The sequence below is a fragment of the Chlorocebus sabaeus genome, chromosome 1 (assembly GCF_047675955.1).
Source record: "Chlorocebus sabaeus isolate Y175 chromosome 1, mChlSab1.0.hap1, whole genome shotgun sequence".
NCBI lineage: Eukaryota > Metazoa > Chordata > Mammalia > Primates > Cercopithecidae > Chlorocebus > Chlorocebus sabaeus.
Window position 1 is genome coordinate 1970150 of NC_132904.1, and position 68882 is coordinate 2039031.

The 68882-nt window shown below is 59.8% G+C and overlaps 3 protein-coding genes and 1 pseudogene across 6 annotated transcripts; 1 reads left to right on the forward strand and 3 right to left on the reverse strand.

Moving 5' to 3' along the window:
- Positions 1 to 3966: 3966 nt before the first annotated feature.
- On the reverse strand, positions 3967 to 14961 carry IGF2 (insulin like growth factor 2). The gene is made up of 4 exons (XM_008004934.3): positions 14797 to 14961; positions 10027 to 10189; positions 8179 to 8327; positions 3967 to 7885 (listed from the first exon to the last, which is right to left on the reverse strand). The coding sequence occupies exons 1-4, from the start codon at positions 14956 to 14958 to the stop codon at positions 7649 to 7651; spliced, it is 711 nt and encodes a 236-aa protein (XP_008003125.1). The 5' UTR covers positions 14959 to 14961; the 3' UTR covers positions 3967 to 7648.
- A 217-nt stretch (positions 14962 to 15178) lies between these two features.
- LOC119624177 (uncharacterized) lies at positions 15179 to 22197 on the forward strand (annotated as a pseudogene).
- A 12495-nt stretch (positions 22198 to 34692) lies between these two features.
- Positions 34693 to 38306, reverse strand: INS (insulin). 2 transcript variants are annotated; one of them, XM_008004634.3, is made up of 3 exons: positions 36062 to 38306; positions 35663 to 35866; positions 34693 to 34910 (listed from the first exon to the last, which is right to left on the reverse strand). In XM_008004634.3, exons 1-3 carry the CDS (start codon positions 36144 to 36146, stop codon positions 34765 to 34767), a joined length of 435 nt encoding a protein of 144 aa, XP_008002825.1. In that variant the 5' UTR covers positions 36147 to 38306; the 3' UTR covers positions 34693 to 34764. The 2 variants fall into 2 exon arrangements, with proteins under 2 accessions (XP_008002825.1, XP_008002752.1); XM_008004561.3 differs by having other exon boundaries at positions 35663 to 38306.
- Positions 38307 to 38429: 123 nt separating this feature from the next.
- TH (tyrosine hydroxylase) lies at positions 38430 to 46300 on the reverse strand. Of its 3 annotated transcripts, XM_073006504.1 has the most exons (14): positions 46150 to 46300; positions 45192 to 45271; positions 44162 to 44383; positions 43022 to 43196; positions 42621 to 42709; positions 42396 to 42463; positions 41965 to 42015; positions 41400 to 41545; positions 41144 to 41279; positions 40991 to 41060; positions 40512 to 40568; positions 40179 to 40274; positions 39741 to 39874; positions 38430 to 38893 (listed from the first exon to the last, which is right to left on the reverse strand). In XM_073006504.1, exons 1-14 carry the CDS (start codon positions 46253 to 46255, stop codon positions 38734 to 38736), a joined length of 1590 nt encoding a protein of 529 aa, XP_072862605.1. In that variant the 5' UTR covers positions 46256 to 46300; the 3' UTR covers positions 38430 to 38733. The 3 variants fall into 3 exon arrangements, with proteins under 3 accessions (XP_072862605.1, XP_008002524.1, XP_008002581.1); XM_008004333.3 differs by lacking the exon at positions 45192 to 45271 and having other exon boundaries at positions 46154 to 46299; XM_008004390.3 differs by lacking the exon at positions 45192 to 45271 and having other exon boundaries at positions 46166 to 46297.
- Between the last annotated feature and the right edge of the window lie 22582 nt (positions 46301 to 68882).

The window sequence follows — 68882 nt, forward strand, 5'->3', positions numbered from 1 at the left end:
GATGAATAGATGGATGGGTGGGTGAGTGGATGGTTGGGCGGGTGGATGAAAAGATGGGTGAATGGGTGAGTGGGTTAGTGAGTGGGTAAGTAGGTGGAGGATGGATGAATAGATGGATGAGTGGGTAGGTGGATGGAGGGGTGAGTAAATAGATGGATGAGTGGGTGAGTGAGTGGTAAGAGGGTGGAGGGGATGGATAAACAGGTGAATGGGTGGATGGTGAGTGGATGGTTGGGTGGGTAGATGGCTGAGTGGATGGATGAGTTGGTGAGTGAATGGGTAAGTGGATGGGTGGATGGATGGGTGGAGGGATGGGTGGGGGGGTGGGTGGAGGGATGGGTGGATGGATGGGCGGAGAGACGGGTGGATGGATGGGCGGAGAGACGGGTGGATGGATGGGTGGATGGATGGGTGGGTGGATGGATGGGTGGAGGGATGGGCGGAGAGATGGGTGAATGGATGGGTGGAGGGATGGATGGATGGATGGGTGGATGGATGGGTGGAGGGATGGGTGGATGGATGGATGGGTGGAGGGATGGGTGGATGGATGGGTGGATGGATGGGTGAAGGAATGGGTGGATGGATGGGTGGAGGGATGGGTGGATGGATGGGTGGGGGGATGGGCGGGTGGATGGGTGGGGGGATGGATGGATGGATGGGTGGGTGGATGGGTGGAGGGATGGGTGGAGGGATGGGTGGATGGAGGGATGGATGGGTGGATGGGTGGATGGATGGGTGGATGGATGGGTGGGGGGATGGATGGGTGGAGGGATGGGTGGAGGGATGGGTGGAGGGATGGGTGGGGGGATGGGGGGATGGATGGATGGGTGGATGGGTGGAGGGATGGGTGGAGGGATGGGTGGGGGGATGGATAGGTGGAGGGATGGGTGGATGGAGGGATGGGTGGAGGGATGGATGGGTGGATGGGTGGAGGGATGGGTGGAGGGATGGGTGGATGGAGGGATGGATGGGTGGATGGAGGGATGGGTGGGGGGATGGATGGGTGGATGGGTGGAGGGATGGGTGGAGGGATGGGTGGAGGGATGTATGGAGGGATGGGTGGAGGGACGGGTGGATGGATGGGTGGAGGGATGGGTGGAGGGATGTATGGAGGGATGGGTGGAGGGATGGGTGGATGGATGGGTGGAGGGATGGGTGGAGGGATGGGTGGGGGGATGGATAGGTGGAGGGATGGGTGGATGGAGGGATGGATGGGTGGATGGGTGGAGGGATGGGTGGGGGGATGGATGGGTGGAGGGATGGGTGGAGGGATGGGTGGAGGGATAGGTGGAGGGATGGGTGGGGGGATGGGGGGATGGATGGATGGGTGGATGGGTGGAGGGATGGGTGGAGGGATGGGTGGAGGGATGGGTGGGGGAGGGATGGGTGGGGGGATGGATAGGTGGAGGGATGGGTGGAGGGATGGGTGGAGGGATGGGGGAGGGATGGGGGAGGGATGGGGGGAGGGATGGGTGGAGGGATGGATGGAGGGATGGGGGGAGGGATGGGGGGAGGGATGGGTGGAGGGATGGGTGGAGGGATGGGTGGAGGGATGGGTGGGGGGAGGGATGGGTGGAGGGATGGGTGGAGGGATGGGTGGAGGGATGGATGGGGGGATGGATGGATGGGTGGATGGGTGGATGGGTGGGGAGATGGATGTATGGAGGGATGGGTGGAGGGATGGGTGGATGGATGGGTGGAGGGATGGGTGGGGGGATGGGTGGGGGGATGGGTGGATGGAGGGATGGGTGGAGGGGTGGGTGGATGGAGGGATGGGTGGAGGGATGGATGGGTGGATGGGTGGAGGGATGGGTGGAGGGATGGGTGGAGGGATGGGTGGAGGGATGGGTGGGGGGGATGGATGGGGGAGGGATGGGTGGATGGATGGGTGGATGGATGGGTGGAGGGATGTATGGAGGGATGGGTGGAGGGATGGATGGGTGGGGGGATGGATGGATGGGTGGATGGGTGGAGAGATGGGTGGAGGGATGGGTGGAGGGATGGGTGGAGGGATGCATGGAGGGATGGGTGGAGGGATGGGTGGATGGATGGGTGGAGGGATGGGTGGAGGGATGGGTGGAGGGATGGGTGGGGGGATGGGGGGATGGATGGGTGGTGGGATGGGTGGGGGGATGGATGGGTGGAGGGATGGGTAGATGGATGGGTGGAGGGATGGAGAGTTGGAGCTGCCAGGATGAACTGAGAATTTGCAAAGCAGAGAGAGGGGAGAAGAGAGGGCCCTGCAGTCTCAGAACCCCTGGAATGAGGCTGGGCCCAGGGGAGCAGGATGAAGGCTGGGCAGCCCTGAGTGGGTGGCGAGAGACCAGGCTAATCCTGAGAGAACTGGGGTGAGTGGCTTTGCCTGGTTCTGCAGAGAGGTCAGGAGAGGTCACAAGGGTTCTGGGTAAGCAGAGGGCAGCCAGACTGCAAGTGAAAGGAAAGAAGCTGCAGAGAAGCTCCCGGGCGTGGGCAGGAGTGGCTGAGCAGGCCCAGGGTGCAGGGAGAACCAGTGTTGAAGTGATCTGGGGCCAGTGCGGGCAAGAGCAGGAAGGCCCAGGCTCGTGGGGCTGGACGCTAGGCCCTGAAGCAGATCCAGAAAGGAAGGGAGACCATGAGGCTGGCCCTGCATGGGCCTAGGGGGCCGCAGGGCTGGGGGAGGGGCACGTGGCAGGGCTTCCTGAGCTTGCAGGGAAAGAAACTCCAGCTGGCCTCAGGAAGGTGGACAGGACTAGGGCTCCATCTACACCTACAGAAGGGCCTCAGAGCAACCCTGACCCCCTGGGGGTCAGCAATGCCACCTGGGCCCTGGGCCCTCCAGCTTAGCCCTAGCACTGAGGTACAGAGCCAGGGACCAGCCCGGGAAGGGCATGGTGCCCCCCACATCCAATCTGCTCTTCTCCAACCCCCAGCCCTCCTCATTTTCAAGGCGAATCCCACCTCCTCCAGGCAACTCCCCAAACCACTGCCTACCCTCTCCCTTCCCTTGGAGTGGTTCTCAGATGGTGTGGGCAGTGACACCGTCCGTGTAGATGTGTCCTCAGGCCCCGGAGGCTTGGGTGGCAGCCCAGCACCCTCCAGTACCCGGCACAGGAGAAACGCTAGGGACAGAGGCAGCCATCAAGGGACAGGGCTTGACCAGGGGCAGAATCCCCGGGTGCCAGGATGCAAACATGCCCCCAACCCAGTCAGGCCCCTCCCCACTGCCTGCCCAGCACTGAAGGCTGCAGGGCCCGGGGCATGCTTCCGGGCTCCACTGTGGTGCCCCTGTCCCTCCATCCCCACAGTGGGGTGGGCAGAGGCAGATCCACTGCCCAAGGCTGCTGGAAAGTTCCTGGAGGGGGATGGAGAGAAGAGGCTGGGCGAGGCTCCCAGCAGCCCAGCCTACCCCTCCTCCCATGCTCAGGGACCCTTGAAAGCTAGAGGCCAGCACCTTTGGGACAGGTAGGCATAGGCTGAGCCCTGGCAGGAGGCAGTGGTATCAATGACATATGGGCAGCCTCAATCTTGGAAGGGGGCCGAGTGCCTGGGTGGGAGTGGCCCTGAGCCCCCATCTCCAGCAATAGCTATGGTTTCCAAAACCTTTCAGAGGTTGCCCAGCCCCAGTCCTCCAAGGTTGGTGGGGAGGGGGCATTCCCTGGAGTTGGTAGTGATGGTACTTTGCTTTTTCTCTGAAAAAGCCCCACAGGTTCCTATCCTCATGGCACCCCCATCTTTGAGAATTTGGGGCCTGAAACTGTCCCAGACCCCCTGGATTCAGGTGCACAACCATGAGTATGAGTCGGGCTTCCAACCGCTCTCGTTTCTCCCATGTGTGTGATCAGGGGACAGAGGGAGGTGTCCGTACGCCTAAGGCATTCCTTCCCCTCCCCTCTTCTCCTATGCCCCTCTGCCCGCTCCCAGGTGCTCAGCCCCTTCCCTCCCTCCCGCAATCCGGTACCCTAGTCAAAGAGTGGAACACTCAGAAGATTATGGCTTTCAATGCTTTATTGGGATTGCAAGCGTTAACAGGTTAGTGACAAAAACCCAAGCATGGGATTTTGCCAGAAATATTAGCGTTAAAAGAGCTGAGTTGAGTCAAACACGGGCCGCAAGGTGGACTGAGGCGGCAGGTACAGGTGACATTCAGTGTTTGGCGTGGGGGTCTTCAGTTGATGGCAGAGGAGGGGACCCAAGAGGGGGCCCCCGCTGAAGACATTGGGGACACGGGGAGGAGATAAGATGGAGAGCCACGACCAGGCACGGAGGTCAGGCAGGCAGCCCGGGCCAGGATGGTTAGTGGCCCAGGGGAGAGCTGCAAACCTGGGGGCGCAAGGGGTCCGTCGGCAGGTGCCCCGGGGACACCCACTCTGGTGAGGCCGAATATAACACTGGGTGGGTGGGCGTCCCGACGAATGGGCAGGTAATTTGGGGTGCCTCGAAGTGTTTTGGATCTCAGGCCAATGTGGGTTCTCCAATTGTGACAATTTGGGTCTTTGGGCTTCTGTCCAATGTTCCGAATGGCCCATTCTCAGGGCACTTGCCGAGGGACCCTCTGCGACTGAGGTGGGCTGGCATGGACGACCCCCGGGGTCATGCCAGCCCCGTCGCCAGGACCCAGAAGCCTCAGGCCTCTAGACTTCTAGTCGGGCTGCGTGCAGGGGGGCTGAGCTGGGGGCACAAGTGGGGGCGAGGTAAACCTCCCAGAAGCCGAGTCCCTGCCACAGCCCTAGGCGCCGCGGTGGTGGCTGCTTCGGCATCGCCAGACCCGCGGGCTCCGGGGCCCCAGCAACCTGGTCGATGGGCAGACCTGGCAGCTCTCCTGCTCTGTGGGCTCAGACCTGCCTGACCTCCCTACTCTCCGACCTCACCCCACCTTGCCCCCAGGAGGTCCTACAGAGCTTCGGACCTCCTGGAGACAAGGCAGGGTGCTGAGGAGCGGGCAAGATGCCACCGAGGGAGAGCGGAGGGCTCCTCAAGTGTGCGGAAGGCGGCCACCCTGCACCAGCCTGATGGAATCCTCTGTTTACACACCTGCAACCCCTTCCCCTCCGGCCAGCCTTGGGCCAGCCGGAAGCCCCCTCCTGTGGCCTCCGAGCACCCTCCTGACACCTGAGGAGACCCTGCCCACTCCCCCCTCCGCCCTCAGGACCTCTGGGGACCAGCCACTATCCCCAGAAGCCAGGTCGGACAGTGACCTTCTCCACTCCCCTCTAATGACTTCTCCAAGGGGGCTCAGTGGCCAGTGCCCCCCAGGAGGCTCCACCCTCAACCCAACACAAGCAACAGGGACAGATAAAAACAAAATTCAATGAGGGCGATAAATGGCGGAGGGCAGGACGTGATGGTCTCAAGCTGGCTTCGTGCATTCTTGCTTTTGTCACTGCCCCCCTGTTACATAGGGAGGGGGTTTAATTTGGTTTCTGAGCGCGTAAAGCTAAGGAGGGATCAAAAAAAAAAACAAAAAAAAAAAAAGGAAAAAATGCCCCAAGAAACAAAGAGGGGAAATAGATCAATTGACGTGAAATTTGGGGGTTCCTAATTTCTCTACGCAAGTCTGCCATCACTCCTCCTGACTTTTCCATCCAAAATCTCCAGGGACCACTTCCTACCCCAAAGCTCCCCCCACCCAGCCCCCACTGCCCCCCACCCACCCCTCCAACCGCCAGACTTCCCACACTCCCCGCATCAATGCACGGCTCCTGAGGACTCCGCATTTCTTGGGGGGTCCCCAGGAGACGGGCAAAGATGATCCCTAAGTGTGCTCCGGTGGGGGTTCCCCAAGATCTTCCTTGCAGGAGCACACCAGGGAGTCAGGCTACTCGTGGGGGCATGTCTGCTCGGCTACCATCATCTCCATTGTGGCCAAACTCCTTCCTCACTCTGGCTGGGCCGACACACAGTAAGGTGTATCGGGATGGTGGGGCATGGGGAGCATCGTGGCTCACACTGCGGGGGCCGCGGAGACAGGCGCCAACGAGGCCAGCCTCGTAAGGGCACCTCTCTCATGGTGGAAAGATGGAATTACGCCTGGGACACACCCCGCCCACCCTATGGGCGCATCCCAAACGCTGCGGGCCGCACACTCAGGCACCACCTGAGCCCCCTCCTCTGAGAGGCGGGGCACAGACAGGGCTGAGGGGCAGTGGAGATGGGAACAGGAGCGGGGCTCAGACCATGAAAACAGTTTGGAGAATCTTAGCGGGACTTTGGCCTAATCCGTAGAGATATCGTAGTTGCTTAGATATGCTTATTGTTGTCATCCAATTGTGTGGGGGTGTGCGTGTGTGCCCATGTGTGTGCGCAGGTGGGTGCTTGTGTGTGCATGTGTGTGTGCTGTGTGCGTGTGTGCTGTGTGCGTGTGTGCTGTGTGTGCATGTGTGTGCTGTGTGTATGCGTTGTGTGCACGTGCTGTGTATGCGTGTATGCTGTGTGCGTGTTGTGTTCATGTGTGCTGTGTGCATGTGCTGTGTGCGTGTGTGTGCTGTGTTCGTGTCTGCTGTGTGCGCATGTGCTGTGTGTGCATGTATGCTGTGTGCGTGTATGCTGTGTGTGTTGTGTGCGTGTGCTGTGTGTGCGTGTATGCTGTGTGTGCTGTGTGTGCATGTGTGCTGTGTGTGCGTGTGTGTGCTGTGTGTGTGCGTGTGTGTGCTGTGTGTGCGTGTATGCTGTGTGTGCTGTGTGTGCATGTGTGCTGTGTGTGCGTGTGTGTGCTGTGTGTGTGCGTGTGCGTGTGTGTGCTGTGTGTGCGTGTATGCTGTGTGTGTTTGCTGTGTGTGTGTGTGTGTGTGTGCTGTGTGTTGCATGCGTGTGGCTGCGGGGATGCATAAGGTATGAGTGCTTTTTAGGATGGGAATTGAGATATAAGATTTGGGGGTGGGGTTGTGCCAATTACATTTTATTTGCATGGATTTCGGTTTTCATGCTCTGTCCTCCCCTCCTTTGGTCTCACCGGGTCCCTCTGACTGCTCTGTGATTTTTAGTGATGGAAAAGGGAGTGAGGAGCCAGTCTGGGTTGTTGCTATTTTCGGATGGCCAGTTTACCCTGAAAATTCCCATGAGAAGGGAGATGACGGTAGCAGCAACATGCCCACCTGTGATTTCTGGGGCCCTTCTTTTCTCTTTGCTGGTTCAGGGACTCAAGTCCAGGCCAATCTGACTCAAAGTCCAAGGGAGAAGAGAAGAGGGGGGTGGGGAGTGCCAAATTCCTTTATTTTGCCAATTGTTTCTCAGCCAATTCGTTTTAATACTTTTTTTTTAGCCAATTGATTTTTTTTTTTTTTTGGTGGTTGTTTTTTTAAAGCCAATTTGTGAGTTTTTCTGGTGTTTCTAAAAAGCCAATTATTTTTAAGAGGGTTGTTGTGGTGGGGGGAAGGGGGTTAAAGTTTGGATTTTTTATGTGTGGGGATAATTGGGGATAATTTGGAGGGAGGGTATTTAAAGCCAATCGATTCTGTACATGTTTGAAGATGTTGCCGTGGACCTCAGCCCGATGGAGGGGGCCGAGGAGAGTAGCCTGTTTCGGGGAGGCGGGGCACGGGGACTGGGGTCAGGAGAAGCCCCGGGGGGGAAGTGGAACCGAGAGATTTTGGAGATGGAACCTGATGGAAACGTTCCTGGTCAGGAGGAGGCTGGAGGGTGGTGCTGGGCTGCAGACTTGCGGCAGGTTTGCTCACTTCTGATTGCTGGACATCTCTGGGGAGGCGCCCCCGTGGGTGGGGTCTTGGGTGGGCAGAGCAATCAGGGGACGGTGACGCTTGGCCTCCCTGAATGCCTCGAGCTCCTTGGCGAGCACGCGACCCCGACGGGCACGCAGGAGGGCAGGCAGGCCCCTGCGCAGACGCTGGGTGGACTGCTTCCAGGTGTCATATCGGAAGAACTTGCCCACGGGGTATCTGGGGAAGTTGTCCTGAGAGGGGAAGGGGCTGGTCAGCAGGTGCCTGCTCTCCACGCTCTTCCGCCCAAGCCACCCGCCTGACCTGACAGGTCACCCCCGTGACTGATCAGCGACTCGAGCTAATGTCCACAGGCAGGGGGACAGAAGGAGCCAGAGTCTGAGCTGCTCCCCAGCCACACAACAAGCAAGGAAGTCATGGGTCCTTGTCCCTGGCCAAGGGGTCCCAGAGGCCACAGGCAACACTGGGCGCCCGAAGCCCTATTTTTCTATCTCTAGAGAGTGGGGAAGGGGCCCAGGATCCTCACCGGAAGCACGGTCGGAGGGGTCGACACGTCCCTCTCGGACTTGGCGGGGGTAGCACAGTACGTCTCCAGGAGGGCCAGGTCACAGCTGCGGAAACAGCACTCCTCAACGATGCCACGGCTGCGACGGCTCACACGGCTTGCGGGCCTGCCTGGAAGTCCCACAGCACAGAGAGAGAGCCGTGTTAGCACCGCATTGCCCCCTGCCCCAGGAGGCTGAAGGAGGAGCAAACCACCCCTGCCCTCAGGCCAGGCTCTGGAAAGACGAGGCCACCCTGCGGGTCAGGGGAGGGAAGTGAGAGCTGGCAGGCAGAGGCGTCCCAGGAAGAAGAGAAGTGAGAGGGGAAGAGAGTGGGACCCAGACCAGCCCGTGGCCTCTGCTGCCTCCTTCCTCAGATGAAAAATGGGCACAAGCTCTTGGTCCCATGGCCAGACAGACACCACCAGGACCAAAGGCCCACACTGGGGTGATTTAGAAAATGTGTGGGATGTGAGTCCGGTTCAGGGGCCCCCACAGGAGGGACTGCTATCCCTGAGCTTGGACTCCGGCCTGGCACCACCTAGGAGGCTGGAGGGGCCCACACCACCCCTGGAGCTGCTGAGACAGGGAGACAAGGGCAGGAGAGGAGAAGACGGGAGGAGAGGAGTGAGGAGGCGCGATGGAACCACTCCCTTCTTTCCTCCCGTCTTCCCCCTCTCCCCCACAGCAACGCTCAGCTGGAAGGGGAAGGTCACTGGGGGCTCCACCTTGGGGTGCCAAAGGGCAGGTGCCATCAGCCGGAGGAGGGAGCAGGAGCCCCATCACAGCATCCCCCAAGTGGGGGCTTGGCCCTCCCCTCCTCTCAGGAAAGCCTGGTGCAGGGAAGCTTCTCCCTGGGCAAGGACCGGCTGGCACCAGGCCCTGCAGTGCCACTTCCTATCCCCAAATGGGACAGGCAAGAGAGAGGGCACAGGAGAGGCCAGGGCGGGCAGGGGCTTCCAGAGTCAAGCAGCAGGAACTTTTAAGAGAGAAGCTGTGAAGTGCATTTGCATCCTGTGAGTCCATTGCACAGCGTGAGTAAGTAGTAAGTGGTAAAGATGAGACGTGGTGAGTGTCAGGTGGAATAAGCCGTGTGGTCCCGGCCAGCGAGAAGTGGCCCCTCCCCTGCCCCATCAGGCATGCCTAGGCACCATGCCTGCCTTTGCATCCACCCAGCCCCCCATCTGGGGGCGGGGTCTCAAGCACAATGAGCTGTGCACCCACCTGCCAACCCCTAGGCCGGAAAACCAAGAGAGAAACATGAGGAAAGGCTGAATCGTCCTTGAGGTCAGCAGGTGGGCACCCTCCATGGCGGCCTTGGGGCCCAAGGAGGCGCATGCACCGTTCACCCCTGCCACCCACCAACTGCACTTGTTTTATTGATTTTAATTCTATAAATCACTTTACTGATTTTAATTCTGATCATTCACTGAACGCACATCCCTTGTCAAAACGTCCAAAAGGTGCAGGAAGAAAGGCAAGCTCTTCCTCCAGAGCCTGAAGCCCTGCCCGAGGGGTGCGGCACCTCCGCAGCGGGAGCTCACAGCCCCCAACAGAAATTCTGACCCCAAGGGAGACCCCCGTAAGTGCTCCCGACGTCTGGGGACACCTCTGGCCCACCCTTCGAAGGAGGCTTGTGAAGGGAAAGTCAGCTGGTGTGGATGCCCTGGGACCCTGCAGGTTCTCAGAAACGCGGCTGGAAGGTCGGAGTCTCTGAGCAGGGGGTTGGGCCGCTGACCTAGGAGTGTGCTCCCCTGGCTTGAGGTTGGGCGTCCTCACCTGTCACTTTAGGGGCCTGACCCGGTCTGAGGAAGCCCCTCCCAACTACTTACTGAAGTAGAAGCCGCGGTCCCCACAGACGAACTGGAGGGTGTCCACGAGCTCCCCGCCGCACAGGGTCTCACTGGGGCGGTAAGCAGCAATGCAGCACGAGGCGAAGGCCAAGAAGGTGAGAAGCACCAGCATCGACTTCCCCATTGGGAGTCCCATTGGTATCTGGGGGCAGGAGAGAAGTGGCGTGAGCGTGGCAGCCAGGCCAAGCCCCAGGCCAAAGGTGCCCCTCCCAAACCAGAGGCCGTTGGCCAACCTACAAATTCAATTAAAAATTTAAAGCATGGCTTTCCTATAAACATTATTTTCATTACAAAAGTAACACACAGGTCACAATGCCGAGCTAAGGGCGCAGGGCCACTTGGAGAATGAAGTGTCTGGAAGCACACAGAAAGGGCCCAGTTCCTTCGATTTGCAAGAAGCACTAGTAATTTTACATGAGGAGTGACCATCTCCGTGGTCATTATTGCAGGAGCTCGGCGGCACCCACAGCTGCAGGGGCCCAGGCTGGACACCCGACCTGGCCTCCGTCCTGTGACACCATGGGGGCAGGGCCAGCCCAGGGGCCCATCACCACTTCTCAGGCCTCCAGCGCCAGCCAAGATGGCAGACAACCCCACCCCACAGAGCATGTGCATCCAAGAGGACCAGTCCCTTCCTCCCCACAATCCCCAGCTGAGCAGGGGGGGTCCAGGAGGACCATCCCCCTCAAAGCAGCAGGCCGGTCCCGCTGGGCCAGTCCCGCCCCCTCCCCTGGCTTTTCCACCTTTCCAGTCTGCCGCTGAGCCAGGCCTGGCTCAAGACTCCAGTGGTTAGCACAGCCACACCACCCATGCTTCTAGAAACCTTGTTTTCCCAGTCACCCAGTTCTCCAACTCCAGTCTGCTATGGGTACCTCCAAACACACACACACACACAAGCCCAGAGCCTTCTTTCCAGGCCTCAAATCAAACCAGTAAGGCCGGGGCCTCCAGAACATCTCCCCATTTGCGCTACCAAACTCTCCCCGTGAGAGCTGGAGAGACCAGCTCAGGCCACCTGGGAAGTCAGACAACAGGTTCCCCTGAGTGCAATCTGGAAGGGGAGGCCAGTCTTAGGACACACCCCCTCCACAGGCTGCAGGGCCACAGGGCCGCTAACCAACTCCGGGGTGGGAGGCCGGGGGCCACCACAGCAAGTTGGCCCTACCCCTGCAGAAGGTGGAGCCCTCCAGGCGGGCAGCCCCAGCCTTCCCTCCACAGACCCAGGCGAGTTTTCGATGCAATAAATTATGTGAGCGACTGAGCAGGCAATGGGAGAGAAGCACAAGTTTGCATGCCCTCTCTAAAGAGCAGTGGGCAGCCGCACCGAGGATCCGAAAGCCTCCTTGGTCATCTCCTTGACTGGACCCTAGCCAGTCCCCTCACCGCCCCCTCTGCCACCCGCTTCCAAATTCTAAGAGCACACTCGGCCAGCTGGCCACTCAAGCCCTCGCCGCGGTTCCGCAACAAGCCCCACCACTCCGAACTTGGAGGTCCGGGTCAGGGGACCGGCAGAAAGCAGGGCAGGAAGCATGCCTGCCGCGGTGCGGAGCAGGTGAGGGCCCAGGAAAAGCCCTGACCTGGGCAAGCAGGGGGCCGAAGGGAAGGAACGGAAAGGGAAGAAGCAGGTGAGGAAGCAGAGACCAGGTGGGGGTAGGGGCAGAGGAAGAGAGAGGAGGGGGGTGCTGTCCGAGAGGCAGCAGGCTGGCGGCTGCAGGGCCCGAGGCCCAGGCGTGGGCCGTGCCCCCTGCTGCCCTGCCTCAGGCTGGAGTGGGATGGCAGCGGGTGTCCTCAGTCCACAGTCCTGGTTACCTACAGCTCAGCAGGAGGCTCGCTGGGGCAGGAGGAGGAGGAGGAAGAAGAGGAGGAGGAAGCTGGAAGTCTCTTTCACAGGAGAAGCTAATGTCCAGTTTGCAGGCTGGTCAGTGCCTCAGCTTTTATGTGTGAGCCGACTCCTCCCAGTCCCGGCTCCACCCTACCCCCCACCCCTCTCCCTGCTGACCACTCCCCCACGCCTTTGCTCCCGCCCTCTCCCTCCTCCCAGCCAGTCTCTTCTCTCCTGCACCCCCAACCGCGAGCCCTGGACCATCCCGTAGCGAAGTGCCATGGGCTCCCATCCTGCACCCCCAGCTCATCTCTGCACAGGGCAGTGAAGGGGGGGTCTCCTTCCCACCTCCTTGTATGGAAACTTCCACGCTGCCCACTGGGCAGGGGCCCTGGCCTCTCTCTGGGTTGAAGGCTCTGCCCTTCTTAGCCTCGGGCCAGCAGCCCCTCTCCCCCCTCTCCCGGGACTCCTGTTTGGAAATGTTGCGGACAGAGCCAGAGGGGGTGTGGGGGAGATATCGCGAATGTGGCGTCTGCCATGACTCCTGCCAACTCGGCCCCTCTCCATCCTGGCCCCGCCCACCCCGTCTTCCTCTCGCGGTCTCGCTGGCACCGCGTCAACATACCAGGGTGGGCTTCTGCGGCTCCGCGCCCCTCCTCGTTACCCAGCACCCCGGAGGCCAGGGCCCGCAAGGCACGAATTACACATGTTCGGCAGCACCCCCTGCACCCACAGACCGACCAGGAAGTCGCCCCTGCAGACAGCTCACACCTCCCTCGGCCCTTCCCGACGCCCCCACCCCACCCCACCCCCAGCTCCACCGCCAGAGTGAGCGCGGGGCTCCGCGCAGGGAACGGGACCCGCAGCCGCCCGTCTTCCTCCCCCTCCCCGGGCTCAGCCGCCCCGCCGAGCCCCGCAGGCCCGGGCCAGGAGCAGTCGGAGAAAGGGCCAGGCGTCCGGCGCAAGCCCGCGCCGCCCCAGCCCCGGCTCCGGCCCAGCCCGCACACGCCGCTTACCTGGAAGCCGGCGACGCTGCCGCCCACCTCCCTGCTGCGTGTCGCAAACCGAACAGCGGGCGTTGGCCCTCCTGCCGGACACTCCTCTGCCAGCGCCGCTCTGGCCGAGTCGCGGGGGCCGAATGTGCGACGGGGCAGAGCGGGGGGATGGCTTTTTTTTGTGGGGGGGGGAATTCGTCTGATTGTCCAGGGAGGACGGGCTGTCTTCGGGCTGGGGCGGGCCAGATGTTGTACTTTTAGGGGGGGAAAAGGTATCGGGAAATGAGGTCAGCTGTTGTATCAAGGATAGAGGGGGGCAGAGATAGTGGGAGAGACAGAGTGAACGTGAAAGGGGGGGGGCCGAAGAGAGGGCGAGAGGGAGAGAGGACAGCGAGAGGCGGGCAGGCTCACAGCGGGAGAGAACAGCACGGAGAGAAACAGAAAGCGTGTAATTAATCCACTTTGGTTCGGCGAAGGCGAGAGGGCGGGCGTGAGGGGGGGAGGGAGTCTGAGGCTGGGAACTGGGGGGGACGGGAGGGAGCTAAGGGAAGATTGCGGGAGAAAGAGCGGGGGCCGGGGCCAGATGCCAAGAGGGGCACGGGGAGCACAGAGAAGCGAAGGAAAGGGCGCCACGTCGAGGGGCCGGGGGAGGCGGTGACTGGGGGGCGGAGTGGAGGCTGCACCCGGGCCGCGGGCGCCCAGCTCGGTTTGGGCCGACGGAGCCCTCGGCCGTCGCGAGCCCGGGCCTCGGGAGGAGACAGGCGGTGGCGGCACCGGGGCCGCTCCGGGACGCAGCGTGGAAAGGGGAGCGGCCCGAGGCTGCGCGCCGGGGGGAGGGCTGGAGGGGGAGCGCGGGGGGGTGACAACGCCGGCGGCCTGCGAGCCGGACTGCCTGCGGGGGGAACCGCCTCCTCGGGCGAAGCGGGGATGGGGGAGTTGAGGTAGATGAAGAGGAGGCGGCGGGGAATCCGCAGGCCCGGCGGAGCGCGACCCCGCGGACGACGCCCGGGACGGGAGTCAGCAGCGAGGCAGCGGGCGGCGTCGACGCGGGGCCGCCTTGCCCGATGGAGGCGCTGGTGGGCAGAGCGCGGGCAGGCGTGGGCCAGGAGGCGGGGGCGGCCGGAAGGGGGGGGCCGGGCCCTGCCGGGCCTCACGCAGCTCCGCCGGAGAGCAGGCGAACTGCGGGCGCCCACGCCCGGCTCTTATAGTCGCGCCAGCCCGCGGCCCAGGGCCCGCGCGGGCCTCGCTGGCCTCGCGCCCGCGCCAATGGGCGCCCGCGGAGCCCTCGCCCCGCCCCCGGCCCGCCCCCGCAACCCGAGCCAAGCGCGGGGCGGGGGGCGCGGGCTGGGGGCCCTGGGGCCCTGGGGCCCCGGTTGGGGGGGGGCGGCGGTCGCGGGGGCTGGGGGGTGCGCGGGGACGAGGCTGAGTGGGGGGCAGGGAGCCGCAGAGCGCCAAGGCCATGCTGAATGCCCGTTCTAGAGAATTCAGGGGCCCCATCTAGGGTTTCTGGGGTGCCAGGGCGGCCTGTGCTCGTGAGCTGGGGTCTCCGGGCAGACAGGGGCAGGCGGGCTCCCAGATCCCTGCCAGGAGGCTGCACTGCGGGTGCGCCCCGTCTGAGTGCAGATGCAGGTGGCTCCGGGCTGGATCGGGGGATCCTTGCTGGTTGCTGCGGCGGAGGGGGCCCCTGGGCTCGGGCGGGGCGCGCAGCCGCCACCTGCCCTAGCAGGAGGAGCCGGCCACGCGGCGCTTGGAGCCTCAGCCAGATCCCGAGCGCCCCCCGGTGCCGCGCCGGAGCCCCGGAGCCCCCGCCAGGTGCGGGACGCACGGAAGGCCGGCTGGGCCAGGCCGAATCTGGGCCAGGCCTGGAGTCTGCCGAGGCTCCGGCCGCCAAAGGAGAGAGAATCAGGGCGGGAAACACAACTCAAATCCTACCTGCATGGCCGAGCTCACCGGGGTGCGTCTAAGTAGCTCGCCTTTGCGGCCCACCCAAAATATCCGGATAATGGTTACCCCGTCCTCAGTGCGTTGGACTTGCATAGACGCGAGTTCAGTCTCGGGGGTCACCACGATAATTTGGGGGTCTGGGGAAACCATCTCCTGGAGAGTTTGAACGATGTAAGAAAGCACTGTGATTTTTATCAAGTCAAAACCACGCACAAAATCCCGCACCCCGCCAGCTCCCCGCCGCCAAAGCCTGGTCAAGGGGAAGGGGCCGCCGGCGGAAACTCGCGCCCCCCGGGCCCCCCTCGCCCCCCTCGCTCCGCCATCAATCACTTCGCCCGCGCTCCGCGCGCGCCTCCCGGCGGAGTCCTAGGCCCGCGGGCTAGAGACGCTTTACCGCCCGGCGGGAGCGCCTCTCCTCTGCGTCCCTTTCCGCAGCTCCCTGCCCGCCCCACTTTGGGGCCCTCCAGCCGCTTTCCCCACAAATAAGATCTTTGCAATAAGCAAACGAAAGTGGCGCGGATTTCGGGGCGCCCAGCCGGAGCGAGCGCAGCCGCCAAGCCTCAAGTCCGCAGCCGGGTCCCGTGCCCCACGCCGGCCTCTCCGGCGGCAGCCGGATACGAGCGCCAGCACCGGCGGGACAGCAGCAGATGAGGGCCGGGAGCCGGGCAGGGGCGCAGAGGCGGCGGGGACCGGCGCGGCGGGGAGCTCACCGCGAGGCTGGAGGCTGCGATCGCGGGCGCACCAGGAGCTCAGGCGGCGGGCGATCGAACGCTCTGTGGCGGGCGGTGGACGCTGCTGAAGGTGAGCGAGACCCCGGGGCCAGTCCTCAGCGTCCGGGAGCAACGCCCAGTCCGTTGGAAGACCCGAGGACAATGACCAAATTTGGGGGAGACTGGGGGCAATGCCCGGTCGCTTTCCTGGACGCAGGGAAGCCCTGTCCACGTCCTGAGGGCGCGCGGCCGACCCAAGTGTGTTTGGGCAACGCTAGAGAGAAATTTCCCAAATCCTAGTTGCTCTGGGGACTTCGTAGGAGACAGAAAGGCCCGAAACCAGTGCCCGCTGTGCGCGGGGTTGGGGAAGCTGCAGTGGGCGGCCGTCGATCCGGGAACAATGCCCAAATTTTGGGGAACGCAAGGCAGAGTTCTTTCTGCCTTGCGGGCTTAGCGAATGGGTGTCCTGGAGGAGGAGACCCCGGGGACTCCGTTAATGTGGGAACCTTGATTAATGACTAAACCTGAGACTCCACAAAAATAGATTACAGGTTTGGGGGATGAGGGAACTTGCTCCATGCAATTGGGAACATAGAGAAAGAGGTCTAAAATAGGGGCCAGCTAGCTTGGGGGACCCAGGAAATCCCAGACCAATTTTTGAGGAGGGGTAGTTAAAGGAAAGTCTCCATATGAAATTGGGAGTTTTGCCTAAGAGGCACATTGCCTAAAATTGGCAGATGAAAGCAAGGGACACATTTTGGGGATCCAAACACATTCTTGGTGTGTTAGGGGGAAGCTGAGATTAATTTTCACATCTTAAGAATACAAGTTAGTCGCCTGGACGCTGGCAGCATGCGGAGAAAAGTAACTTTCATAATTACTGTGGCTTCAGGGAAACATTTTAATGCCCTTCAGAGATGGAAGAAAGCACTGTCTAAATTTTGGGGGAGCCTGGAGTGTGATCAGTACATTTGGGGAAAACAAACAAAAAAATCAGTATTCTTTTTCTATGTCAAATTTTAAATTATTTCCATTAGTTTATTTTCGGTAAATAAGAACAATACTATATATTTTCCTGGACAGTGTCTGCATTTGGGGAAGCCCCAGTGAAACACGTTTCAGGTTTTTGGGACACTTGGAAATTACCCAATGGAGATTTGATATCTAAATGTCTGGGAACCTGGTTAGTAGCTAGGAAACTTACAGGTCACAGGGTTTTTCATGCCTGGGATTTCTGGGACCCAGGGACATTTTTTAGTGTGCTTTGGGGGGTCCATGGAACATTTTCTAAATGTAGGGGGACCAGGGCAGGGATCATAAAGTCAGGAGACTCATAAATCAGTATTTTAAAAAATACCTCAATTGTTTTTGTGAAGGGAAAAAAATCTCAATTTGCTCGGAAGGCTGGGAGACGATACCTCAATTTGGGGGCTCCAGGAAAATCGTTTTTGAATCTAAAGATCTAGGGAAGTCACTCATAGTCCTTGGAGGACTTGCACGTTTTAGGTATGTATGTTTTCGAGAAAGGAGATTCAGCGTTCCTATGTCTTAGAACTTAGGAATTTTCAGATTTTGTGATAGGGAGTGTACAGTGTGTTTGAAGGAAATATTGCTTAACTTTCAGATGACTCAGTGGGTTGTTTGGAGCCCAAGAAATCAGTGCCTTCCTCTGATCCGAGGGCAATGCCGAATGTTTCTAGAGGGCCTGGAGAGCAGCGTCCAGAACATCCAAGTATGGGGGACCAGGAAAAGGGTCCAGTGTGATCCTGGCCATTGGGGTTTCAGACCAATGCCTGAATTTTGGAAAAGCAAGATTCTTGTGACGAAGCTCCTGGGACCCAGAGAATTGTTTAATAAGTCAATGTTGTGATGCAGAGAAAATGCTCAGAATGTTTGGGAACTGGGGCCGTTAGCAACACCTGGCATAACAGAAATAGAAATAGCCTCTGCCCAAGGGGTTCTTCTGTGCTTCGTTTAGCCCAGAGGGACCGGTGAGACCCTGTGTGATTTGGGGGACCTGGAGAATCCTGGGTCACACTTGAGCACCTCCTGGTAACTGCTCAGTGTGTTCCAGGGACCTGAGTGGCAGTGTCTACACTTAACGGGCTTGATTCATGGCCAAGCAGCGTATAGAGCCATAGACATTAATGCCGCAAAGCTTTGTGACTCACACACCCACAACATTCTCAATAGGTTTTGAGAATCATTGGGGAAATCTCTCCATTTTATGAAACTCAGGCAATCAGAGGGCAGGTCGTTTTTGATTCAGAAAAGGATTGAATGTGCTCTGGGTGTAATGCCCGAATTTGGGGGAAGGTATGGGAAGGAATTTTCATACTCTGAGGGTTCCAACCTTCCAGCCCTGCTCAGTGTCCTGAGGGACTTGGGATTCAACGTGTAAAATTTAGGGAACCCAGGTTAGTGCGAATAGATTTGCAGAACTAAGTAGCAAATGTCCCATGCTGAGGTGAAGGGGAAGGGTGGGGTGGGGGCGCGGAATGGGGTGGAAATGTGGGGGAAACAGTAAGCTTAGGAGACCCTGGAGTTAATTTTCAAAATTATGGGGGGGAAGGTCCACTTGTTTGGGGAACAATGTCCAAGTGTGGAAAGGGCACTGTCCACATCCTGGGGAACCAGGCAAATCGGTCAGCGCGACCACCACGGACCAAGGGCTTTGTCTTTAAAATTAGGGAACCCGGGTTAGTAGTCTGTAAATCTGTGGGACCTGGGGAGGGGTGTATAAAACTGTCCAGAGCCTGGAAGAAAGCAAATCTGGGGACCCAGGCGACATAGTGTAAGTCTGGAAAAGCCAGCCCGGGCTGGTGTGTTTTGACGTCCCCGGAAATTAATGTCCAAGAAAATTCTTGTGACCCGTCGAAATGCTGAATATATTTGGAAGACTTGGGAAGCAATGCTTAAATTTAGAGGATCCCAGAACAAGTAAAATGTCCGAGTTTGGGGAAAGCAGGGAAGTTGTTCCGTGGATTGGGATCCCCCGAGGATCAAAGGCTAATTGTTGAGCTCAAGCTTCCCGGGCCGCGGAAGGAAGGCGCTGCCCGGGATTCACCTTGACTGGGGCGCGCGCGGAGCACTGGCGCCCTCCCCGGGGAACGCGAGCGCGGGCGGCGCGGGCAGGTAGCGCGGAGCGCCCTGGCGCGCACGGTCGGCTGAAATTCTGCTTTTCGTTCTTTGGGTTTTTTCTTTCTTTCTTTTCTTTTTCTTTGCCTTCTCCACACGGAGAGCGCGTTTGTGGCGGCAGCCCGAGCTTAGCGGGCGCCTGGGTGGAAGGAAGAAACCCAAAGGCCGCGAGGGAGCGACCAGTACGCTGCTTCCCGGGAGCTCCCGGGACTCCCAGCTACCTGCTCGGTCCCCGCGTGGGAGGTCCGCAGGCTTCCCCTCGCCACTGCGCCCCACTCGCCTCTGCGCTGCGAGCCTAGGCGAAGCCGCGGCCGAGCCGCCACCGGGGGCAGGCTAGTCCCCGGCTTGGCTTTGGGGGCCCGGAGCACCCCCGGCGGCCACCCCCGGCCCGCCTCGGAGCTTTGCGCGCGCCATTCGGGCCTTCGCCAGCACCAAACAAGGGTGAAACCAGTTTTGTTTGGGTAACACTGAAGGGGAAAGGAAGTGGGGAGGAAAATGAGAAACACGGGGCCGGTGGGGAGGGGGGGTGCAGGACTGCAGGCCGCTGGGGTGCCAGGCGTCTCTTTTCATTCTCTCCAAGCGAATTTTCAGGGAAAGCCTGTCCACTCAGGCTGGGGAAAGCCCAGTTCCTTAAAGGCAAATATTAAACCCGCGTGCAGGCGCCCAACCGCACTGTCAGCAGGAACAAGGTCACCCCTTGGCGTTGGGCAATGTCGGGCGATGGGGCAGTGGCCTTAAGGGGACCTGTGGGGTGGGTGGGGGGACTGCCAGAGAGGGGCCACCGCTGGGGACCAGCAGACTGGTGTGGGATCTTGGGGCAAGTACAGTGGGCCCTGCTTGTCACCATTGTCACCCCATAGGAGGACCCCCGCTAGAAGGGGGGCATCTCAAAGCCTGGCACTGGGGAGGCAGAAGTTAACAGCCTTGGACAGGTGTGGGGAGCTGAGCAGGGTGAGGCATCTCTTTCACATTAGCTTGGCAAGACGGAGAGAATCCCCCCACCATGAAAAACAGTCCATTTTCCACCCAGAGCACAAGACACATGGGAATGTCCCCTTCAAATTTCTGTCTGCATCAATCACCCCCAAGTCCCATTCCAAAACATCTGGCCCATCTACCCCCACCCATCACTGGCCCCCTTCCCACCAGCCTTCTGCAGCCTCCCCATTTCCCAGCTCTCTGGCCGCTCCGGCCCGTGTCTGCAGAACAGGGAGCCTCCAGCAGAGAATCCCCGACTGTGTTTTCCTCTGCAAGATGACTTGTAAATTTGGAGGTGAGGAGCATTTGAAAAGTGCCTGTCTGCAAACCTGGATCCTGGGAGAGCAGACTAGGTTGCTGAGGCTCCTGTCATTGACAAAACCAGGGCCCCCCAGGGCCAGCTCTGGGCTCCCCACTCCTTTTCCTCCACGCCTGCTTCCCAGGCTGGGGACAGGATGGGCACTGGGGGAGAGCCCCAGTTCCGAGTTGTGGACTCTCCTCCTCTTTGGGGGTGCTGGGGACAATTACACTAGTGACCTGTTTGGGGGTCTCTTCCCCTTGTTCTACCCTGCAGAGGTGCCTTCCCCCAAGGAGCCACCACTCATGCTTGGAGACACGTGCCTGGACTTTTTGAGGTAGGAAGAAGGCTGAGGTCACCTTGGGGTGTCCACAGCAGGGTGTAGTGGCCCTGTAGGGAGGGAGGAGCAGGTGGGGAAGTAGGGGGACACACATGTTCCCCCCCCCACGGGGCTGCCTGCTGAGTACTCTCCTTATTTAGTCAAAAGTGACCAGGGCAGGCTGGAGGCTGGGGCAGACCTGGGTCGCCCTGGGACTCAAAAAGCACACCGGCTCCCCCCTAGCCAAGACCAGCATCCGGGTTCTTCCCCAAGACCGGCTCCTTCCCTACTACTTCCAGCCCCGGGCGCTGGGGTCTCCTCCCGCCCAGAGCTTGGCTGGCAGGAACTTTAGCCCCAGGCAGCACCCTCCCCCAGCCCTGACCCAGCACCTCACCAGGGCAGCGCTGGTCCCCTCTCCACTGGCAAACCCAAATTCCACAGAGAATGAACACCCGCTCAAGGACTCAGACTCACCCCACGGAGCCTGGCCCATACCCCAGCCTCAGCCTGTGGCCGCCGCACATCCCCTCGCTCACCGGCCTGCGGTGGGTCTTTCTCATTCCCGTTTCCTCCCCGGCTCTGGCTCTGAGCTAACCGCTCACCCGTCCATGGGACCAAGCCCAGCAGTTTACAAACCCAGTTCCTTTCTCCAAGGGTCCTCAGAGCGCCCCTCCGTCACCCCCTGCAGGGCGCTGACCTTGCGCTCGCTCCCCTCTCTGGCGAAGGACACGCTTGCTGGCGTCAGCCCGGCTGGACTGGGAAGTCCGACGGAGGACCCAAACTGGAAGCCTCCACGCCAGACAGCACAGACCACCCAAAGGCTGCTCGACCCACCCAAAGCCAAAAGTACGTGGGGGATATGGGTCCAGGTTGGGGTGCTTGGGAGAGGGCCCTGGGAGAGGGGTTCAGACGGTACACGCTCCAAAGCACTGAGATGGCGCCACTGTGTTACTGTTTTATTGAGTGTCTAAGCTGAAGACAGCTTTGAAAGAGCGCTCCTGGCTTCTATCTGGGATGGGCAAACTAGCCTGAAGAGTCCACTGCTGGGTCCCTGCTTGCAGGCCCCGAGGGAGGCCCCTGTCATGGGGCAGGTGCAGGGACTCCAATCCATGTGCCTCCACCTCCAATGCTCCCCAAGTCCTGGAACCTCCCCCGTCACCCCAGTGCCTGACCAGTGAATGGGTGCAGCCACCACCACAGAGCTCCCTCCGGCTGAGGCAGAGGCCACTGGCTGCGCCTTTCTAGCCACCTTCCACCTTCCTCACACAAAGGAAGCCCTGCAGGCTCCTGACCACAATGGGATCCTGACACCAGAGCCCCTCAGGCCCTTTGCTCAGAAGGTCTCTGGTTATTGCCTCAATTCTGAACAGCCAGGAGGCCTGAGACTGTCACCCACTTTGACAAATAGGGACACACAGAAAGGTTAGGCTATTGGTGCAAGACCCCACAGCCAGCAGCCTGGGGCAGGGAGAACCCAGGGGTCTCACAACCCCCAGCAGAGCCCAGCTTTCCTTGGGTTTCCAGATTATTCCTAACTGATATATTTTCCCTTTTTCCCCCCTTTATCCACTTTCTGCCTATCTTCTTCCTCTTGGCTGCCCACTCTCTCCTTGCCCCTCTCCCCTTCTCTGCCCTTTTTCCTCTCCCAGGAGCTCCCCTGCCAGGACCTCAGTGCTGTGGAGACTGCAGGAAGCCTGCTCTGCCCACACCTGCTCTGGCCCCTAGAAACACCTGGAGCCCACCACAGAACTCCAGATCCCAGCTGTGTGACTCAGAATCCACACCAGCCTCTCTGAGCCACAGCTGCTTGCAGAAGCAGGCGATCCCGGTCTGAAGACCCCTGCACAGAGCCTGTGGCCCTCTCTGCCAGGCCTCAGGGTGCCTGAGACACTTACCTCTCTGCCTCTGCAGTTGGGGCTGGGACTGGGACTGGCTGCCAGCCTCAGTTCTGGGAGCACTGGGGTCGCCTGGGCCACAGGCCACAGCAGCTCACCTCAGGACTGGACTCTCTGGCCACTCTGGCCTGCTGGGGCTCAGGCTGTGGGGCAGGCTGGGCAGGGGGCTGAGCCGGCAGCGATTCGGAGGCCTGGAGCTGGGGGCTGGAATTCACCTCCGCCCACACAAGCTCAGTGGTGACTCTTCGGCCCCTGGGGAAAAGCAAAAAGATGTTGCTGAGATTACCTCATTTATTTATTTGTTTATTTATTTAGAGACAGAGTCTCACTCTGTCGCCAGGCTGAAGTGCATTGGTGCAATCTCAGCTCACTGCAACCTCTACCTCCCGGGTTCATGCCATTCTCCTGCCTCAGCCTCCCGAGTAGCTGGGACTACAGGCACATGCCACCACACCCAGCTAATTTTTTGTGTTTTTAGTAGAGACGAGGTTTCACCATGTTAGCCAGGATGGTCTCGATCTCCTGACCTTGTGATCCACCCGCCTCGGCCTCCCAAAGTGCTGAGATTACAGGCGTGAGCCACCGCGCCCGGCCAGTCTCTTTTAAAAGCAAAGCCCCCCCATACACACCAAGCCTGAGCCCTGTCCCATCCCCCTCCCCTGGCTGCCTTCGGATCACCTTGTCAGGATTTGAGCAGTGGCTCCCCCTCGAGCCCCTCCCCTGCCCAGAGCTCCCTTTTTCAAAGTACAAGGGAAGGTAGAAGTGGTGAGAAGTTTGCCGAGAAAGGGCATTCTGGTGCTGATGGAGAGGCTGAAATCCTTCTGTTAGACAGGCTGCCCAGGTCCTGGGCCAGGGTGGGCTTCTGCCTGGCACTGGGGGTGGAGGGCTGCCCACAAACGGCCCACCTTGAGGGGTCACAGCACAGAATATGAAAGCCGCCTGCACCTCCAAACACTCCCACCTTGGAAGGAGACAAGGAGGGGGACCCGGCAAAAGCCACTGGATGCACAGCTCTGCCTTGACAAGGCCAGTGAGGGAGGGGTGGCTGTGCTTCCTGGGGAAATGAATCCGCTCCCCACAGACACCACCCTGGGTGGATTGAGGAGTCTGGGTCCAGGGCGCAAGAAAGAAAAACTTCATGCATGAATGAGAATTCCCAGGGAAACTGCCCTGGCCCCAAGGCCCCTCTGTGTGCCAGGGAGGCTGAGAGGGTGGCAAGGGGGACCAGGTGCACCATCAGGAGGAGAGAAGCTAAACCTGGGGGGGACACGGACGGGCATTGTTGCCCGTTCCCGGCCTTTCTCAGTCTCCTGTCCAATTTCTTGCTGGTGGTCAGGAGGCATAGGGAGGTGGGAGAGAGGGAAGCTTTACTTTTAAAATGGTGTATATGTGTGTGTGTGTGTGTGTATATATATATATAAATAAAATATCTATACCAGAATCTCAGGCCCCTGGCTCCTCTGCAAAGTCTCCTGTTTGTCTCTGGGAATGGGGTGGGGGATGCAACAGGAGGAAATTTTTCACACAGAAAGACTCTTCCCTTTACACTTGTGAAGACAGCTGTGTGTTCCCGCTGGGAAGAGCCGCCTGGCCCTCCTCCCCTACCCCTCCCATTTTGCTTGGTGAATTAGTAAAGGAAAACCTATTTTCCTTGCAAAAGCCTTAGTGGCTTTGTACAGCCCTATAGAAGAACCCTCTCCACAATGGCCTTTCCTGCCACCCCCGCCAAGTTGAGGCTGCTCTCAGGCTTCCCTGCCACCCGCCACCCCCGAAGTTGAAGTTGAGGCTGCTCTCAGGAGGCTTCCCTGGACCCTCCAGCAGCAGAAATTCTTCCCCTCCTTCAGAAACCAGGATCCTGGCAGCTGCCCCAAGCTCCGGGCCCACCCACGCCTGAACACTCAAAATGCAGCTCTTCTCCCACACTCAAGGGATGGGAGCCCAGTTACCTGTACTCTAGTCTGCGCAATCCCCGCAGCTCCTGGACAGTGGATAAAGAGGACTGGGAGTCACTGGTGCCCAAGGCTCTCTGCCGAGACTGCCTGGATGATGATCTGCCAGCCTGGCCAATATTAGCAGTCGCCACCAAAGCAGGTGGCGTTCTGGCTGTGGCGTCCAGACCCTCTGGCCAGGTTGACGTGGAGGAGGAGGAGGGGGACAAGGCTGAGGCTGGAGAAACGCAGGGCACTTTTAGAGTGTGCATGTGAATGCAGCCCCTACAGATGGGATAGCCTCATCTCTGCTAAGCATGGCACCTGTTCAAATGCCAACTGAAATGATGGGTTCGCTCCTCACCTCCTCATCCCCTCCACTCCTTTCCCTGAGCCCCTCCAAATTTGGGGAGCTTTGTGCCAACTTGGTAGTGCTGAGGCCGCTGGGGCAGCTGGCTCAGGCACTTTCCAGCACCAGGGCATGGTGCATTAGGGGATGGAGGTTTGGCCCACCTCTGACCTGGCAGAAAGGCGCCTGTAGGCGTGGGTATAAGCCAGAAGCCCCCTGCCAGCCAGGAGGTGGGGGCTATGTGGAGGTAGTGGGGAGTGGGTGTAGCTCTACTTAGAGTGACACTTGGCAGTTACTTGACACCCTGGAATGTTGGTGGGCGTGGCACTGGTAAAATGGTGGAGGAATAAGTGGGAAAAGCAGGGTTCAAGAATGAGCAGAAAAATTGGATTTTAGGTGTTTCTAGTACAGTTATGTCCTTCTATGTTCCATGGACAAGGGACCTAGCTGGGAGTTCTCCGCTTCACTGTTCATATCTGATCTGACCTCGTGCACTTCATGTGTGGTACTAAGTTCTAATGATACTGCTGCAAGTGGCACTCACAGGCATTCCTGGATGGGGTGATTGGACAGGTTTGCAGCCTTTCTAATCAAAGCACAGACCCAAAGCTGACAGCAGCAGGGTGAGGGTTCATATAGAAGCACTCACCAGATTGGACTAAATCACACTGGAAATTTCGAACCTCTTCCCCAAGCCTGCAGGAAGACCAGGCACACAGGAAGAGGTGAAGACATGTACTTTCCAGAGAGCCACCAGTCCCCACCCTCCCAACACCCATGCACCCCAACCACCTTCAGTGTGTTTAGCTTACTAGCCTGGGTTGGCATTTAATTGTCCCCTTTCCCTTTTTCTTTCAAGCCCTCATCTTAAATCCCTTCATTAGCTGGAGGAATAGGACATCTAGTGGGGATAACAAGGATTTCAACAGGGAAGAGAATTAGACTTGAAGGGGATTAAAATCTGGCATGTGTTGGGGGATGTCTCAAATAAGATGCAGATGCCCCAGAGCCATGCCCTCCCATGGGAGGAGGGAAACTGGGATTTTTCACTTGGCTTTTGGGTGGGGAGGGATGCTAATGACCCTGTCAGGTCCAGAGCACTGAATGGGTTCACAGACTTTCCAGCTAAAGCACAGACTCGGAGCTGGCAGCAGCTCAGGGAGGGTTCAGAAAGAATCACCCACTGGATTAGACCAAGTCTTACTGGGGATTTGACACCTCTTCCTCAAGCCTGCAAGAAGAGAAGACACAAAACAAAGACTCAGGGAAATAAACAAAACAAAGAGACAAGGAAGTCAGCATGAAGCAGCCCTTGCTCCTGCTGGCTCTTGCTCTGCTTTGGAGCTCTACAGCTTAGAGGCCCTGCAGCATGTGCGGGCCCCAGCGTCTGCTGCGAGATGCCCAAATGTTGCAAAGAGTGACAGCCAGAGCCCCCTGGAGACACTTGGCTGGGACTTCCCAAGCTGCAGATGGACCTAGAGATAGTGAAGGACTGACACCAAGCCAGATGAAGTGATTTCATGGGATGCCCCCCAAAATGAAGGGTCCCCAGGTTGAGGAGGTGGGCAACTAAGGGGTTGAAAGGGAAGCAGCCCACGGCTCAAACTCCAGGCAACCTAGAGCCTCCCAGTCCCACAATGGTGTCTTGAATCCAAACTCTGCCCTGGACTGAAAGTCCATATCTGGATGGGCCCAGGAGGAGCTCACTCTAGTCCGGGGCTATGCTATCCCATCAGGATCTTGTAACACAGGGTGTGTAAACAGAAGGCGAGCAGGGAGAAGGGGTCAGGAAAGAAAGGGCCCCCGGGGAGCAGCTCAGCCATGGTGCCACCGAGGCAGGACTAGAGGCATTGGGGATCAGTGAGTTGGGCTACGAGAGCTGTGATCCCACAGCTCTACCTTCCACAGATTTTCCACACAGAGGTCAGGGGGCACACATGCTTTATGGAGACGGGTGAGAGGGACCGTGAAACGGACAAAAACTGTGATGCAGGAGTGAGGGACGTGACATAGAAAATCTCCTTGCTCCACTGCCTCTTAGGCCTGGGAGAGGCTCAGCCCACCCTTGTTCATGCATGAGGGTCTTGGGAACCCCCAGAAATCTTCTATACCAAGCCTTCGCCATTTAGTGTCTTAAGTGGCCTTATGCTGACACCTGGCGGCCATTTCTAGGATTGCAGCGGCATAACCCAAAGGTCTTGGGCACCGCAATTTGGGGCACTCTGGAGGGGGACTCTGGGGGCAAATTTAGGACACCTCCCTACAGTGTCGGGGTGCCATGGGTTCTGCGCCTTTGTGTTTGGATCCGGGGCTCTTATCTGCTTCTGTCCTGGCATTACAGGACTGGGAGGGGGCGCTGAGGGAATTCCTCCCTTTGGGTGTCTCCTACCCCAGGGGGCTGTGGCCTGGTGAGCAGCCTAAAGCTTAAGGCCTAAGCCACAGGATAGGTCTGGAAACACCTTTCTGAAACATCCGTGTTGTTCTAAGAGAGGAAACTACTACAGTAGCATGAAAATAAGATCAGATCTATTACTGAGAGGCCCGGGGTAGAACGTTGGGATCGCCTTTCAGAGGCAGCGTCCCTGGGATGAGCCCAGATGGGCCGAATTTCGTTCTTAACTCGCGTCCCAGCCCCACCCTGCTCCACCTGGAAAGCGCAGATTTCCAAATCTGGCCCGAGCCTGACACCTTGTGGCCACGTGTGAGAATTACATCCACAACTTCAGAAAGCACCTTGCTTTCCAATAAATCGATATTGCCATGATGACCATGGCTACACGGCCGCTTTACTAAATCTTGGGAGTTGAGAGAAAAAGAGGAAGTAACTCACAACCTAGTCCTGAAAACACCAGATTGTGGCCCCGGAGCCCTACACCATCGAGGTACTGGAAGGCCAGGCTGCCTCTGCTGGGGAAGTGAGGCCGTCCCTCAAAGGCTATAGGGCCACAGCCCGAGGGGTTGGCAGGGCCGAGGGGCCCACTGTGCCACTCACACATCAGTGCTTGGAGGACGGATGGGCAGGAGGGGCCTGGGGGCTAACCCAGTTCACAGCCCCGCTCTGCCAACGACCTTGGACAGACCTGTTCACGCCTTCCCTCTCCCTTCCAACCTCACCGCTTCAGTGGGTGGGTCTGGGTAGCCACCTCTGGCACAAAATCAATGTTAACAGACGTTCAATTTTATCCTCTCCCTGACGTCCAGTGATATTTGCCCCTGCCTCCCCTACCCACGGGTGCCAAAACCTTTTTTGGTGGTCATACAGAAACACTGCCTAGTTGCACAGCAACTCTGCGGCAGGCCTAGGCAGCCTGGGAGATCTCTCTGCAAAGACTCCTCCACCTACTCCAGGAAAACTGACTGGCTGGCAGAGGTTGCAGTGAACCGAGATCGCGCCATTGGACTGGACGACAGAGCAAGACTCTCAAAACAAACAAACAAACAAACAAACAAACAAACAAAGAAACTTGCTGCCTGGGAGGACTCTGGGGTTTTCACAGCCTGTGGCTCATGAAGAGGAGGGAGGCTCCAGGAGCACATATTTCAGCACTGGGCCGGATCTGCATCCCTGGCAGCGGGCGCCCGATATGGACCCATCTTCAAGACCTCAGTGCCAGCAAGGCAGGAGACACCTCTTCCAGGAAGCCTCCCTGGCCCCACTCCCTGCTCATTTCTGCCTCCTCTGTTCTGAGCTCTGATGGTGCCGCTGAGGTTTCTCCCCGCCCTGGGCTTCCTTGGAAGCTGGGTTGGGGGTTGAAAGAGCTGCAAAGGCCCCTTCCCTATGGTGGGCCTCAGGACCACGGATGGCACCTGGGTGTCGCAGGCACCTCAGAGCCCCCCCTGCTGGTTTTTTTGTTTGTTTTGATTTTCTTTGTTTTTGTTTTTTCTTGGGATGGAGTTTCGCTCTCGTTGCCCAGGTTGGAGTGCAATGGCGCCATCTCGGTTCACCGCAACCTCTGCTTCCCAGGTTCAAGCGATTCTCCTGCCCCAGCCTCCTGAGTATCTGTGATTACAGGCACGTGCCACCACGCCCAGCTAATTTTATAGTTTTAGTAGAGATGGGGTTTCTCCCTGTTGGTCAGGCTGGTCTCAAACTCCTGACCTCAGGTGATCTGCCCGCCTCAGCCTCCCAAATTGCTGGGATTATAGGCACGAGCCACCGCACCCAGCCCCTCCTGCTTGTTTTACTCCAAGATGTGCAGAGGCCTCCGTATCCCAGCCCCGGGATCCTCCCTTGGGGAGCTGCTCCTCCCTAAAAGGTCCCTTCCACACATCCTGTTCGTGCCCGGTAGCCATGGGGACTGCCACTTCCCACGGAGGACATGTCAGCTTCCCCCTGCGGTGGTGCCCAGACATGAAACACACCCGCAGGGCTGTCCCCGTAATTTGAAGGCCCAGAAAGCAGCTCATGTGTGTACTGAAGCCAGAGGCACAGCTGCCCGAGGGCTGCCGCTCACAGACACCACTGAGCTACACCACCTGGCAGCCGAGGCAGGCAGGGGCTCCTTTGATTCCCTTCTGATAGATGAGGAAACCAAGGCCCAGAGATGCTAAGTGACTTTCCCAAGGCCACACAGCCACCAGCAGCAGAGCCAGGATGTCAACCCCGCCTGCCAGCTCTCACCCTTCAACCCCACACTGGCCCTGTGGACACTGAGGGCCTGTGGCTTCTTGACACCCACAGATCACAGTCCGTTGTAGACCTTGAGGCCACAGCTACCCCTTCTTCATTGTCAGGGCCAGCCCATGCCCAGCCAGGGGGAAGGACCCAGGTGCTGACTCTGTATGGGTCTCTGGCGAGGGCAGCATGGGCAGTGCTGGGCTGGGTCTGCGCCCCTGGCAGTGGGAGCCCAGCGTGGACTCATGCTTAAGGCTGCAGTGCTGGCAGGGTCTGGGACACCTCCTTCAGGAAGCCTCTCAGCTTGCTGGCTCCTGCCTGCTCTGTTCTGAGCTCTGGTGGTGCAGCTGGAGCTGGCATGGGGTGCCCCAGCCCTCCCTCTCTCCCCTAGTTCTCAGGCAACTCCTCCCCCTGCCTGGAGCCTGGCCGCCTGCTCCCGCCTTCCCCACAGCTGGGCCTAGGTTGGGAAGTGCCCATGGAGCATCTGCCCTGGGCCCACCGCCCGGGTGGCAAGGGAGGAAGCCCACCTTCCACTCGCCCCTGCCCCTGAAAGCTTTCCTTGCACCTTGGAGGTCAGGGCTTGGAGGGCCCAATGGAAGACCAAGCAGCCATCCCCGGAGTCGGGGTTTGGGAGCCTCATTGCCTCCACCATGGGGTCCCCAGGATCTCTTCCCAACCCCGTCCTCACCACCCACCCAGCCACCTGTATGTAATGGGCCCATGCCAGGGATCCTGTGCTCTAGAGAGGATCAGGGGATGCCCAAGGTCCCTCCGAAGCTGGGCAGCAGCAGGCCTGGATGTGGGCAGGTGGTGGCCCTATGGAGGCTGGGCTGGGGTGGGACCGAGCTTTGAAGAGAAGGTGGACTTTGAAGACAGAAGGGTGCGATTTGAGTCCCAGCATGAGCAGCCGCAAGTTGGCAGGGCCGTGGGGGGCTCTGGTTCTGTTTTCCAAAAACACAGATGGGCTGGGAAGGGGGTCAGAGAGAGGCCTGGGCGGAAAGTGGGGCCCGCGGCGCCCCCGAGGTTCTGATGACTCAGCAGCCTGGGCTGCAGGGGGCAGAGCCTCCCCGAAGCCTACAGGCCTGCAGACCCCCAGGGCTGGGCCTCCTCGAGGCCGGTCTCCATCCCTGGCCAGGGTGGGACTGGCTCTGGCGCAGCCCTCAGCAGCCCTGTGACACTGCCCAGGGGTCACAGCCACCTGGGTCTAGACATTCTCAGCCTCCCTGGGTGAGGAGAGCCTGGCAGGCACCACCTATCTTTCCCTCGGCCTGAGGGACCCCAACTCTGACATAGTCCTCGGTCCACGGGCACCCTGAGATCTCTGCTATCTCCCTGCCTTGGAAAGTGGGGACTGTGGGGTGACTTTTGGTACAGCCCCAAGCCAGCTTCTAGGGGCAGCCTCAGGGACACTGGGAGGCTTGGAGGCTGCCTCAGCAGTCCCTGGGGTCAAGGAGGATGTCACCCGACAGCAGCAGATGGGCAGGAAGTGGGGAGTCCAAGCGAGGTGGGGTGGGGACTGGGGCCACCTGGGAGCAGGGGAGTGAGCTGAGGACGCGGAGGAGCGGGTGGGAGGCCGGCAGGGAGCTTGGCGCCAGCACAGTGCGGCTGGGCCGCGAGAGGGACGATGGGGTACCGCCTCCGGCCGGCCCCACTTTCGAAGGAATCTGCCTTGCTGTTCCTGCGGCCCAGGCCAGAAACAATAGTGGGAGGAAGGGCGGAGGGTGCGGAGGCGGCACCCCAGCGTGTCATCTCCGCGTTCCCAGACCTTGTCTACCCCTGCCCCCAAACATTCTTTCCAGAGTGGACCTCCCTCTCCTCACGGCGCTGGCGGAGGGGAGCGTGGGAACACGCTAACCCTGAGAGGCCCGGACCCCAGTTCCAGGCCTTCCATGCCCCCAGGTCCCAGTCCCTGAAGCCCCCTCCTCACATGGGAACCAGGACTCGACCTTCCGACTGGAGTGGCTGAGGGATGGAGCCCCCTGGCCACCACTGGCCTCCAGCCTCAGTAGTCCCCAGGGGGGACCCTCAGCAAACCCACAGCCCGGTCCACCTCCAGCCACGGTGGGCTCAGCCATGACGAGGATGGGACGGAGTCCCCCGGTCTTCTCACCCTGGCTCTCTGTGATTGTAGGGCCCGCAGGTGGGGCTCAGAGTCTAGCCAGAGGTTTTCTCGGAATATTAGAGACCCAGGACGTTTGTCCCGGCCCTCTGAGAAACCCATGCCAGTGAGAAGCTGGCCTGAGGCTTGACTTGGGGGCCGAGACTGGACCTGAGCAGGCTGGGGGCCTCGGTGGACCCCCTCATCATCATCAGATGCCTCCTCTCATTCCTAAGCCCCACGCTCTTCAGAGTGCCCAGCAGGGACCCCAAAGCTCCCAAGAGTGTCCGGCAAGGCCCCCACAGGCCCCACAGGCCCCACAGCCCCTGGGAGTGCCCAGCAGGGGCAGAATGCAGCTGCTCAGACCCTGGGTGGCGGCCAGAGCCTGGACCCGTGGCTGGTGACTGAAGTGCATCAAAAGTGAGGCTCTGATGCCATCTGCTGGTCGCACCTGTGAATGGCGGCTCCTGGCCACAGTGCTGGGAGTGGAAAGGTGCCCATCCTGGAACAAGCTACCTCATAGCCTGGCTGGAGACAGACACTGGCCAATGTTCCACCCAAGTTCTGCCCAGGGCTACCTTTCCCAGCAGCTCAGGCTTAAATACCACCTGTCTTGGCCTCACTCTCTTCCCTGGGCTGGACCCCTGCTGGGCACCAGGACCTGAAGGGCAGGAGGGTACCCTCAGCACCCCTGAGTCCACTCTCATCCCCCCAGGGTCTGCTCAGGCCTGGAGACAGGGAGGACAGTAAATATTTGCTGCTGACAGGGGAAGGCAAACACTGCCCCAATGGCCAGGCAAAGGTGCCAGTTATCCATGCCAGGAGCAGACGTAATCCAGGGAGCCAGCCTGGAGGCAGCCACACCGCAGTGTGTCCTGGGTGGGTGGGGGCACGTGCCATGTGCCTGGTTCCAGGTTTCAGTCTCCGCTTAAGGAACGTGGTACAAGAGTTTCCTCCCTGCTCAGCACATGTGAAGGTGGGATGCCCAGACAGAAGGCTGTGTGCGGGATGGACTACAGGCTGCCCTCAGTCCTCCAGGAATGGGCAGAGGCTTCTAGGGGGGCCGGCAGGTTTGGGGAGCCTTGGGGAGCAGTTGCTTTGTGACTGAGGAGCAGTTAGATGCACCCAACGCCAGGGTGACCACCGGGGCTGGAGGCAGCTGAGTGCCCCTGCCAGCCCGGTGGGCGTGTGGAGCCCAGGTTCCAAGGCCAGGCACTGGACACTGAAGGGCTGTCTTTTAACTTCCCAGAAGGGGCGGAGCATAGGCAGCAGCCCAGCAGGTGTTGCAGAGCCAAGCTCTGTGGGCCTGACTCACATGGGGTGAGCTGGGGGCTCCGGGAGCATCCACACTTCCCAGCCAGGGCATCTGGGGACCGGTGCCCAAGGTGGTGCCTGACAGTAAACTGGGTCTGATGCTCTCTCTGCCACCTGGATCACCTTGGCCAGCTGCTTCTCACTGGGCCTGGGGGGATGGAGGGGTGATCCCTTGCCCTGGCTCTGGTCTCCCGTGTCCACCTTTTCTAGGACACAGTGTGGGAGGTTGGGGTCAAGGTGCTGGAGAAGACAGGCTTGGGGGACAGAGTCCTGGGTCTCAACAAGGTGAAAACTGGCCCCAGCTCTGGCCCAGGGCAGCTGAGGGTACCCATGGCTGCGTCTCTTTTGGGTGGGCAGCCTTCCCCTCTCCTGAGGCCTCAGGCCAGAAGTCCCCCAGGACAGAAGTCACAGAAAATTTGGCCCCTCAAAGGACACTCCTCAGCCCCTAGCACCAGCCAGTGCCAGCTGCTCTGCAAGTCCCGGAAGGCTGGGGTCTTGCCTTGTCCAGGAGTCCCTGGACACCCAAGGGCTCCTCCTGCTGCCTTCCACTCCAACACATGGTCCCCCACAGAGCACTGACCCTCCCTTCCCAGAACGGGTCTCTGCCCATCACTCCCTACGACCTTGTTGGCCATCAGGTTCGGCCAGGGCAACAGCTTGGCCAATGGCCAACTGGTGGGCAGCCTCCCAGCTGACCCACCAGCTCCTGCTCTGGCCCAGCCCCGCGCGAGCTCACATACCTCAGCTCCAGCAGGGCGCCCCTGTCTCTACCCGTGCGAGAGGGGCCGGCCGGGTGTTCCCATGGACGGCTGCTGCCGATCCCAGCCACCGCCTCCCTCCTCTTCCGGGGCCAGTGTCCGGCCGTCCACCCGCCTGCCCAGCCTTGGCCCCCACTCTGGAGGCGGGGCTAGCTGGGGGCTGTGACATCTCTGGGTGGAGGGGGCTGATGTGGTCATGGGGAAGGGGTGAACTCAGAGCTTTAGGGACAGGGCTGCCCCAGTGGCCAGGTCCCTAACAGGAGGGTGAGCTCCTGGCCTCGAGGCCCAAGCTGGCAGTGGTCTGCAGCCACAGCCCATGCCAGTCCCAGGCCCAGCCATCCCCAGCCCAGCCCTGGGTGGGGCTCTCAGGAAAGGTGCAGATTGGTTTGGCCTGGGCAGCAGGCAGGTTGGCCCAGCTACAGGGTAGCTAGGGTCACCCGCTGACCTCCCAGGCCACAGTAGGTCCAGGCAGCCCCTGGGTTCTCGTCTGCCCACTAGGTTGAATGCCCTGCAGAGCCACCCTGTGCTCAGGGGTGCTGAAGAAGAGGCTCCGTGTCAGGACCCCCAAGGACCTGGAGTCAGAATGACCTTATCACCAGGGCCCGTCAGCCCTTCTGGGTGAGCAGCAGGTCTGTAGCAAAGGAAGCCAGCCAAGCGGCCCTGCTTTCTGGGAGAGGGAGGGACCCTGGCCCTGGTCTCTGCCTCTCTGGCCCTGGTGGTTCCCTGGTGCTCTTGGGCTGCAATCCTTAGGGCCTTATGGCCAGGGTGCCCAAGGTGTGGGTTCTGAGGCCCTGCCCAGTGCTGCCATGGTCCCTGCACCTGCCCCAGCTCATGCTGCCATCTGACCTCTCCTGCTTCCTCCTTCCTCCTGAAGGGCACCAGTGGGTCCTTCAGGTGTCTGGCTGGGCCTGGGCTGGCATAGGCTGTGGCTGCAGACAGCTGCCAGCTTGGGCCTCGAGACCAGGGTATGTGACTGTCCTGGGGCTGCCCAGAGCTGGGGATAGTGGGTGGCACTTGGCAGCCTCTCCCCACCTTCCCAGCCCCCTGCCCTGCAGGACCCCCTCCCTCAGCCCAGCCTCCTCCCTCCACAGGGACTCCATCAGAAATAGCTCTAAAAATAGAACCTGGGAGGGCTAGGTGGGGGAAAATTGCTGGAATGTTCTCATTCCCTTTCCTGAACAAGGTCTCTGGGGACTCCAAGGGTCCAGAGCTACTGAACAAGAAGTCATTTTTCAGTGGCCCCACCACCCCTGGCCTCTCAGCGGCCCCCCCAGCTCTGATACTGGACCCTGAGCCACAGGGAGGGGGTAGCAGGCAGCCGACAGGCATCACTGCTTTGGGGAGAGCCACTGCATGCTGGGCCTGGCCAGCATTGGCACCTGTGGGCACCCAGAGAGCGTGGAGAGAGCTGGGAGGGGCTTACAACAGTGCCCGGAAGCGGGGCCTGTCCCAGGGCCCCCAAAACACACAGATGGCACAGCAGGGCTAGTTCAAGGGCTTTATTCGATCTCTCTTGGTGCAGGAGGTGGAGGGTGTGAGCCGCCTGCGGGCCGCATCTAGTTGCAGTAGTTCTCCAGCTGGTAGAGGGAGCAGATGCTGGTGCAGCACTGCTCCACGATGCCGCGCTTCTGCAGGGACCCCTCCAGTGCCAAGGGCTGCAGGCTGCCTGCGCCAGGGCCCCCGCCCAGCTCTACCTGCCCCACTGCCAGGGCGGGCCACGCAGAGCAGGTCCCGGAGCAGCAGCGAAGCAGAGGGACACAGGAGGACACAGTCAGGGAGAGACAGTGCCCACCTACCCACCAGCCCTAGGTCGCACTCCCACCCGTCTCCAGCCAAGCCGGGCCCAGGTTAGAGGGAGGGTCACCCACACTGGGTGTGGACCCACAGGCCCCAATGCCCACATGTCCTACCTCCTTCCCCCGCCCCAGGGTGGTGCCATAGTGGGAGCCTGAATGAGTGCCCCCGGTTCTTCTCCCCAGGGCCTGTCCCCAGCATCTTCCCCATCTCCTGACTACAGAGCTGCCATGAGGCCTGGCGACAGGGGTCTGGCCCACTCAGGCAGGCAGCGTGGGGCACCCTGTGACCCCAGGTCACCCAGGACTTGTACTCAACAAAACACTTGAATCTGTGGTCATCAAATGAGGGTGGAGAAACGGGCTGTGGGGCATTTGTTTGACGGGCAAGTGGAGGGAGGAACGTGCCCACCCTCTGATGTATCTTGGGACTCAGCTGCTGAAGCCAACACCGTACTCAAGCTGAGCTTCTGACTGGGCCACAGGGAGCCGGTCACTTTTAGGAGGTGACCAAGAGAACTTCATTTCTTTTTTAAAAAAGTACATCTGACCCCCTGCTGGGTGGCAGCCTCCTGCCCCCTTCTGTCCACGCTGGGTGGGAGCGCCAGGAGCAGGGGGTGGCTGGGGGCGGCCAGGGGCAGCGCTGGGCGGTGGGGCTCACCCTGCGGGTCCTCTGCCTCCCGGCGGGTCTTGGGCGTGTAGAAGAAGCCTCGCTCCCCGCACACCAGGTAGAGGGCTTCCACCAGGTGGGAGCCGCACAGGTGCTGGTTCACAAAGGCCGGGACCGGGTCAGGTCCCCAGAGGGCCAGCAGCGCCAGCAGAGGCAGGAGGCGCATCCACAGGGCCATGGCGGAAGGACAGTGACCTGGGAGACAGGCAGGCCTGAGGCCAGCTGAAGGCCAGGTGCCCTGCCCTGGGGCCCCTGGGTTCACCCTCAAACGCTTCAAGAGCCCAGCCATGTCCTCCCTGTTGCAGAGCTGGGGCCTGGGGTCCAGCCACCCTGGAACCCCCAAGTGGGGCAGCCCTGAGCCCACCTGACGCGAAGGCCCTTGGAACAGACCTGCTTGCTGGCCTCTTCTGATGCAGCCGTCCCGGAGGGTTGAGGGCTGCTGGGCTCCCACTGGCTTTATAGTCTCAGAGCCCATCTCCCCAGCCTGCCAACCCCTGCTGCCGGCCCATTAGGGCCTGGGGTGGGGGGGTTAGCAGATGGCTGGGGGCTGAGGCTGCAATTTCCAGATCATTTCCCTGGTGCTGGGTCTGTGGGAAGATCTTGGTCGTCAGCACCTCTTCCTCAGGGCCAGCGGGTCATTAGAGTCTTAACCAGGGGCCTGGTGGCCAGGCCTGTTCCCTGCTCGCAGCTGGGGGCAAATGTCTCCAGCAGAGCAAAGCCCTCCCCGGCCCACTTTCCACATTACACCAGGAGAGCTGGGGCTGCAGGGCAGGGCTCTTTGCACCACAGTCCCCAGACCCCCTGTCCTCGGGACCCCTGTTCTCAGTCCCTGGTTGCCCAAGATGCCCCCATGGATGGGCCAAGGTGGCGGGGATGGGGGAGTGAGGGAGGGTCCCCTCCCTGCCCAGTTCCCACCCGCCTTAGGACAGCAGCCCCAGGTGAGGCCCTCAGCTCCCCAGGGTGGCAGAAGGAGGGCACAACCCAGGGACCCGGGGACGAACAGTGAGTCCCCAGCAGGCCACCCGGACCTCATCTTCCATGTGATCTGGGGCTGGCGGCAGGACTCCACGGGCAGGTATAGGAGGCTGTGCGCCGGCCCAGCTCCATCCAGGCTCCCCAAGCACCCTCTCAGCCCCCACTCCTCTTCTGGGAGCCCCTGCCCATCTTCCCTCTCCTGGCCAGGCCCCACGATCCCATCACTCCCATAGTGTCATCTGGGCTGAGCCCCTGGGGTGCACCCCTCCGGCCCTCCCAGCCCCCCAGGACAGACACCTGGAGGCCCAGCCTGACCCATGGTGAGGGGGCATGGGCTCCGAGCCTTGCTGCCCGCAGCCCCTACCTGCCTCTTAGCACCACGGGCAGGATCAGGAGGTCCCAGCAGCAGGAGAGCGAGACCATGGGGGCAGGCAAGTTGGAGCATCGTGTGCGCTGGCCCCTCCCATCCCTATGTCCCACCCTGGCCTCAGCCTCGGAACCTCTCGAGGCCGCCCCGCACACACCCAGCCTTAGGCTCTCCTGCCCCGAGCAGGTTTGGTAGTGGGCACCAGCTGTCTGTAGGGCCCCTCCCTTCTGCCCTTTCCACCCCAAGCCATGCCACAGCAGGACATGCAGGGGCTGCCCCAGGACGCCACCGTGCTCTGAGGCCCAGCAGCGGGAGAAGACATGGGTGCCTCCTTAAGAGGGGTGTGTAAGGAGGGAGGCTGGATCGGGGGGACCCAGGTGGGAGGGCAGAGCCAGGGGTTGGCAGGGCTGGGGGCAGGCAAGGCAGGCACTTTCCCAGGGCGTCCTTGAGGCTCACAGCCCTTCAGAGACACCCCCAGGTGCAACTTCAGGGGCTGGGCACTGACAAGGTGTGTGAGGAACAGACTGCCAGGCTGGGAAGGACTGCCGTGCCCGGGAGGGCCTTCACGGATGAGTAGGAGTTTGCCCGGGTTGTTGGCCCTGGGAGCTGCAAGCCAGGATCCCAGCAGAGTGTGGTAGGGCAGCTGGAGGGAGGGAGAGGCCTTGAAGGCCAGCTGATGTCCCAGCCACTCTGCAGGATGCCCTGGGGCTGCTCTCTCCAAGGTAGGAAGGGGGTGCCCTGGCCGGTCACGGCTGGAGGGTGTTAGGTGCTCTCTCTGGAGGGCAACGTCCAGGCCCCTCGGGTAAGCCAGGGGCATCTTAGAGTCTGAAATCCAGTCCCCGCCTGCCTCGCTGGGGAGACAGGCCCAGACCATCTGCCTGGGCACCAGCTCAGCCGGACCCTCCCCATCAGTATGTGTGCTGGGGGCCACGCTGAGGCTCCCCCTTGGTTTGCAGAGCCTGCTGCGGGTGGGCGACGGCTTTGGGGCAGCTGTTCCTCCATCCCCGTTCCTCTCAAGGGCTGGGAGCCCCGTCAGCAGGGAGGGTTAGGCCTGCAGGCCCACCTCTGAGACCACCCCCAGCCAGCACGGTTGTGACCCTGCTCCCTGCCAGGCCTGAGAGAGGTCCTCCCACTGTCACCTGGCCCCCCACCCTGGGAGGGCACCCCACAGAGATGGGGCAGTTCAGCCAGGGTGCCCGAGCCTCTGGAGCTGCTGGGGGCTCAGCGCTGGGTGGGGCCTCAGGGTTAACAGGGAAACCAGGCCCGGAGGGGCCAGCTCCCTGGCCAGGGTGGCCAGCCATCTCCCAGAGGAGGAAGGAGGCCAGGGCGAAACCCCTGCGTGAGGCTGGGGCGGGGTGTGGGAGCCTGGGGATCCCAGGCCTGTCTCTGTGGCACAGACGTGGGGCCAGGCAACTGTAGAGACCACACTTTCTTTTATTGTGATGGCGACTGGGGCAGCAGACGGTGTCAGGGAAGGGTGGAGGGTAGCGCGGCAGCCCCCAGGACCCTGGGAGCCAGGACAGGACCTCACCACAGGCAGCACAACCTCACCACGGGCACACACAGCTGTTGCGCTGAGAAGCAGGTGCGGGGGCAGCGGGAGCCTGGCAGCAGGGAGGGCATGGGGGGCACCCGGGACCCAGCCCCTCACCAGGACCTGAGCTCCAGGACAGTGCAGGACCAGGGGAGGTTGGGAAGGGCCCTCGGGGGTGCCCTGCACCTAGCCAATGGCACTCAGCGCATGGGCCAGGGTGTCCAGCTCATCCTGGACACCCTCCAGGGAGCGCCGCACGGCCTGGGGGCTGTCCAGCACGTCGATGGCCAGGGTGTACGGGTCGAACTTCACGGAGAAGGGGCGCTGGATGCGTGAGGCATAGCTCCTGGGGAGGAGAGTGGCAGAGCCCTCATCAACTGGCAGGCAGAGTCTGCAGCCTCCAGGAGAGGGGAAGCCGGGGCCGCGCTTCCACCTTCACGGTGGCTCAGAGTTCCTAGGGCTTTTCTGAGCCACCTGGTCTCAGGCGGGACACTGAGGCCTCTTCCAGGACTGGGTGAGGGGGTTCATGGGGGAGATAGGCTAGGCGCCTTTTCCGCTAGAGACTCTGCCGGGCATCCCATCCCTCTCTGCACCTCCACTGGGCCTCCTCCTCCAGGAAGCCTTCCTTGACCATATCCCTAAGCCTGTGGGTGGAATTCAGCACTCGCACCCACTGGAAACATAGCCCCTGGTCTCAGTTTCCCCAGTGCACTACAGGAGGCTGGAGGGAAAATGATGAGACCTTTTATGAGGATGAGGCTAGTGGGCTTTGCTCCCCTCTCCTGACACTCTGGTCATTGCACCAAAGGCCCCCAGCCCTGGGGACCCCACTCTCGTCATGCCCCCCACCCTGACTCTGTCTATCCCCTCTGACTTCTCCCCATCCCAGGGCAGGGGGTTGGGACAGGTTCCACACGACCTCCTCACAAAACTCAGGCTCTGCCAGCACGTCCAAGACCAGCCTTGACCCGGCCACCCAGCAGCCCCCAGTCCTATAGGTCTGCCCCTCCCCAGACGCTGGGGTCCTTCTCACGGACGGGGTCCCTGCTGTGTGGGGGCTGCTGCAACCGGGGGTCGGTGTTCTTATCTGTGACCTGGGCTCACAGGCCCAGCCCTGCTCAAGGCCAGAAGGAAGGCCCGGCTGGCCCAGTTTGGGGGCACTGTGGGGGGCTTGCCCTAGGAGCCTAGCCCACCTGAGCTTGTCCTTGGCGTCGCTGAAGCTCTCAGACACAAAGTAGACTGACTGGTACGTCTGGTCTTGGTAGGGCTGCACGGCCGCTGCTTCAGGGTCGAAGGCTCGAATCTCGGGCTCCTCAGACAGGCAGTGCTGGCAGGAGGCCGGCCAATGACATCACTGACTCCACTGCACCCAGGTCCCCGAGGGAACCAGGGTACCACAACCTGACGCTGGGGGGGTTCCTGGGGCAGAGTCGCCCCCACCTCTCCCGCCAGGCCTCCCGAGGCCTGGGATAGTGTGGGGTGAGGACTGGGTAGAGACAAACCTTCTCCCAAACAGAGCCTGAGTCCTGGAGGCCCAGGCCTGTTTCCTCCCGCTGGGAGCCTGTCCTCTCCCTGCACTGTCCCCCAGCCCTGTCCCTCTGCTGGGGGCTGCAGCAAGGAGAGGGTCTTACCAGGAGCTCCCCATAGGAGGACAGCAGCCCGGCGCCATAGGCCTTCACCTCCCCGTTCTGTTTGCACAGCCCAAACTCCACGGTGAACCAGTACAGCTGTGGGGAAGGCAGGCAGCATCAGCCCTGAGACCGCTGCCGCCACCTGGCAGCCCCTGGTCACCTGTGACCAGGACACCACCCCCGGGGAGCCCAGGCCAGGCCGCAGGCGAGTCAGGGTGAGGGTCACGATTCCTGGGTGGAAGCAGAGGCCTCAGCCTGGACGGCAGGAGGGCGAAGCCTGGATTCGGACCCCTAAGCCCACACCCCGGGCCCTGCATGGAGGGGTCAACCCACCGTGGACAGCTTCTCAATTTCTTCATCCGAGGCCCCCAGGGATGCCAGGCCGATGTCCTGTGGAGTGGGGAGGAGGATGAAGGGTGGGGTGGGGCAGCCCTGGGCAGTGCTCGAGGTGGGGGCGCCAGGAGTGTCTGCAACCCCTCCAGGGGTCTCTGGGACACTTCCGGGGCGGCAGAGACCTTCCCTGGCGACCTCCACTGGATCCGCACCTCCACTGGGCCTCCTCCTCCAGGCAGCCCTCCTTGACCATATCCCTAAGCCCGTGGGCGCCATTCCCAGGTAGCCAGCAGGTGGCAGCACAGGCCGCGGGAGGCTCCGCTCCAGCCCCGCCCTCTGCCGCGCGACCCTCGGGATGCTGAGCCCCCATGGCGGGGCCCAGGAGCAGGCCGCACACTTCACCCACCCGCACATCGACCCCCGCCCCCGGCGCCTGGCCAGCCCCTGGGCGACCCGACTCGCTCGAGGCCGCGGCGTACCTGGGAGAACTGCGCGAAAGTGCGGTCAGCCAGCATGGGCACGTGCCCCAGCAGCTCGTGGCAGCAGTCCCTGCGCGTGGGAGGGAGAGGGGGGCTGAGGGGCCGCGCGCCGCACCCCCCACCCTCGGGCTGGCGGCCGGGGCGCGCACTCACGGCTCAGGGGAGTGCATGGGCGAGGACGCGTGCCGGATATACTGGGTGCACTGGAACACGCGGAAGGCCAGGCTGGCCAGGAAGTCCCGGGCGGACAGCAGGCCAGCCACAGGCCGCAGCTGGAAGCCCGTGCGCTCTGCAAGGGGCCACTCTGGTCACTGCCAAGCCAGGACGGGCTGGAACCGCGCTGGGCTGGGGCGCGTGGCTGACTGTCCCCGGCCCCACCCCGCTCCGCGCCCCTCCCGTCTGGGCCCACCCTTCAGGAAGCGGGAGACATCCTCCAGCTGGGGAATGTTGTCCTCCCGGTAGCCGCTGAAGCGCTCCAGCAGAGCGAAGGCCTCCAGGTGCTCCCCGCAGGCGTGCGTGGCGTAGAGGCCCTTCAGCGTGGTGTAGACCTCCTTCCTGCGGGCAGCGGGGCTCAGGGCCCTCCAAGCCCACCCCAGTGCCGGAACCCCCCTCCCTGAAGCCCCTCCTGAGCTGTGGGTGCTTCTGCCTGCCTGAACCCCTCCCAACGCACGCCTCTTGGGGACCCGTGAAGACCCAGGCCCCTGGGGAGGGCTTTTGCTGGTGGCTTTGGGGAATCCCAGGGGCTGGGGGGCGGTGAGGGGTGGTCCCTCAGCATACTGGGGATGGCCCGACAGGATGGGTAGCCTCTTCCTCCCAACCCAACATTCTGATCCCTGGAGGTCCCTCTTCTTCCTGGCCTTAGTCTGTCCTGCTGTGCCGAGGTCCCTGGAGGCGGCCCCCACACACCAGGATTCCAGGAGGCATCCCCCGGGCTCCTCCCCAGTCCCTCGCCAGCTAGCTGCACGGGGTCTCACCAGGTGGCAATCTCCTCGTCGGTGTACTCCACACGGGGAATCGGGTCGCCGCTGGGGAGGGGGCCAGTGGTCAGCAGGTCCCCTCGGGGAGTGGGAAGGGCAGGAGGGAGGGAGGGAGCCTCTCTGGGCACAGGTCCACACCTGCCTTGTGCAGCGAGGCCTTTGGGTTGGAGGATGGACAGGAGGGTGCACCCCGGCTGACTGTGCCGTTAGCCGGCTGTGCGGCCTCGGCTTGTTGCTCTAGCCCCCACCGGGCCTCAGTTTCCCCCCTGGGATTTGGGGACATGGAAAGCCCTGGAGCAGAGCTGCCTGGCAGGAGGCAATGATGCTGTGACAAGATGGGTCCTCCCCTTTGTCCTTCCCTCCTGCCCCCCAGGTCCACCGTGAGCCTGCAGGACGGAATCTGGGTCCCGAGCGCAGGGGCCCCTCACTGCCTGTACTGGAAGGCGATCTCAGCAATCAGCTTCCTGCGCTGGCGGTACACCTGGTCCGAGAAGCCCTGAGGGCAGAGGGGTGCACAGGTCAGGAGGCGGTGCTCGGGTTGGGGGCACAGGCCACGGGGGCTCCCGAAGCCGACAGACTCCTGTCCAGGGTTGGGATAAGGGTAGGGGATGTGATCAGGGGCAGGAGGCCTGAGTGGGGGGCACACCACTCACCGGGTGGTCCAAGTCCAGGTCAGGGTCAAACTTGGTGACCAGGTGATGACACTTGTCCAGCTCTGACACTTTTCTTGGGAACCAAGGGACTTTATGGGGGATGGAGGAAGAGGTCTTGGTGAGCTTGGAGGCATGGGGCCACGTCACCCACCTTGAAGCAGCCTCCCCTACAAGACTTCCACGGGGCAGAGGCAGCAGGGGCTGTGATAGCTGCGGGGGGATTCTGGAGGTGGCCCCAGGCCCAGACACTGATGTGTAGCAAAACGGGGGGCAAAGTGGAGCCCACAGAGAGGGAACCAGTCCACCACCACGTGGTCACTGTAGGGTCCCCCTGCAGGAGCCCCTGCACCCCAGCGTCTCAAGGTCATTTGGCGGCACTCAAGGACAGAAAACCGCCTCACCCTTGGGCTCCGCGGGGCTGCGCACGTCCTCTGACACCTGGCGCACACCACTGAGCAGGGCGGCCAGGTCCCCTCGGGGCACCTCGAGGCGCACAAAGTACTCCAGGTGGGGACCCCCAGCTTGCAGCCTCTGGGTGGGCCGGGTCTCTAGGTGGTGGATTTTGGCTTCAAACGTCTTAGGGAGCAAAAGCAGGAAGAGAGAGAGAAGGAGAGACAGAGATGGAGAGAGGGTGAGGAGGAGGGGAGGAGGAGGCACATCTGGCCGGCTGGCCAGGCCCTGCCCTTGACTTTTATTCTAGCAGCACACAGATCCCGTTCTTCCAGGCTCAGGTCAGCTGTCAGCCACCAGACCAGGGTTTGCCACTGGCAAATTGGGTTTTGTGTCATGCACCTAACCAGGATTTGTCACCGCTTGAGGCTTGACCTGCTTCTGGGCGGCTCTGTCTGTGTGTTCCAAGGCCGTGCCACACTGTCCAGCTCCTCAGCCACTGGTCAGAAGGTGCCCCCAACCCTGGTGGCCTCATCCAGGTTTGTAGGATGGGCCCTGAGTCTCAATGGCCCCTGAGTATCCAGGACACTGGCCGGAAGGGTCCACTCCACCCCCACCTCCGTTGCCCAGCAACAAGGGCGATGGGTTGCAGTGGCCCTCGGGCTCTGCGGAGCTGGGCCGGGGGAGTCTGGCTTTAATGTCATTTGGGAGCTTCTTCCGGGAGCCGGGTCACCTGCCCCCCTGGGCACAGTGGGGCCGGAGTGACTAATGCAATCAGTGATCACCTCAGTCGCTGTGCTGGGCGGGAGGGAGAGGGCACACCGTCCTACCCCTGCCTCCTGTGCTGCCCTGCTGGGAGCCCCCCATGTGTGAAATGGATGAGGGGGATCCAGGGGATGGGCAAGGCAGGAGGCACAGTGGAGGCTTGGTGGCTTCAGCCCTAGGGCTGGGCTCAGGATCTCTCAAAAACACAGGGGTGTAGCTAGATGCCATGGGGGCTAAGCCGAGGCCTGAGACTCCCCCGCTGCATCCTGTGCCGGCCTCAGGGGCCTGGGTAGCTGCACCTCTGCTATAAAGGGGCCAGGAACTCACCCCACACAGCCCCGCCCGCAGGTGAACTTGCCCCAGGGACACAAAGGCCACTGGCTCACCTCAAATACCTTCACAGCTCGGGACAGCGCTGAGGGCTTGGTGGCCCTCGGGGAGAAGAGCAGGTTTAGCACCGCCTTCCCCTCCTTTTCCTCAAAGGCCACGGCCTCCAGGGGGTCCCCAGGCTCCGAGGGGGCTGCAGCAGCTGCTGCTGCCACCGCTGCCTCCCGCTCCTTGCGGGCGTCCTCGATGAGGCTCTGCCGTCGCCCAATGAACCGCGGGGACTGTGGGGACAGGGGTCACCCATGCCTCCTCCACCTGCTGAGACCCAGGGACCCCCACCCAGAGCTGATCCCACAGTTGGGTGGCGCTGATATCACACAGGCCGGGCATGAGAGCACATTGTTGAGCGCCTACTGTGTGCCTGCTGGGGCAGATGCTAGCCGAGGTGCCTGCAGGCACTGCACACCCTTCCCGATGGGGGCAGCCCAGCCAGAAGCGGTGGGGATGGGGGGAGGAGTAGGGGCTGGGAGGGTGCTCGCCTGCTCCTCGCTCTGTGGGGAACAGACAGACAGAGACGCTGTGTCACCCGTCCCCAGGCCAGGCACTAACTGGATTAGTGATGGGAAGAGGGCGATGTCTTGGACGATGGCATTGGCTGCCGGGGAGGGAACGGCAGCTCAGGAAGGAGCTGCCCCCACAGGGCCCTAGTGAACAAACCCCCTACCCTCCTGGCTCCCGCACAGGGGCCCTTTCTCACAGACCATCAGGACGCCTGTCCTCGGGCCCTTCCCCTCTGTGCCACCCCCCAGGTGCCCACTCCTGGCTGCCTTGTCATCCCTCTGCCCTTTGTCATAGCTCTGGGTGCAGGTGTCTCTCCCTGGGATCAGCACCTCCGACCCCTCGATCCCAGAGCCGTCCCAGGCCTGGACAGAAGGAGACTTGGCAGACATGAGGGGCTCATCTCTTGGAGCTGAACTCCTAAGAAGGCTCTGGGCCCCTTGTAAGAGAAGAATCAGCTTCACCCTGGTCTTCTAGGGTCATGGAACACGAAGGGGAGCAGCAGAAGCCCCTCCTGGAGTTGCCTCTTACCCTTAGGGCGGGGGTGTAGGATGCAGCTAGGGCTGCAGTTCCAGGCCACAGAGAGCCCGTGAGGCTGGGCCTGGGTCCCCCTGGGGAGGGCCTGGTGGGGAGCCTAGTGGGGGAGGGCGGGGGAGGGCACCCCGCGTCCCTGAGAAGGTACCTGGAAATGACACTGCTACAACTCACACCACGTTTCAGTCGAGGTCCATAAATAAAAATCCATTTTAAATGTGCCAGGGACACCATGGTTCTGTGTGCCCATGGAGGCACTGAAAACCCTTCCTGCAGTCTGAGAAGCTCCTGATGATCCAGCCTGGCTGGCACAGCCCCCTGTACACACAGCTTCCAAGTACGGGCCACAGGGAACACAGACTCCATGTGAATGAATGAATGAATGAGGGAAATAAGGGAGGAACAGGCCAATGGGAATCGCCCCAGAGCCCAGATACTCTTTGACTCTGGACTTGCCCCCTATTTGCCCAGGACCCCCCACCATGAGCTGCTGCTAGAGCCCAGGAAGGGCCTTGGGGCTGCCTCCTGGAGCAGGCATGCTGGTTGGGGTGCTGACCGGGGCAGCTGGGGCAGAGGGAGGCAGGGGCAGGTGGAAGTAGGGTGGGGGCTGTGTGCAGCAGCCAGGGACCTCTGGTCATGTGGGATTTTTTGGATGGATTTGTTTCCACGTTCCCATCATTAAGATTCAAGATGAAAGAAGACACAGGGACCCACACAACTCCCGAGGGAGGTCGGCCTAAGAGGGGCACACACAGGGACAAGCATCACCTTACCCTCCCCCAACAGGGACTCAAACACCAGGCACAGGGGATGCCGCCATGCCCAGGACTCCACACCCACACCGGGTCCCAGGGGTCTGCATGGATCCTGAGCCTGGGGTTGCCGGCCAGGCTGGGGAGTAGCAGAGGCAGCTGGCACCAGCTCTGGGCTCCAGTCCACTGCAGCCGCCGGGCACCTACCTGCCCTCTTACCATGATGGCCTCTGCCTGCTTGGCATCCAGCTCAGACACAGCCCTGCGGAAGCCCTTGGCCTGTGGTGTGGTGGCGTCGGGGGTGGGCATGGCTCAGTGTGGAGGTCCGGGCCCCGTCTCCACAGCCCTGGCCCAGCAGCCTCTTATAAGCTGAGCTGACGTCAAAGCCCCTCTGGGTCCCCCACCTTCCCCTCCTTACATCCCCCACCCCTGCCTGCTGTGCCTGATGGAGGCGGGGGTGAGTGACGAGGGAGGGAGGGAGGCACAGGAGAAAGGGCTCGTCCGTGGAATCTAATTGCCTTCACTCCCTAGCCCTGTCTGAATCATCCTCAGCCTGCGGGCTTGCGGGGACCAGGGGCTCGTGCTCTGCGGGGGACTGAGACAGCCAGGGTCCCCTTGGCCCCACACCCCTCAAGGGAGCACACAGGGAGGGGCTCTCTGGCAACCCAGGGGCATACTTTTAATGAACACCAGACCCTCGTGGCAGATGGACCCAGAAAGCCCCCAGATGGGGAATCCAGCCTCCAGCCCTGGACGTCAGGAGGCAATTTGTTTGCTTCTCCCGAAGACTCCAGGCCGTGTGTCTCGTCGATGTGTTTCCTAGGAGTGCCATCTGCCTGCAGCCCCCAGGCCCTGCAGGTGTGGTCATTGCAGAGGCTCCCCAGGCTTGCCCCGTGGGGTCCAGAATGTCCCAGGAGGGCCCACCCGTCCAGTGTGGAGGACCCTGGGAGGCTGCAGGAGACATCCCCAAGGAGATGCCATGCGTTTCCAAATGACTCCCACCTCCTGCATTGCAGCCCCCACCAGGGTGGCCACGGCAACCAGGGCCAGGATGGCATGCCACGGACGGCTTCCACTCACCCCACCCAGCCCCTCTGTGACCCACTGCTAGCCTCCTGGCTTCCCTCGGAGGTCCTGTGGCCCCTTCTTTGAAGAGCACGCACGTCCCTCAGTGCTGAGGGCCCCGATACCCTTTGCCTTGGAGAGACCTTTGCAGTTTCTCCTCTACCCCACCGGGCCTGAGGGTGAGGGTGATCCTGGGGTGACCTGAGAACTCCCTTGAGGACAACCTAGAGCCTCCCCCGAGTTCCGTGTCCACCCCACAGTCCTCAGGCACCCGCACCCAGCCCATGCCCACTGGCACCTCCTGCTCCCAGCCGCTGCCCCGATCCAGCGAGTGATGCCCCTGCCCAGGGTGGCTTCTGGTCGAAGGGGAGGCCGCCTCACCGCTCTGGGGTCAGCAGAGATGGCCAGAGCCCACCTTGACAGCGGTGGAGTGTAGAGAGGGAAGGACGTGGCCCCAGAGTGCATGGCCCGAGGCTGAACGCTGCCACCGCTGTCCCTCCTGGAGGGGAACCGTTTCCGACAGTCATGGGGCTTCCTGTGTCTGCTGGGCTTTCTGGTGTTGGCAGCCCAAGGTGGCACACTGGGCCCAGCAGGAAGCAGAAGCCCTGGACGCTCCCTGACTTCTTGAAGGTGTTCCCTGGCTGGTCACTGTGGCACCCAGAGCTGGCATCTCTTAGGGCTCACTCTGCTCCTGTCAGCTGTGGGATGCCCCCCGTCCCCATTCTCTCTTCAATGATAGCCCCTGGGACCTTTCCTAAAACTGCTTCAGCCATGGCATCCCTGTTCCACACCCCTCGGCGGCTCCTCGCTGTCCTCTGCAGGCTGAGTGCTCAGTCAGAGCAAAGGGGAGACCCCCGACCCTTCCCACTTCCTGCCCCAGAAGGATTTGGGGCTCCGTGATCCCCAGTTCACAGTGTCATTCCTCAGCCACCTCTATCCAAGTGAACTCCTGTGCATCCCACAAAACCCATCTCGGTCGCAGCTCACTCTGCAAGGCCTGCCCTTTCTTGCCATGATATTAATGCCCCCTCCCTTGCACTCCTCTGGAACCTCCCTGGGGGCAGGGAAGCCCACCGCTCAGCCCCTGCTGTCTCCCAGCACCCAGTGCAGACCCTGTCCTCTCTCGGAGATGCTGTGCCCCTCCACGGCGTTCCCCAAAGGCCTCCACCTCTAGGTCCTGGCCCACAGTAGGTCTGGGTGCCTGCTCAAAAGGGCGTTGGAGGGATTTGCCTGAAGACCCAACCTCTGGCCTCACCCTGCCGCCTGTGAGCTTCTGTCACCTGGGGCTGAGGCCCACACACCTGAGTCCCTGATGATGGCCCCGGGTGGCCCAGCCTCCATGCCCAGTGTCCAGGACTGCTGAAGCTCTTCATGGCTCCCCCCGAGTCCCCTCAAGGTCCATGGAAGAGGGTCATTTGCCTGCGCCAGGGTCGACGGCTGGGGATCCCTCGGTGAGGCAGCGCCAGGCCCCCAAGCGCCCCGCCCCGGCTCTGCCCAGGGTGGCCTGAGTGCTCAGGTGTCCAGGCCAGGAGAGACATGCCTGAGGAACACCACGCCCGAGGCTCGTGGCCAACACTGCCGGATGTGGATTTAACCTTTCAGCAAATGTCTTCCACTGATACAAATATTGCTTTTTTAATTCGGTTTCCTGCCTGGGCCAGTTGTGCTTTCATGGAAGCCCAATGGGAACCAAGCTTTCTAGACTCTTCCTTGAGGCCAGGCTCTCCGGAGGCAGGAGCTCAGGCCAGGTGCTGAGGCCAGGGAGGCCCCTGGACCCCTGAGGAGGTGAGTGCTGCCCTCAGGCCCCTGCACCTGCCCTGCCTCCAGCCTCCTGCCCCAGTCAGGCAGCATCCAGCCCTACCTGTCCATTCCTGGGAAGCCTGTCCCACACCCAGCCCCTCAGGGCCAGGGAACCACGCTGTACCCCAGATCCAAGGCCCCTGTGGGCATGGAGGTGCCCCTGACTCCAGTCCTGGCCCTGGTCCCGCCCTCCTTTGTGCCATGCCCCTCCCCCATCCCAGATGGTGAGGGTACCCATGGAGGCCCCGAAAGTCCACCTTGACCAGCCTCCCCTCTCCCAGCCCGAGGCTACCTCTCCAGTCTGGACCACCCAGGATTGAGCCTTGACCTGCGTCACCCACCTGCCTCTGACCCTCTCCAGAGATGTCCACAAAGACCAGGAAGGCTCCACTCCAGCGCCCACGGGACAAGGCCCCTCCACACTAGGCACAGGTCTGGAGGGAGCGCACGGCTGCCCCTAGCCTTGGCAGAGCTCAGTGCTGGCTCGGCCTGCCCCATCCACCTTCGGGCAGCTGAGGTGTTCACAGATCCATTCTGCAGATGCCAGGACCGAGGTTCTGAGGTGCGACCTCTCAGGGGTCACACAGTGAGTCTCCAGCCCAGATTTTCCAACTTCCAAGACACTGGTCTTTCCTTTTTTTTTTTTTTTTTTTTGAGATGGAGTCTCGCTCTGCTGCCCAGGCTGGAGTGCAGTGGTGCGATCTCGGCTCACTGCAAGCTCCGCCTCCCTGATTCACGCCATTCTCCCGCCTCAGCCTCCCGAGTAGCTGGGACTGCAGGCGTCCGCCACCTCACCCAGCTAATTTTTTGTTTTTAGTGGAGACGGGGTTTCACCATGTTAGCCAGGATGGTCTCGATCTCCTGACCTCGTGATCTGCCCACCTCAGCCTCCCAAAGTGCTGGGATTACAGGCTTGAGCCACCACACCCAGCCTGACACTGGTCTTTCAAAGATCCGGTGGCACCATCCCCTGGTGCTGCGGGGCTCAGGACCCCAGACCACAGGGGACAAATCAGACAGGCTGCTGTGACCCATCTACAGAGACCCCAGAGGGAAGGGCAGAGCTGGGACAGGGTTCTCTGGAGGCTGAGGTCACACCCCAAGAGACCCCTGGGACCAGCACAGTGGCCCCTGGGAAGGAGAGGGGCTGAGGCAGAGCCCCACCGGGGTGGGCTGTGAGGGAGAGGCCAGGAGTGAGGGCCAACCCAGGCCAGATCAGAGACAAAACAGGTGACTGGGGGAGTGGGGGCCCCGCAGGGGTCTGAGCAGCCCTTGCTGTCCCCTCCTTTGCGACAGCCTCCACCTTCCTGCATGGAGCCCTCTGGGGTCCCCTCCATACACCACCACCCTCTGCCACTTCCTCCTGCCATCCCTGTGGTTATGGCCCCTGCCACCATGGCTGTGAGGAGCGCTGAGCCAGCTCCATCACCAGAGCGCTCAACAGCCTCTCAGCACCGAGGCTTAATCACCCAGATTAACCACCCAGCAGGTCTGTGCCCTGGCACTGGTGTCCACTCCCCGCATGGGGCAGGGGCAGAGCGTTGGCTTCAACCTGGCTGTAAGGCTGCTCTGCCCACAGGGAGAGTCTCTGAGACCACCAGGCCTGATCCCCAGCACCAGCCTTGCCCACCATGGGGCCTTCCCAAATCCAGGCGTGCTGGAGGAGCCCAGCCTTGTACGTGCTGGGGAGGGGCCGAGGAGGTATTCTGGGCCCCCTAGCTGACAGGCATCGCCCTGTGGCTCTGCAGCGTCCAGACATGGCCTGGCTGTGGTGTGCTCAGGTGGCCCTGTGATCTTTGAGAGCCAGCATTGTGTCCTCTTGCGAGTGCCTGGGTAAATGCAGGCATCTGTGTGAGGCACACGCACATGCACACAGACAGCACTCAATGCACGTGTGGGCACCCATGACACATGTACACCCCATAGGTACAAGCACCATCCACACACTATACATGCAAGCACACTCACACGTGACATGTACATACCACACATGCAGGCACACTCACACGTGACATGTACATACCACACATACAGGCACACTCACACATGACATGTACATACCACACATACAGGCACACTCACACGTGACATGTACATACCACACATACAGGCACACTCACACGTGACATGTACATACCACACATACAGGCACACTCACACGTGACATGTACATACCACACATACAGGCACACTCACACGTGACATGTACATACCACACATGCAGGCACACTCACACGTGACATGTACATACCACACATACAGGCACACTCACACGTGACATGTACATACCACACATACAGGCACACTCACACGTGACATGTACATACCACACATGCAGGCACACTCACACGTGACATGTACATACCACACATACAGGCACACTCACACGTGACATGTACATACCACACATGCAGGCACACTCACACGTGACATGTACATACCACACATACAGGCACACTCACACGTGACATGTACATACCACACATACAGGCACACTCACACGTGACATGTACATACCACACATACAGGCACACTCACACGTGACATGTACATACCACACATACAGGCACACTCACACGTGACATGTACATACCACACATACAGGCACACTCACACGTGACATGTACATACCACACATACAGGCACACTCACACGTGACATGTACATACCACACATACAGGCACACTCACACGTGACATGTACATACCACACATACAGGCACACTCACACGTGACATGTACATACCACACATACAGGCACACTCACACGTGACATGTACATACCACACATACAGGCACACTCACACGTGACATGTACATACCACACATACAGGCACACTCACACGTGACATGTACATACCACACATACAGGCACACTCACACGTGACATGTACATACCACACATACAGGCACACTCACACGTGACATGTACATACCACACATACAGGCACACTCACACGTGACATGTACATACCACACATACAGGCACACTCACACGTGACATGTACATACCACACATACAGGCACACTCACACGTGACATGTACATACCACACATGCAGGCACACTCACACGTGACATGTACATACCACACATGCAGGCACACTCACACGTGACATGTACATACCACACATGCAGGCACACTCACACGTGACATGTACATACCACACATGCAGGCACACTCACACGTGACATGTACATACCACACATGCAGGCACACTCACACGTGACATGTACATACCACACATGCAGGCACACTCACACGTGACATGTACATACCACACATACAGGCACACTCACACGTGACATGTACATACCACACATACAGGCACACTCACACGTGACATGTACATACCACACATACAGGCACACTCACACATAACACATGCATGCACACACGGATGCATATGACACACGCATGCACTATATGTACAAGCACACTCATAAGACAGCTGTACACACCACACATACAAGTGCACACACGTACACAATAAACATACAATGCACTCATAATGACCCACGGACACACCATAAGCACACACAAGGATGCACATGCACTACACAGGGAAGCACACTCATACATGATACATGTACACACCACACATGAGCACACCCTACACGTGTGACTCATACATGACACGGGCACACCACACACACAACACACACTACACATATGCACTCATACATGACACATACACATCACATGCATACACACAGGTGGTACAAGTGCACACATGTACATGCACACACATGCTGGAGCACATCCTGCCCCCCTGCACATGTGTACCCCACAGTTCTCTTTATAGTCCAGGGTCCCCAGGGTCCCCAGAGATGCCCCCTCTAGACTCTGGGTCCCAGGGACACAGGCCTGCACCCTCCTAGACCCCCACTCACATTTGGGAGACATTGGGGGACCTCCTGAGGATTTGGGGTGTCATGCCACACTGGGCTGTCCCTCAGTTCCCATTGTCCCAAGAAGGCAGGGGACAGTGAGGCCTGCATCCTCCCCTCATGACATCTTGCCCTTGCCTTTCTCTGCCGTGTAAGGAAGCAGCTCCCCTCCGTCTCCCAAGCTGGAAGAACCAAGACGCCCCGACACAGGACAGAATCTGCCGTCCCTGTCAGACCCAAATGCCAGAGCAATTAGCCCTAACGAGGCCATCGGATGGAGCCCCGCAGCCGGGCGGGCGGAGCGCATGGACGAAGCAGGCCCCGGAGCAGCCGCCCTGCCGGTCGATCGGATGCACTTAGGGATAATTGGGTGTTTGGAAGTCAGGCCCAGAGCGAGGCCAGCAGAGCAGGCACTGCACCTCCTTTGGGCTCTGAGCCCGTGGGCTGCCTCTCCTCCTCCACACCCTGGACAGTCAGCCAGGCCCTCCCTGTTCCCCACAGATGGCTCCTGCCCCCCATCTGCTCCTGCTGCGGCCCGCCTGGGGTTCCGCTTTCCCTTCCCCACCAAATCCTGCCAGGCCCTCAGGCCCAGGCTGCCCTCCTCCTCCAGGCAGTCCCCCAGTGGCCTCCTCTCTGAGCCCCTCCAGTCTGGACAGCCAGTTCTGTCCTTCCATCCTTGTTGCCCATAGGGACTGCCTCAGTGTTGAGACCCACCATGTAGGGGGCCGAAAAGAGGGTCCTGACTCAGCCCCTGGGGCCCTGGACTGAGTTTTACCATCCGCACAGTGGGGACATCAGGGATTGGCAGTTGCAGGCCCTTGTGGGAGGAGGGGTCAGCCTTGAGCCCCTTGTGCCCATGGGACCCCCAAAGGCCAAGCTCCCAGTGCCCCTCACTGCTCACCTGGCTCCAGGAGCTCCATGCCGGACTCAGGTTGGCTCAGGCTTGGGGCTGGAGGGGGAGGAGAACAGTTCCACCCATACCTGGCTGGCCCACGTCACCTGGAAGCCCACCCCGGGACAAGAGGCTTCAGGGGCGTGGAGATGCTGGGATCGCCGAGAGCACCCTGGTTGTGTGCGCAGCCAGGCTTGGGAACCCACGCACCGGAGCTTGGCCTGGAGCTTTCGCTGGTCTGTGTCTGTGTGGGAGACAGAGTGTGCATTCAAGGGTGTGTGTGTGTGAGTGCGTGTGTGTGTGCGCATGCTTGTGCCAGGGAGCATGTGTGGGAGTGCTTCCCCATGTGTGAAAGTGTCTGCGTGCACACGTGTGTACATGCTTCTAAAATTACTCATGTGAGTGTATGATTTGATGTCCACACGCATGCATGTGTGCGCTTGTGTAAGTGTGTGTGTGTCCTACGCGTGCATGTGCACGTGTGCCTATAGTAGGGGCTTAGAAGGACTGACCAGCCATGGATATGGAACAAACAGGGTGACCCCGGCTTCCATGTCCCTCCGGACTCTCACACAACGTCATGGCCGAGGCCTCTACTGGCCCTGGGTTCCCGCCAGGGCTCTTGCTTTCTTGCAGACCCCCCTGAGCACCCGGCCTCACCCCCATGCTGGTGACTCAATCAGACCTCTGGTCCCCACCCCCTGCCCCCTCCCCCTGGTTCTTGACAGCCTCTGACAAATTAGTGGAGTGAAAGGCAGTAAGAGCGACATTCAGTTCTCGTTAGTCACTCACAGAGACAGCAGCTGTGCTTTGACAGCAAATCACATCTAATTGCAAGGCCGCAGCCCGCCCTGGTCCCCCAGCAGTGCCAGTGTCACAGGCTTGGGTGCTAGTCACCTGGCCTGTGGCAGGGAGAAGATGTGGTCCCACTGCTGCTCTGAGCTGAGGCAGGTCCACACCCAGGGCTCATATGCTTCATCCCATCTGTGCTGTGACGCCCCTTCCCAGCCACAGGTGTAGACTTGGAGGCCCCACCTGGGGAGATCAGCCCTGGCTGTGGCCTTCATGGCCCTGGGCTGCGTTCGCAGGGGACCTGGGCAGGCAGCTGCATGCATGGAGGACGGTGGGAGGCAGCGGGGCATTTGCCCACAAGATACAGACTCTGGGAGGGGAGCAGGTGACCTCAATGCCACCTCTCCCAAGGGCAATCAGAGGAAGGAGGCCCAGCTTGGACATACAGGGCCCGAGGAGAGGGGCCTTCGAGGTAGCCACATACAGACATGAAGGAGAGACCACACACCGGTCAGAGCCGGGGAAACAGAACATGGGTGCGGAGGACGCCTTGCGTCTCCTAGGACCCATCTGGGCAGCCACTCTAGGCTCCTCTGCTTGGCCCCACAGCCTCGCCAGGGCCTTCCATGGCCCCACCCCTCTTGGCCGACTGTCCACGCAGCCTCCTGCACCCTCCGCCCTGGGGGCAGCTGGGCTTGGATTTAGGAGCATCCTGGAACAGAGGGGACCCCCTGTGTGTCTCATGTCCCTGAATCCTGTCCTTCGCTCCTGCACCTGCCTGGCTTTGGGGACCTGCATGGAGCTCACCTGCTGCTGCCCGTGCTCCTGAGGGCAGGGAGGGAGGAGCAGCCCAGGCCTCCGGTTCTTGTTTCAGGTAAGGCTTGGACATGGCTGCTGAGGTCCCGGGTTGGCCCCACGCTGACACTTTACAGACAACACGGCAGAGACCCCCACCACCTGGGAGAATGCAAAGGTCCCACCGCGGCGAGATCAGTCTCCAGGGGGCTCGGTAATGCTTCCGTGGGCAACTCGACCGTAAACATCCTTATTTTCCCTCCACCCATGCTAGGGAGAAACGTTTTGCTCTTTTGGGCTCTGGAAGCCCTGAGCGGATGGGCAGACCTGGAGGGAAGCCCGCAGGTGGCCTGCTCAGGAACGGCCCGCTCAGGCAGTGGCTGCTGTGACCGCCTCGCCCAGGGGCTGGTCCCCGAACCCTAAGTTCCCCGAACCGACACCACCACACCCCCGTGACTGGGTGTCCCCCTCACTTGAGGACTCACTGGGCCTGCAGTGGGGCAGCTTTCTCTGCCCCCACCCATGGGCTGCTGGTTTGGGCCTGGAAGTGTGTTCACCCCACTCTGGCCAAGCTCAGTCTCCCACTCCCCTCAGCCTGCCACCCCACGGGAACCAGCCCAGGCCGGGGCTGAAAGAAGAGCCCCCGGCCCCAGCGAGACCCTCTGAGCCCCTCCCCAGGTGCCCTGGGCTGGCCCAGCCCAGGTCCTGAGCAGGAGCAGGAAGGAGGAGGTGGGCACATTCGCTTCAGGTGCCTCCGTTAATCCCGGGGCTCGGAGGAGCCCCCACCCCCAGCTGACATTTCCAGGCTGCTGCGTGCCGCTGCCCTAGCCGCCGTGATATTTAGACAGGGCTTGTTTGCCGTGTGATTACTTTGGGGCCTGGGATGAACTCTACCAACACCTGAGCTTGTCCGCTTTTCTCCGAAGCTTGTTTTTAATACACTCCCCGTCCGCTAAGCCGGCTCCCTCCAGCTGCGGGGTCCGGTCCCCGCCTGGGCCGGAGGGAGGACTAAGCCCAGGTTTTCCTCAGGAAGACAGATGGGTCCTCACTTTCCACACTGGGGGCAGGTCCCAGGAGGCTGGAGGCTCCATCGTCCCCATCCAGCCCCCAGGAGAATGAATTCACTCATTCACTGATTCACCCAGCAAGCATGTCCTGGGAGCCCTTTGGGAAACAGCACGGTCCCAACTTCGGAGGCTCTCGTGGTCTGGGGGGAGGGAGGCCCATGGTCCTCACATCCAGTACAACTGAGACCCCGCCGGGGCGGCCAGGGAGGTGTCTGGAACAGCCCCCGCCAAGTGGGAAGCACATGGCCGCTGTCCCCACCCCAGCATGGCCTTAGGGGTGGGGGACCTGCCATGCTTCAGGGAGTGTGAGGCCAGTGGCCAGCGCAGCACAGTGCGGGGCACAGAATGGGGAGGTGGAAGGGCTGTGGTGTGGCCACATTCCCCTCACCCCACAGTCTCCAAAAGAGGATTTAACTTCCATTTTTTAAAATTTTTATTTTGAGAGACAGGGTCTTACTCTGTCACCCAGGCTGGAGTGCCGTGGCTTGATCATGGCTCACTGAAGCCTTGACCTCCTGGGCTCAAGCCATCCTCCCATTTCAACCTCCCAAGTAGCTGGGGCTGTAGGGGCACAACAGCTCGCCTGGCTATTTTCTAAAATTTTTTTTGTAGAGAGGGGGTCTCACTGTGTTGCCCCAGCTGGTCTCAAACTCCTGGCCTCAAGTGATCCTCCCGCCTTAGTCTCCCAAAATTCTGGATTAAGGCTCGGCTACCACATCCGGCCAGGATTCCAAATCCTTGCAACATCCCCAGATTCTGGGCCTGGAGGGCCTTCTGGGATCCTCTGGGCCACTGTTCTCTCCGCCAAGGCTGCTTTCTGAGGGGAGGAAAAGTAACCAGAAACCAGGAGGCCTGTGGTCCTGGCCAGCAGGTCTCAGGGAAACCAGGGCCTGGGAAGGTGTCCAGAGCCCTGTCACAGAGCTAGTGGGGCCACGCCCCAGGCCGCTCCCATCCCCAGGAGCCAGGAGAAACTGGGCGGGCCCTTGGGGTGAAGAAGTGTCACCAAGGCTGCTGGGCCCCCCACCCCGTGCAATCAGACTGGGAAGTGAGGGCGTCCTGGAGATGGAGCAGGTGGGGCAGGGTGCAGACCCTGTGTCCCTGGGGGCCTGGGGGCCACAGGTGTGGGGAGACACCTTGGTCTCTGCACAGCAGCCACAGGGACGTCCGGCTCCTTCCCTGCGCTGTCAGCCTCAGCTGGTCCGGGTCAGTCTGGGCCGGGCAGGCAGCCAACGCAGGAAAGCCCCTCGTGGTGCAGCGGAGGACACAGAGGGGGCACAGCCTGCATCCAGGGAAGAAAGCGTTGTGGGCAGATGGCACAGGCCAGGGCTGAGAGGGCGGGCACCCTCGATGGAGCTGACCTTGGAGCAAGGCTGCCCAGGCAGGGGTCTCCCAGCGCAGGGCACGGCCCATGCAGAAGCCTCCAACCGGAGAGCTGGTGGCACGCCCAGGACCCTCCGTCCTGCCAGGGCCTGAGTCCAGACCCGCCCGTCCTCACCTTAGACAGGACTTATTGGCCTCGCGATGACTTTGGGGCCCGGGACGAACTCGATTGGATGCCTCAGCTTGCCGCCTGTTTTTAATATATGGTCCCCCAAACAGGGGACCTTCCTTCTGCCCCCCGCCGCCCCGCCCCGCAGGTCCCCAGCAGCAGCACCTTTCCGCGTGTGTGTGACCAATTCGTTCACATCGACTCCTCCCCTGGACGGAGGCTTCTGGAAAGCTGAAGTTGGCCCCTCAGTTCCCCTGTTGCTGGGCAGGACAGGCCCTCAGAGCCTGGTGGATGAACAGGCAAGTAGAAAAGTTTGGGAACACCAGGCTCAGAGATGAGAAGAGGGGACGGATTGGCCGCCACATGGCAAAGCCACGGACCAGCTCTCCCTGCCACGGCCAGTGGACCTGGGACTCGGGTTCTCCAGCAAGTGCCCCAGGTGGCTCAGAGCAGGCGCTGCTTCCCTCTGGCCCTTTCCCTGAAGCCCCCTCACGTCTCCACTCCTGCCCACTCCCCACAGGCCAGGGTGCACTTGGAGCCCCGAGGACCTCTGAGGCTGTTGCCACCCCCAGCTGTTCTGGCTGCTTTCTATTACTGGGCTTGTAAAATAATTATTGTTTTGCTGTGGTAAGATGTACATAAGATTTACCTGTTTGTACATAAGATTTACCTTTTTTGTTTTGTTTTGTTTTCGTTTTTTATTTTTTTAATTTATTTTATTTTATTTTATTTTTTGACAGGGTTTCACTCTGTCTCCCAGGCTGGAGTGCCGTGGCACAATTTTGGCTTCCCGCAGCCTCGAACACCTGAGTTCAAGCGATCCTCCCACCTCAGCCTCCCAAGTAGCTGGGACTATAAGCGGGTGCCACCACAGCCAGTTTATTTTTTATTATTTTTTGTAGAGATGAGGTTTCTCTGTGTTGCCCAGGCTGGTCTTGAACCCCTGGGCTCAAGTGATCCTCCCACCTCCCAGCCCCTCGGCCTCCTAGAGTAGCTGTGCTTTAGCCAGTGTGCACTGCGCCTGGCTAAAATTTACTGTTTTAACCATTGGTCATTGTCCAGTTCAGTGGCATTAAGTACATTCACGTGGTTGTGAAACTGTCACAACCATCATCTCCAGGACTCTTTTCATCTTCTAAAACTGAAACTCTGTTCCCCATTAAACACTCGCTCCCCAGCTCCTGGTATGAACGTTGGTTCTCTGTCTCCACGCCGGTGACTGCCTTAGGGACTGCGTCTAAGTGGGTACCATTGTTGGCTCTCTGTCTCCACACCTGTGACTGTCTTAGGGACTGTGTCTAAGTGGGTACCGTCGTTGGCTCTCTGTCTCCATGCCTGTGACTGCCTTAGGGACTGCGTCTAAGTGGGTACCGTCGTTGGCTCTCTGTCTCTATGTCTGTGACTGCCTTAGGGACCACGTCTAAGTGGGTACCATCGTTGGCTCTCTGTCTCCACGCCAGTGACTGCCTTAGGGACCGCGTCTAAGTGGGTACCGTCGTTGGTTCTCTGTCTCCACGCCAGTGACTGCCTTAGGGACCGCGTCTAAGTGGGTACCGTCGTTGGTTCTCTGTCTCCACGCCAGTGACTGCCTTAGGGACTGCGTCTAAGTGGGTACCATTGTTGGCTCTCTGTCTCCACGCCAGTGACTGCCTTAGGGACCGCGTCTAAGTGGGTACTGTCGTTGGCTCTCTGTCTCCACACCAGTGACTGCCTTAGGGACTGCGTCTAAGTGGGATGCTGCAGGATCTGCGCTTCTGAGGTTTATTTCACTCAGCACGACGCCCTCGGGGTCATCCCTATGCAGCGGTGTCAGAATTTCCTTCCTTTCTAGGACAGAATGGTCATCATTGTGTGGATGGGCCATCTTTTGTTCATTCATTCACCTGTCAACACACTTGGGTTGCACTCGCTTTTTGGCTCTTGTGAGTTCCGAACGTATGAACGTGAGCACACAAGCATCTCCTTGAGACCCTCCTTTTTTTTTTTTTTTTTTTTTTGATATGGAATCTCGCTCTGTCACCCAGGCTGGAGTGCAGTGGCATGATCTCGGCTCACTCCGTCTCCTGGGTTCAAACGATTCTCCTGCCTCAGCCTCCCAAGTAGCTGGGATTACAGGCATGCGCCACCATGCCTGGCTAATTTTTATATTTTTAGTAGAGACGGGGTTTCACCATATTGGCCAGGCTGGTCTCTAACTTCTGACTTCATGATCCACCTGCCGCGGCCTCACAAAGTGCTGGGATTACAGGCGTGAGCCATCACGCCCAGCTGAGATCCCCACCCCCTTTCTATACAAACATATACACACACATATTTTTTTTTTTTTTTAAAGAGATAGGGCCTTACTCTGTTACCCAGGAGTGCAGTGGTACCATCATGGCTCGCTGCAGCCTCTAACTCCTGGGCTCAAGCGATGCTCCCACCTCAGCCTCCCAAGGAACTGGGAATGCAGGTGTGCACTACCACGCCCGGCTAATGTTTTAATTTCTTGTAGAGATGGGGGATCTCCATATGTTGCCCAGGCTGGTGTTGAACTCCTGGCCTGGGTGATCCTCCTGACGTGGCCTCCTAAAGTGTTGGAATTATAGGCGTGAGTCACTGCACCCAGCTTTCTTTCAATTATTCTGGGGCTAGACCTAGAGGTGGCATTGGTGGGTCACATGGTGCTTCTGTTTTAATGTTTACTGTTTTGCACAGTGGCCGGAGCATTACACACTCCCCCCAACACAGCACAAGACTTCCAATTCCTCTACATCTATATTATTTTTAGATGTAGGCTGGGCAGAATCTTCCGCACTGGGGTGAACGTACCTGTGAGTGCCTGTGCAGAGGAGGCAGCGTGGAGGGCACGGCCTCCAGGCAATGCTGATGCTGAGGTTTTGATGTTTATCAAAGGGATCAAGGGTTAGGAAGGCAGAGAGAGCTGTCAGGTCCACAAGCACTGAGTTGCCCCAGGGAACCCTGCGGAGGGAGCAGGCAGGCCACGCACCCCACCTTCCTAGGGAGGGCCTGGGTGTCAGGGCCGGGTGACGTGAGGAGGCTGACTCTGTCCAGGCCGCCTCGGGATCCCCGTCCCCTGCACCAGTGCACCTCCAGGAGTGGCTTCTCATTCGGGCCAGAATGGGGACCCTCAGGCTCGCATCCTCTGAGGATTCGTCTGGGGGCAGCAGGGGGCCTGGGCTGGCCCTAGACTTGAGGCCAGCGTCATTACTGCTGCCCTGACAGTCTCAGAGCCTGTGCCTGGCTCGCGCTCCAGAGAAGGAGCTGCAGAAACTCAGCCTAGATTGGCAGTCTCCCGAGGAAGCTGGGAGAGGGGGTTCACCCGGAGCTGGGGTGGGGTCACAGGCAAGGCGGTGGTGCCAGAGTGGATTTGGCTGTTTGGAAGGGGGTAGGGATGGCAGGATCTCCAAATGACCTCCTCTGGAAGGAGCCCTTTCCTTCTAGATTCAGCTCCTGGGGGTCCCCACCCTCATGGTCCTCAGAATGCTGTATGCCCCCTCCCCACTGTTGGCCTGGGCAGGGAGCAGTCAGAGGGTCGTGCTGGCATCCAACATCCTGGCCCCGCTTCCTGGCTCCCACCCGGTACCCAGGTGTAAATGGCTGTGGTTTGGGGCCTTCCACTCCCTCCCCATCTGACCTCTGCCTGCCACCTTCCCCTATCCAGGCTATTGCCCCCTCAGCCCCAGGGTCTCCCTCCTTCTCCACATCCCCACCGACAGCTGGGAGTCCAAACAAACACCATGGTTCATGCAGCCTGCCACAGCTCCATGAGACGCCCAGGCTGAGTGGACCCCTGAAATGTGTGCACAGGTCTCACGGTTCTTCCCAGCCACCCTCACTCTATCTCTTCCCAGCAAACATCTCCCAACACAGGTACTTCCATGGTTTCGCCAAACACACGTTGCCTCGGCCACTCTCTTACTCAAGCACTTTCAATGGCTCCCACCGCCTGAAAATGATGGCATGACCTCAGGTCTTGCCAATGCAGGCCCTCTGGTGGGTTGCACCCTCCACTCTCTAGCACCACCCCTCCCCTGTGTCCTTCTGCTTGCAACCCCCACCATCCAGTCTCAGAGCCCACGGGAGGGGCCTCTTTTGACCCCAGGAGTAAAATTTCCAGACATTTTTAGACAACAGTACATTTGAATATTGACTCTGACCTGTCCTGGATGCCCCTGTGACTTATTTTAAAAAGGACCCCAGCACAAAGGCCTTCTCAGCCTGATATCCCTGTGGGCACCAGAGGATGGCATCCAGACGCAAGCAGCATTTACCCAGAGGACACAGGTGCACTCCCTCAGAGCCTCCAGGTGAAGCCACTGCAACGCCCGCTGAGGAGACAAAAGATAAGGGCAGCAGAGGCAGGAGCAGGAGGCACGGCCAGGTGAAGGGGGCCCTTCCCAGGACGGCAGCCCGAGAAGGAAGCGGTGCCAGGGACTGCTCTCCACGACAAGCTACAAACACAAGATATCTAAGTGTGTGCACACACACAGACACACACACACAAACACACATCACACACCACAGACACCATACACATACATGCACACCACACCATATACACACCACATGCCATAAACAACACACACAAACCACACACACACCACACACATGCACACCACACACACCACACACACACACCATACCACATCACATACAAACACACCACATACAAACCACACACACACACCACACACACTCACCACACACACCATACACACACACATGCACACCACACACACCACACACACACACCACACACATGCACACCACACACACACCACACCACATCACATACAAACACACCACACACAAACCACACACACACACCCCACACACATACCACATACACACCACACACAAACCACACATATACACACCACACACACCATACACACACACATGCACACCACACCAAATACACACCACATGCCACATGCAACACACACAAAATCACACACACAACACATATACATGCCATACACATGCACACCACACACACCACACACACACACCACAACACATACAAACACACCACACACACAAACCACACACACACACCACACACACCACATACATACCACACAGCACACACAAACCACACACACCAGACACACAAACACCACATGCCACATACACACCACACACCACATACACACCACACACCACATACACACCACACACATACACACCACACACACATACACACCACACCACATACACACCACACACCACATACACACCACACACACATACACACCACACCACATACACACCACACACCACATACACACCACACACACATACACACCACACACCACATACACACCACACACCACATACACACCACACACACATACACACCACACCACATACACACCACACACCACATACACACAAGCTACACGCCACACAACACACACAAACCACACACACCACACACACCTACATACATACCACATAGACACAAACCACATGCCACACAAAACACACATAAACCACACACCACACACACCAGACCCTACACACACACCACACACCACACACACCTACATACACACCACACACACCACACAAACTACACCAATCATACACATACACATACATACACACCAAACACACACCACACACACCTACATATACACCACACACACCACACAAACTGTGCAAACCACCCACACATCACATACACACACCACACACACCACACCCAATACATACACACCACACATACATACACACCACCCACACACCACACCCAATACACACCACACAAACTATGCAAACTACACACACTACATACACGCACCACACACACACACAACACACAATACACACACAGCACACATACGCATCACGCATAAACCCACACCACACACAAACACCACACACCACATACACTACACACAATACACACCACACACCACACATACCACACAAATTGCACAAACCATACACACATATCACACCACACACACTTACAAACACAATGCACATACACACACCACACACACATATACACCACACACACAAACATCACATACCATACATACACACACACCCCACACACATACAGACACACATAACACATACATCATACACACACACACTCACCACATACACATGCCACACACGTGCAACACACACATATTACACACTACACACACATATAGGCACACACATGCACACCACACACACAACACACATAGATCACACACACCACACACACAGATCACACACACCACACACACATCCCACACATACCACACCCACCACACACACACTTCACACGCCCCATACACACCACACATGCACACACCTCACACGCTACACCCCACACACACATCACACACACCATGCACACAACCACACACCACACACGCACTCCACACATACCACACACACCATATACCACGCACACCACAAACACACAGCACACACACCCCACACACACTCCACGTGTCACACACATGAACACGCCACACACCACACACGCTACAGCCACATGCGTGTGCTCTATCCACACAGCCTCTGGGTGGGGAGGTAAGAACCTGGCACAGGGCTGCCCGTGGCCCCGTTGTGTGTTCTGTGGAATGTGTATGGATCCCTATTCACAAATACATAGAGGACAGCCTGGCAACCTCCCTGGCGAATGCAGTCCCGTGATCTTTGGCACAGGTGCCAAGGCCACTCAGTGGGGCAAGCACGGCCTCCTCCACAGAGGGCGCTGGGAAACCGGGATGCCCAAATGCAGAAGTGCGACGCTGGACCCCTCCCTTCCCATCCAAAAATTAACCCCAAACAGGTCAACGGCCTGGACGTAGGGTCTGAGACGGTAGAGAGAATGCACAGGGCAAAAGCTTCACAGCCTCAGACCTGGCAGTGATTTCCCAGACGTGACATTAAAGGTGTAAGCAACGAAGAGATAAATTGGACTCGAAAATTTTTAAAAAACCACAACTTTGTGCATCAGAGAACATCATCAACAGTACAAAGGCAACTTCCGGAACAGGAGAAAATGCCACAAATCACACACCTGATTGGGGAGTAGTGCCCAGAACACAGGGAGAACCCCTAAAACACAACCGCCAAACACCAGATTCAAAAATGGGCGAAGGACATAGACGGGCGCCTCTCCAGGGAAGGTGTATCAAGAGCAGCAACCGCAGGGAAAGGTGCTCAACGCCACGAATCGTTAGGACAATGCCAATCAAAATCACAGCACCAGGACCCCACACCCGTTAGGGCAGCCACCTTCAGCAAACCCAAAAAATGCACGACAGGAAACAGCAAGTTCTCACGAGAATGTGGAGAAATCAGAGCCCCTGTGGTGGGGACGTGCCGCGAGGCAGCCGCTGTGGACGGTACCCTGGCAGCTCCCCCGCACGTTAAAGGGGCACTAGAGGCTGCTGCACTTCTATTCCTATGCCGATGCCCAAAAGAAATGAAACCTATGTCCACACGGGGACATGCGTATGACTGCTCAAACAGTGTTATTTGCTGTCGCCGAAAAGTGGAGTGAACCCAAAGTCCACCGGCTAAGACCACGTCTTGTGGTCCACGCATACAATGGGGCACGATTTAGCCTTAAAAAGGAAGGACATTCTTACACCCGCTATGCCGTGGATGAACCTCAAGAATCTTACGATCAGGGAGAGGAGCCAGTCACAACAGGACAAACGCTGCCGGATTCCGATTCCATGCGGTCCCTAAAGCCGTCAAATCTGTCAGGATGGGGAGGAGAATGGGACTGCGGGTTCGGGGTGGGGGCAGTGGAGGGGATAGGGAGTGAGTGTTTCAGGGGACAGAGTTCAGTTTGGGAAGATGACAGAGTTCTGGAGATGACGGTGGTGATGGCTGCCCAGCAACCTGAATGTGCTTAATGCCGCTGAACTGTGCACTTAAAGTGGTTCAGATGAGAAGTTTTATGTTATGTGTATTTGACCGCAAAAAACTGGAAAAGAATGTTGAAAAAGAGACCCCAGAACGAACTCTTCTGCAGAATGAGGGGCTGCCTCACATGTTTTTCTTTGCCAGCCTGGAGTTTCCACCCGTGGTCAGCGGGCACAGAGGGCTGGGCTGGAGGCAGAGACCGCCCGGGTCAGTGGCAAGATTGTCTCAGCAACCTTGGGGCAGAGCAAGCAGCCCCTCCTGGGAGGCCAGAGGGGGAATGGACACAGGCCCACCCAGGGGCCGGGCAGCTGGTGGGCACACCCCGTGGGGACTGGGAGTGCAGAACCACTGAGGCAGCACCTCAGGGAGCCCTGGGGAGTGTCCCCTCTGGGTCCACACAGCACTAAGGCCGCCTCAGGGGCATAAGGTTGGCAGCCACCCACCACAGCACTACGCTGCCTGTGCCCTTGTCATGGGCAGAGTGGGCGTCTAGAGCTTGGCAGTACCCCTTCTGGCTTGTTATCCACAAGTCCCCAGCTGCACAGCCCAGGCCGGCCTCGGAGGGGCACGGTGACAGAGCCCCTCCCTGCCCTCTGCAGGAAGCCGGGAAGGAAGGGTGGACCCCTCCCGCTCCAGGCTACTCCCGCCCCACAGGGAGGGCCGTCTTGGCGGTGACGCCTGAGGCTCAGGGTCCAGGCAGAAAGGGCTGGTTCCTCCAGACGGCCAAATGCCGTTGCTACTTATTTCTTCTCCATTAAAAGCCTCGGGACCATTTATCGATTTCTTATTAAGATGTGTTATCGTCCATGATACAGCAAAGCGAACAAAACTGGAGAAAACAGAAGCAGAGGTGAAGGCGAACGCGCACGTGGCCGCCCTGCTCATGGGGCTCTGAGCGTCTTGTTTCGCTGTCACCGCAGGTGGCCTTGCTGCCATCATCCCGCTGTGTGTCAGAAACCTTTTCCGTGGCGTCTGTATCAATCCGCTTTTAACAAGGAGGAAGGAAGGGCCTGATCCCGTGCCAGCTGCGTGGGGGTGAGGGCTGCCTGCCCCTGGGCCTTCGGCTGAGTAGGTTTGGAAAGCACTTCCTTTGTCTAATTACACCCTGATCTGGTATCCAGGGAAACAGCTGCATCTTAATCCTCAGGGCAGGACATTAGTTTGTCTTTTATCTGTCCACAATCGGCACTGGGGCCACGTGGAGTCAAAGCGTGCTGACTTCTCGCACGCACGCGGAGGCTAATTGCAGGGACACGGAAAGCCAGAGACCCCTGCAAGTAGAGCAGCCTACCAGTGGGCAGGGGGCAAAGCCGGAGCTGGGCACCTGGGCAGGAATCAAAATCACAGCACCAGGACCCCACACCCGTTAGGGCAGCCACCTTCAGCAAACCCAAAAAATGCACGACAGGAAACAGCAAGTTCTCACGAGAATGTGGAGAAATCAGAGCCCCTGTGGTGGGGACGTGCCGCGAGGCAGCCGCTGTGGATGGTACCCTGGCAAGCCCTGGGCACCTGCCTGGCAGGAAGGTCGGGGTGGGGGAAGCGGGTGCAGGTGGCTGAGATTGCAGAGGGAGAAAGCAAGGGAGGAAGGAGAGGGAGGGAGAGGAGGATGAGCGAGGGGAAGGAGGAGGCCCTGAGGCTGTCTCAGGGAAGGGCCTGAGGCCTATGACTCTGCAAAGGAGGAACATAACGGTTCCCTGGTCCCCTTTGTGTGTTGACTTTGTCACCAGGCACATGCTAACCTTTCAGTGGACGAGGGTGTTGGTGGCTTTATATTTGTTATTGAGGAAACACAGATTTTTGTTTTTGTTTTGAGATGGGGTCTCTCTCTGTCACCCAGGCTGGAGTACAGTTGCAGGATCACGGCAACCTCCATGGCCTCAATCAATCCTCCGACCTCAGCCTCCTGAGTAGCTGGGACTATAGGGACACGCCTCTATGCCCTGCTAATTTTAAAACAATTTTTTGTAGAGATGGGGCCTCACTATGTCACCCAGGCTGGTCTCAAACTCCTGGGCTTAAGCGATGCCCCTGCCTGACCTCCCAAAGCATTGGGATTACAGGCTTGAGCCACCACACCTGGCCTGAAACTACAGTTTTTTAACTGAAAAAATAGGTATGTATATTTATGATTAAAATAGTAACCCTATGCTCATTAGAAAAACGTAAAACATACAAAAATGCATAAAGAAGAAACCGAGTAGCTTCTAGAACTCCTAGAGCAAACACACAAAATAGGTAAAGGCCCCTAAGGAATAATCTGTGAACCCCGGCACCCCTCCCCGAGCCTGGATAAATCGGGTGCTCTGTGCGGACACCCCATGGGACATGAAATTTAAAGTGGTGGCTATGTCTGGGGAAGGAGGGAAGGAGGGAGGGAAGCTCAGTGAGCGAGGGGTATGGGCAGGGCTGGTTTATCATTCTTTAAATCAAGGTGCACGTGAGGCTAAGTCCGGGTGTGACAGAGCTGGGCAGTGGCCACTCTGAGGTGCTGGTGATGACTGTCTTCGTGAATCGAGATGGTCAATCATTAACGTCCCCTAACCCCTGGGGTGTACCCTGGAGGGGTCCTGGCTAGGTGCAGTGTGACTTCTCGGGGTGAAGCAGGACTGCACCCTCCCAGGTCACCCCCTCCAGGCTGAGACCCGACCCCGTTCACTGCGGCCTGGGCTGCGAGAAGTCCCCAGCCACAGGCCCTGTGGTCCAGCCAGGGCTCCCGACCTCCCAGCCCCCCAGCCCCCAATATTGCACACCCAAAAGAGGCGAGTTTCATCTCAGAAAGGGGGTGCTTGTTGGCTTAACCTGGGACACTCCTGGCCCGGCAGTCAGTAGAGCAGCTGCCTCCAGGCCAAAGGCACACCCGTGGGCAGGGGTCCGTGTTGTGAGATACCAGGGTGCCCCCCATGGCTGGGTGCTCTCCCCACAGGACAAGAACTCGGCTCCAGGAAGGATCAGCCATTCCCAGAGGGAGTGGAGGCTCAGGGACCCCCCCACCAAGGTCCTGGTCTGGGGCAGTTGGGACTGAGCAATCTTCTTCAGGGGAGCAGCCTTGGGGACCCCAGAAGGCAGAGCCTGATGTCCCTAAGCTGACTCTGCAGGGGGGAGCTTGGTGGCCGATCACTGAAGGTGGCCCCCTCCCTCCCTTTCTCCCCTGTTTCCAGGGGTAAGGCTGGCTACAGCCCTGCCCACTGAGGGGCCAACGTTGTCTTGGGCATCAGGCACTGGTGCAGGGTCTGACAGTGCCTAGGCAAACA

What these genes read in the sequence shown, in the direction of transcription:
- IGF2 (XM_008004934.3), bottom strand. Translation starts at nt 14,958, where the DNA reads ATGGTTTCCCCAGACCCCCAAATTATCGTGGTGACCCCCGAGACTGAA. An exon ending in CGGTGAGCTCGGCCATGCAG is followed by an intron (nt 10,190 to 14,796) that starts GTAGGATTTGAG and finishes TCCTGCCCCCAG; the next exon opens with ATACCAATGGGACTCCCAAT. An exon ending in GGACCGCGGCTTCTACTTCA is followed by an intron (nt 8,328 to 10,026) that starts GTAAGTAGTTGG and finishes TGGGACTTCCAG; the next exon opens with GCAGGCCCGCAAGCCGTGTG.
- INS (XM_008004561.3), bottom strand. Translation starts at nt 36,146, where the DNA reads ATGGGCTCTGAGACTATAAAGCCAGTGGGAGCCCAGCAGCCCTCAACC. An exon ending in GGAGGCAGAGGACCCGCAGG is followed by an intron (nt 34,911 to 35,662) that starts GTGAGCCCCACC and finishes CCGCCCTGGCAG; the next exon opens with TGGGGCAGGTAGAGCTGGGC.
- TH (XM_073006504.1), bottom strand. Translation starts at nt 46,255, where the DNA reads ATGCCCACCCCCGACGCCACCACACCACAGGCCAAGGGCTTCCGCAGG. An exon ending in CCTACACCCCCGCCCTAAGG is followed by an intron (nt 44,384 to 45,191) that starts GTAAGAGGCAAC and finishes CTGTCCCCACAG; the next exon opens with TCCCCGCGGTTCATTGGGCG. An exon ending in CTTTCGCGCAGTTCTCCCAG is followed by an intron (nt 40,569 to 40,990) that starts GTACGCCGCGGC and finishes CCCACTCCACAG; the next exon opens with GACATCGGCCTGGCATCCCT.